The 71,761-nt window shown below is 48.1% G+C and overlaps 2 protein-coding genes across 3 annotated transcripts; both read right to left on the reverse strand.

Annotated features, from left to right (window-relative positions):
• Nucleotides 1-18,611: 18,611 nt before the first annotated feature.
• On the reverse strand, nucleotides 18,612-44,007 carry LLGL1 (LLGL scribble cell polarity complex component 1). 2 transcript variants are annotated; one of them, XM_073648473.1, is made up of 23 exons: nucleotides 43,791-44,007; nucleotides 36,711-36,808; nucleotides 30,411-30,492; nucleotides 29,993-30,108; nucleotides 28,795-28,953; nucleotides 28,486-28,648; nucleotides 28,256-28,391; nucleotides 27,483-27,537; nucleotides 27,163-27,317; nucleotides 26,639-26,856; nucleotides 26,447-26,514; nucleotides 25,761-25,914; nucleotides 24,658-24,762; nucleotides 24,255-24,547; nucleotides 23,704-23,857; nucleotides 23,475-23,628; nucleotides 22,931-23,214; nucleotides 22,579-22,843; nucleotides 22,370-22,484; nucleotides 22,192-22,280; nucleotides 21,978-22,101; nucleotides 20,070-20,146; nucleotides 18,612-19,697 (listed from the first exon to the last, which is right to left on the reverse strand). In XM_073648473.1, exons 1-22 carry the CDS (start codon nucleotides 43,869-43,871, stop codon nucleotides 20,071-20,073), a joined length of 3,144 nt encoding a protein of 1,047 aa, XP_073504574.1. In that variant the 5' UTR covers nucleotides 43,872-44,007; the 3' UTR covers nucleotides 18,612-19,697; nucleotide 20,070. The 2 variants fall into 2 exon arrangements, with proteins under 2 accessions (XP_073504574.1, XP_073504573.1); XM_073648472.1 differs by having other exon boundaries at nucleotides 29,978-30,108.
• A 12,490-nt stretch (nucleotides 44,008-56,497) lies between these two features.
• On the reverse strand, nucleotides 56,498-63,314 carry ALKBH5 (alkB homolog 5, RNA demethylase). The gene is made up of 4 exons (XM_073648474.1): nucleotides 62,472-63,314; nucleotides 58,546-58,626; nucleotides 57,794-57,934; nucleotides 56,498-57,258 (listed from the first exon to the last, which is right to left on the reverse strand). The coding sequence occupies exons 1-4, from the start codon at nucleotides 63,149-63,151 to the stop codon at nucleotides 57,072-57,074; spliced, it is 1,089 nt and encodes a 362-aa protein (XP_073504575.1). The 5' UTR covers nucleotides 63,152-63,314; the 3' UTR covers nucleotides 56,498-57,071.
• Nucleotides 63,315-71,761: the final 8,447 nt, after the last annotated feature.

The following is a 71,761-nucleotide window of genomic DNA, read 5'->3' on the forward strand; positions in this document are numbered from 1 at the left end:
CCAGGTAGAGGACCTCACTCATGCCCAGCTGGCACTTTTCCGGCTTGATGGTCAAGCCTGCCCGGTGGATCCGACCGAGCACCTGCCGCAGGTGCTCTAGGTGATCCTCCCAAGTGGGACTGAAGACTGCAATATCGTCCAAGTACGCAGCCGCGTACCCTTCAAGTCCCTCAAGCAGCGTATTGACCATCCGCTGAAAAGTGGCAGGGGCATTCTTCATGCCGAATGGCATCACTGTGGACTCGTACAGTCCAAAAGGGGTGATAAAGGCAGAGCGTTCCCTTGCCGCGGGGGTCAGAGGAATCTGCCAGTACCCCCGGCTCAGATCCATGATGGTCAGGTACTTAGCCCCGGCCATCCGATCGAGCAGGTCATCGATGCGTGGTATGGGGAACGCATCGGTGGCCGTTACAGCGTTGAGCCCCCGGTAGTCCACGCAGAACCGTGTAGTTCGGTCCTTCTTTGGTACGAGGACTACAGGCGAGGCCCACGCGCTGCTGGATGCCTGGATCACCCCCAGCTTCAGCATCTCGTCTATCTCTTGGCGCATGTTTCCCTGCACCTCGAAAGAGACCCGATATGCTGAACGCCGGATCGGCGGGTGATCGCCAGTGTCCACGTCGTGGACAGCCATCTCAGTCCTTCCGGGCAGGCTGCTGAACAGCCCCCGGAAGGGGTGCAGGGTGGTCCCCAGCTGGGACCGTTGGTCCTCCGTGAGCTGGTGGCCAACCCCCACATCCTCGATGGACCCACCCGCCTTGGCTTGGGTGAGCAGATCCAGGAGGGTTTCTACCTCTCCTTCCTCGGGAAGGTTGCACACTGGGTGGGCAGTCGCTTCCCGCTCATGATGAGCCTTCATCATGTTCACGTGGAAGGCCTTCCTCCTTCCACGGGCGTGATCCAGGGTGACCAGATAGGTGACGGCATTGAGTTTCTGGTGCACGAAGTAGGGACCTTCCCAGGCTGCCTGAAGCTTGTTCTGTGGTACGGGGACCAGTACCCACACCTTTTGACCCACCTGGTAGGTCCTCTCACAAGCATTCTGGTCGTACCACCGCTTCTGGTCGGCCTGGGCCTGGGCCATATTGTCCTGCACCAGCTTTGCCAAGGCCATCATCCTGTCCCGGTGGCGCACGACATACTCGATGACCGACACCTCGGGGGTGGCCAAATCCCCTTCCCATGCTTCCTTCACCAGAGCCAGGGGGCCCCGTACCCGTCGCCCGTACAGGAGCTCAAAGGGGGAGAACCCCGTTGAGGCCTGCGGAACCTCCCGGTAAGCAAATAGGAGGTGTGGGAGGTAACGCTCCCAGTCTCTCCCGTGGGAGTCGACCAACATCTTAAGCATCTGCTTTAAGGTGCCATTGAACCGCTCACACAGGCCATTAGTCTGTGGGTGATACGGGCTGGCCACCAGATGTTGCACCTGCATTTGCTTACAGAGGGACTCCATCAGCCGCGACATGAACTGGGTCCCTCGGTCGGTGAGCATTTCTTGGGGGAAACCCACTCTGGAGAAGATCTCCAGTAAGGCGGTAGCCACCTTGTCGGCCCGAATGGACGACAAAGCTACCGCTTCCGGGTACCGGGTGGCATAGTCCACTACCGTGAGTATGAAGCATTTCCCGGAGTGGCTGGGAGTGGACCGAGGTCCAATAAGATCCACAGCGACCCTCGAGAAAGGCTCTTCGATGATTGGCAGAGTTACCAGTGGGGCTTTGGGGCGCGGCCCCGCCTTCCCCACCCTCTGACAGGTGTCACACGAACGGCAGTAGGCACCCACCGCGGCTCCCATCCCAGGCCAGTAGAAATGCTGAGCTATCCTGGCCTTGGTTTTAGCGATCCCTAGGTGTCCGGCCATCGGAATCTCGTGTGCGATCCGCAACAATTCCGCCCTGAACGGATAGGGTACCACTAACTGTCGGTCCCTGGGCCACGCCTCCGGTGAACCCTGCTGGACCGTTACCCGGTACAGCCGTCCCTGGTCCCAGACCACACGCTCGCAGTCTGACTCCATGGGAGGCTGTGCCGCCTGTTCCTTGAGAGCTTTCAGGCTGTCGTCTGCTTCCAACGCAGCCTGAAATTCCTGACTTGATGTGGCCAGAATCGACGAAACTGCCACATCCTCCGTCAGCCCCTCCGGGCTTGTCACCTGGCCACTGTCTGACCCGGCAGACACTTGGTCAGAAGTGGGGAAGCCGTCGGACCTCTGCAAGGCTCCTTGGGCTCCGGCGCTCCCACTCCTGGTGACAGCGGCTATGACCGCTGTGACCGTGGGTAGTGCCTGCTTCCCCTCTGTTTCTGACCAAGCCGCCCGATCAGGCAGGCTTCCTAGGCCTTTGGACATCTCGGATGTGGGGAACTCCTGCCCTGGGGTCTTACCTGGCGGCTCCTCTCTTGGGACACCCCCACCTCCCATGGCCTGTTCCTCCCCCTGCAGTGGGCCTATACTCAGCAGCCTGGATACCCCTGGGAGCCCTACACTGCCGGTAGCTGCCCCCCTCTCCATCCCTGAGCTTCCCTCTACAGAATCCTGCCCGCCCCCTCCCTCACCGGAGGACAAGAGGTCACGGCACGCCGGCTGAGCACCTCTGCGGGCATCCCCACACTCCCCACCTGCTTTCACTAACCCTGTTTGTGTTGTGTCTGTGCAGGTGTTACCCTCAGGTTTCACTCCCTCCTCCTCAGCAGGACACACACTACATACAACATGGTTGGCATTAGCAGCAGACAAATCAATACACTCTTGGGGGGCCGAACTTGGGGGTTCAGAGGGTACATACTGCGATACTAGACGCCCCAAGTCGGTCCCTAATAAAACATTTGCGGGAATATTTGGCGTTACTCCCACCTCCCGCATCCCCCTTCCGGCACCCCAGTCCAAATACACCATGGCAACGGGAAGTGCCGGCTCCACGCCTCCAACCCCGGAGACGGAAAGAGTCTTTCCTGGTACCAAGTCCTGGGGGGACACCACCTCAGGCCGTACCAGTGTTCGTTCAGCGCCCGTGTCCCGCAGTCCCATGACCGCAGAACGGCCTATGGTGACGGGTTGGATGTTGTCCAGGGACCTACCACCACCCCCTCCCACACACAAAACATTGGGCGCTCTCTGGGACTGGGATGGGGTCTTTTGGCGCTGGGGACACTCAGCCCTAAAGTGTCCTGGTTTGTTGCATAGATGACAACGTCTTACGTCTGGTCCTTGCCTGGAGAGGGCAACAGGGGGATACACCCCTTGTGTTCTAGGGGCCGGGGAAACAGGGGCATGACTGGGCTTACCCCCTCTCCAGGTGCTGCTGGCAGACTTCTTCAGCTCAGGCGCCCTGTTATTGGCATACTCGTCTGCCAGGGCGGCTGTAGCAGAAGCCCCTGTTGGTTTTCGGTCACGGAGGAACTGTCGGAGGTCCTCTGGGCAGTTCCACAAGAACTGCTCCGTGACGAACAGTTCCTGGACCTCCTGGCGGGTAGTAAGCGCTAGACCCGAGGTCCAGTGCTCTGCGGCTCTCAACAGCGCCCGCATATGATCGGTCCAGGTGTCCTTGGGGCCACGCAGCAGGCTCCGGAACTTCTGGCGGTACGACTCGGGAGTGAGGTTGTACTGCCGGATCAGGGCCCGCTTGATGCAGTCGTAGTTCTGTACCTCCCCGGCAGGTAAGTCCCCCAAGGCATCCAGGGACTTACCCCTCAAACGGGGGGTCAGGTATCTGGCCCACTGATCCCGGGCCAGATGGTGCTGAAGACAGGTCCGTTCAAATGCCACCAGAAAGGAGTCCAGGTCCCCATCCTTCTCCAGTAGAGGGAAGTCCTCAGCTCGGACTTTGGACGACTTGGTCTCCTGATGGGTTGGTTGCTCTAGCGGAAGCCCCCGCTGGGCCAGGTCCAGTTGGTGCTGGCGCTCCGCAGCTCGCTCTGCACGCTCCGCAACCTCCCGGCGCTCTGCAGCTTCACGCTCCGCAGCCTCCCGGCGCTCTGCAGCTTCACGCTCTGCAGCCTCCCGGCGCTCTGCAGCTTCACGCTCCGCAGCCCGCTCCGCAGCCCGCTCCGCAGCCCGCTCTGCACGCTCCTCCTCCGCTGCCTTCTCTGATGCTGCCAGGAGGGTTTTGTAGACGGCATCGCCATGAGACTGGAGACTTGCCATAGCCGCTTGTAAAAGGGCTTGTGATCTGGACAGGCTGGGCTGGGTAGGTGGTGGGCAGCCCACTGCGGGACCGTATACTGGGGACTGGCTCCCTGAGGTGCCCGGGCTGGACTCCTCCTCGCCATGAGTAACAATGTCCTCCCCTCCTGCCACACGGACCGTAGCATTAGCCTCCTGCAGGGTTTTGCTCCTGGTGCCGTCTGCCATCTTGGTAACCGACACCGCTGCAACCCTGAGTTTGCACACACCTTGTTATACTTTTAGCCTGACCGTCTAACGTTGGGCTGACCTTAAGACTCCAGCAGTGGAAGTTACCACTGGCAGTCTTTAGTGCCTGGGAGTAGGGGTCCCACAACACTATTATTCTGCAATCCCACCGCTCTGCCACCAATGTGATGAAAGCCGGCCGGTGGGTGCAGCTCTCTGGCGCCCCCTTACCTCTCAGGTCAGTCAAGGTACTGCACCTAGAGAAAGTAGTGCCAGGTAGCTGCAACCAGCGCAGGGAACACGGTAGTGTGTTATCCCTTCAACGTCACTACACAGCACAACTCGCTAGCGCCCTCTTAGCCTCAGGTCAGTCAAGGAACTGCACCTAGGATAAGCGGTCGCCAGAGAGACTGTCCTGTAACCTACTGGGTATCGGGGCCCTCTGTAGTGAGGGCGGTATATATATCTTCCTTGGCCGCGCCAGGAATATATATATCTGAACCTCCGACCGTCACTACCAGCCTTCCCCAATCCCCAGTTGGTATGCTGCCACCAGTCCCTATTTTAGATATACGCCCAGTCCGTGAATGGGCCTATATCGGGTCAGGAACCAACCCTGGGTAGCGTTTTTGGCTTGAGCCGAGCTCACACGGACGTGCGTTCGTTATGCAGAATAAAAGGCAGGCCCACAATTACTTGAGGTAATTGATTATAATAATACACTAGATACACGATATACAACTAAATATACACAGGTATAAGGTCAGGCTAAACTATACAACAATGGAATACAACACACAGAATCACCACAGCATATCAGTTACCGGTTTCTTGATTTTCTTGTGACGCAGGGAGAGGATTCTGCGGTCGCAGGCACGGTTCTTTGTTACAGGCTGAGGCCTACCACCGCATGGTCAAACTGCTCCTCCCCTTGGTGGCCTCAGCTGGTGCTCAGATGTTCAGCACCCCACTCTTGGGTCAAGACTGACTTATCTCTTGTCTGTCCTGCTATCTTACCTGCCCCGTCCCGCCCACTGCTGGTGAGGTCAGCTGGCTCAGTCTCCACCCTCAGGTCTAACTTCGATCAGAAGCCCAAATTCTATGGAACCCAATAACTTCTTCTGGGATGGTCTCATGATACCCCCAGGGGTTCCCATGGATTCGGGCCGCCGTAACCGACCTTTTGATATCAATTATGATACCATACGGTCCTCAGGAATGGCTCCGCGCTATATCTTGGCTTCCAGAGCACGTACAAACGTCTACCGCGGAGGCTTGTGTGCGCAATGGCTCCGGGACGCCGTGATATTTTTTTATTGGCCCATCCCATGCAACATGCGTGTACTTTTCATGTTTCTATATCTTATGCCTCCATGCTTGTGACAGACAAAGAAACTAGTCCTATGGGACAAATGGTCAGGTACAGATAGACGAAGCACCCCCCCCTGCTGGCTGTGTTTCCTCTCGAAGTCTTTGAAGCTCCTAGCATTCAAGTGTTAAGTAGGCCCCGGGGCTTCTTATCTTACAGGAGCCTGGATGGGGGGAAACTATCTAGTTGACGTTTTAACAGAAGGTCCCAAGGGTGGGGGCTGCTGAAGTGTGGCCATCCCTGGATATGATTTATCATTACCAAGATGGCGGCTACAGGTTCATCACAGTATATACCTCTCGCACTGAGTATTCAGAATTCTTTTGAAGGTTTCCCATTTACTATTCGTATTCCTTTGATTAAGAACTTTGTCCCAGTCTATAAGTTGAAGGCTTTCTTTCAGCTGATCAAACTTCGCCCTCCTAAAGTCTAATGTTTTTGTTGTTCCCTTATTGATAACCCTACTGAAGGGCATTTCGAAATTGATAATATTATGATCGCTATTACCTAGGTGCCCCCCTATCTGTACCTCAGTTATTCTATCAGGCCTATTAGTCAATATTAAGTCCAACACGGCCTTCCCTCTCGTTGGTTCCTGCACTAGTTGGGAGAGATAATTATCCTTAATATTTGTCAAGAACCTTTTTCCTTTCTGAGATCTACAGGTTTCTGTTTCCCAGTCAATATCCAGGTAGTTTAAGTCCCCCACAACAATCACTTCATTATGTTTTGCTACTTTGTCTAATTGTCCTAATAGCAGATTCTGATTCTCCTCTGTTATATTTGGTGGCTTATAGCAGACCCCCAGTAATATTTTATTATTATCTTTTGCCCTCTCTATTTCTACCCACATGGACTCGACCCCCTCTTCTCCCTCTCCTATATCTTTCCTTAGTCTGGGCTTTAGACATGACTTTACATATAAGCAGACTCCTCCGCCTTTCCCCTGTTTCCGATCCCTTCTAAATAAACTATAATCCAATAAATTTACCGCCCAGTCGTAGCTATCGTCTAGCCAAGTCTCTGTTATACCTACGATGTCATACCTCTCCTCCGATATAAGCGCCCACAGCTCATCCGCCTTATTGGTCAGGCTTCTTGCGTTGGTCAGCATGCAAGATAAAATTTTGGGGTTATTTAGCATCCTATTCTTCTCTAATGATCTAACTGTACTATCCCCACCCCCCTCTCCACCCTCATTATATTCACTTCTCCCCTTCCCCCTTGCTTGCCTCACATCCCACCTATATCTTTGGTTCCCCCGCCCCCCCCCCCCCCCGTCTCTAGTTTAAATACTCCACTAACCAATTAGCTATCTTCTTCCCCAGCACCGCTGCACCCTCCCCATTGAGGTGCAGCCCGTCCCTACGGTAGAGCCTGTAGCCGACCGCAAAGTCAGCCCAGTTCTCCATGAACCCAAACCCTTCTGCCTTGCACCAACACTTTAGCCACTTATTCACCTCCCTAACTTCCCGTTGGCACTCCTGTGTGGCTCGCGGGATTGGTAGTATTTCTGAGAAAACTACCTTGGAGGTCCTTGCCCTAAGCTTCCTACCTAGATCCCTGAAATCATTTTTAAGCACCCTCCATCTACCACTCACTTTGTCATTGGTGCCAATATGGACCATGACCGCTGGGTCTTCGCCAGCCCCTCCCAGTAACCTGTCAACCCGATCCGCGATGTGCCGGACTCGAGCGCCAGGGAGGCAGCACACCGTTCTGCGATCCCGGTTTTTGTGACAGATTGCCCTATCTGTCCCCCTAATAATAGAGTCACCCACTACCAAGACCTGTCTAGCCTACCCTACACTTCCCCCCTCCCCCTCATTACTGGAGCATACACTCCCCTGGCGGTCAGAGGACCTGTCGTGCTCCAATAATGCCGGTTCTGAACCAGCCTTCCTATACTTCTTCCCTCTATCCCTCCTAACTGTTATCCAGCTCCCTGCCTGTTCAGCCTGCACTTCCCCTCTATGCTCCATCCCCAGTATTGACCCACTGAGTGTCTGCTCGGTGAGCAGCAAACTCCGTTCCATGTTGTCGATGCTCCTCAGTATCGCTATCTGAGCACTTAGATCCAGGATTTGGGCTTCCAAGTGCACAATACGCTCACATCTCTAGCAGCAGTATGGATCCTCGAGCGGTAGCTCACGGAATGCATACATTGCGCAAGATGTACACTGCACGGCTCCGGCCAACATGGACGCCATTCTAAATATGGGGATACAGTCGGTATATATATACAAGTACAAAACACAATTATTTATATATAGGTGTATGGACGGGGATCAATTAGGGATGTGCAGGTGTATCGATTAGATATCGGCGCGGGATCAGTTAAGTATGGACGGTGGATCAATTAAGTATCAATTAAGTAAGGACGGGGGAATCAGCTGAGTGGGTCAGGTGGATTAATTAAGTATGGACGGTGTGTCAATTAACTATGTACTGGGGAAATAATTAATTATGGACTGGGGAATCAATCAATTAATTAAGGACAGGGGGTTAATTAAATTTGGATGGGGGATAAGGCAAATAAATAGGTATGGTATGGACGGAATGGACGAAATAGGTATAGGTAGTGGCGGCTGTATATATATTAGCATCTACATTCAGCGAGCTCCCCCTAGGGCACCTGGTTATAAATTATCTATGTGTAGCGAGCTCATGGTGACGGCTGTAAATAAATCAGCATCTACGTGCAGCAAGCTCCTTCTAGTGGCGGCTGTATATAAATCAGCATCTACGTGCAGCGAGCTCCCCCTAGTGGCGGCTGTATATAAATCGGCATCTACGTGCAGCGAGCTCCCCCTAGTGGCGGCTGTATATAAATCAGCATCGACGTGCAGCGAGCTCCCCCTAGTGGCGTCTGTATATAAATCGGCATCTACGTGCAGCGAGCTCCCCCTAGTGGCGCCTCTATATAAATTAGCATCTACGTGCAGCGAGCTCCCCCTAGTGATGGCTTTATATAAATCAGCATCAACGTGCAGCGAGCTCCACCTAGTGGAGTCTGTATATAAATCGGCATTTACGTGCAGCGCGCTCCCCCTAGTGGCGGCTGGATATAAATCGGCACCTAAGTGTAGCGAGCGCCTCCTAGTAGCAGTTGTATATAAATCAAATCATCTGCGTGCAGCGAACTCCCCCTAGTGATGGCTCTATATAAATCAGCATCTACGTGCAGCGAGCTCCCTCTTGTGGCGACTGTATATAAATCAGCTTCTATGTGCAGCGAGCTCCCCCTAGTAGCGGCTTAGTATAAATCAGCAGCTACGTGCAGCGAGCTCCCTCTTGTGGCGGCTGTTTATAAATCAGCATCTAAGTGTAGCGAGCTCCCCCTAGTGCCGGCTGTATATAAATCAGCATCTACGTGCAGTGAGCTCCCCCTAGTGGCAGCTGTATATAAATCAGCATCCACGTACATCGAGCTCCCCCTAGTGGCGGCTGTATATAAATCAGCATCTATGTGCAGCGAGCTCCCCCTAGTGGCGGCTGTATTTAAATCTGCATCTACATGCAGCGAGCTCCCCCTAGTGGCGTCTGTATATAAATCGGCATCTACGTGCAGCGCGCTCCCTCAAGTAGCAGTTGTATATAAATCAAATCATCTGCGTGCAGCGAGCGCCCCCTAGTGGCGGCTGTATATAAATCGGCATCTACGTGTAGCGAGCGACCCCAAGTAGCAGTTGTATATAAATTAAATCATCTGCGTGCAGCGAGCGCCCCCTAGTGGCGGCTGTATATAAATCAGCATCTATGTGCAGCGAGCTCCCTCTTGTGGCGCCTGTATATAAATCAGCATCTACATGCAGCGAGCGACCCCTAGTGCCGGCTGTATATAAATCAGCATCTACGTGCAGCGAGCTCCCCCTAGTGGCGGCTGTATATAAATCAGCATCTACGTGCAGCGAGCTCCCCCTAGTGGCGGCTGTATATAAATCTGCATCTACATGCAGCGAGCTACCCCTAGTGGCGTCTGTATATAAATCGGCATCTATGTGCAGCGCGCTCCCCCTAGTGGCGGCTGGATATAAATCGGCATCTACGTGTAGCGAGCTCCCCATAGTGCCGGCTGTATATAAATCAGCATCTACATGCAGCGAGCTCCCCCTAGTGGCGTCTGTATACAAATCGGCATCTACGTGCAGCGCGCTCCCCCTAGTGGCGGCTGGATATAAATCGGCATCTACGTGTAGCGAGCGCCCCCAAGTAGCAGTTGTATATAAATCAAATCATCTGCGTGCATCGAGCGCCCCCTAGTGGCGGCTGTATATAAATCAGCATCTACATGCAGAGAGCTCCCTCTAGTGATGGCTTTATATAAATCAGCATCTACGTGTAGCGAGCGCCCCCAAGTAGCAGTTGTATATAAATCAAATCATCTGCGTGCAGCGAGCGCCCCCTAGTGGCGGCCGTATATAAATCAGCATCTACGTGCCGCGAGCTCCCCCTAGTGACGGCTGTATATAAGTCAGCATCTACGTGCAGCGAGCTCCCCCTAGTGCCGGCTGTATATAAATCAGCATCTACGTGCAGCGAGCTCCCACTAGTGGCGGCTGTATATAAATCATCTACGTGCAGCGAGCTCCCCTAGTGCCGGCTGTATATAAATCAGCATCTACGTGCAGCGAGCTCTCCCTAGTGGCGGCTGTATATAAATCCCCATCTACGTGCAGCGAGCTTCCCCTAGTGGCGGCTGTATATAAATCAGCATCTACGTGCAGCGAGCTCCCCCTAGTGGCGGCTGTATATAAATCAGCATCTACGTGCAGCGAGCTCCCAATAGTGGCGGCTGTATATAAATCCCCATCTACGTGCAGCGAGCTCCCCCTAGTGATGGCTTTATATAAATCAGCATCTACTTGTAGTGAGCTCCCGCTAGTGACGGCTGTATATAAATCAGCATCTACGTGCAGCGAGCTCCCCCTAGTGGCGGCTTTGTATAAATCAGCAGCTACGCGCTGCGAGCTCCCTCTTCTGGCGGCTGTTTATAAATCAGCATCTACGTGCTGCGAGCTCCCCCTAGTGCCGGCTGTATATAAATCAGCATCTAAGTGCAGCGAGCTCCCCCTAGTGGTGGCTGTATATAAATCAGCATCTACGTTCAGCGAGCTCGCCCTAGTGGTGGCTGTATATAAATCAGCATCTACGTGCAGCGAGCTCCCCTTAGTGGCGGCTGTATTTAAATCAGCATCTACGTGCAGCGAGCTCCCCCTCGTGGCGGCTGTATATAAATCAGCATCTACGTGCAGCGCGCTCCCCCTACTGGTGGCTGTATATAAATCGGCTTCTACGTGCTGCGAGCTCCCCCTAGTAGCAGTTGTATATAAAACAAGTCATCTACTTGCAAAGAGCTCCCCCTAGTGGCGGCTCTATATAAATCAGCATCAACGTGCAGCGAGCTCCCTCTAGTGGCGCCTGTTTATAAATCAGCAACATCTACGTGTAGCGAGCTCCCCATAGTGCCGGCTGTATATAAATCAGCATCTACGTGCAGAGAGCTCCCCCTAGTGGCGGCTGTATATAAATCAGCAGCTGCGTGCAGCGAGCTCCCCCTAGTGGCGGCTGTATATAAATCAGCATCATCCACGTGTAGCGAGCACCCCCTAGTAGCAGTTGTATATAAAACAAGTCATCTACTTGCAGCAAGCTCCCCCTAGTGCCGGCTGTATATAAATCAGCATCTACGTGCAGAGTGCTCCCTCTAATGGCGGCTGTATATAAATCAGCATCTACGTGCAGCAAGCTCCTCCTAGTGGCGGCAGTATATAAATCAGCGTCTAAGTGCAGCGAGCTCCCCCTAGTGGCGACGAGCTCCCCCTAATGACGGCTGTATATAAATCAGCATCTACAGTACGTGCAGCGAGCTCCCACCAATGGGCGGCTGTATATAAATCAGCATCTACGTGCAGAGTGCTCCCTCTAATGGCGGCTGTATATAAATCAGCATCTACGTGCAGCAAGCTCCTCCTAGTGGCGGCAGTATATAAATCAGCATCTAAGTGCAGCGAGCTCCCCCTAGTGGCGACGAGCTCCCCCTAATGACGGCTGTATATAAATCAGCATCTACAGTACGTGCAGCGAGCTCCCACTAGTGCCGGCTGTAAATAAATCAGCATCTACGTTCAGCGAGCTCCCCCTAGTGGCGGCTGTATATAAATCAGCATCTACCTGCAGCGAGCTCCCTCTTCTGGCGGCTGTTTATAAATCAGCATCTACGTGCAGCGAGCTCCCACTAGTGCCGGCTGTATATAAATCAGCATCTACGTGCAGCGAGCTCCCACTAGTGCCGGCTGTAAATAAATCAGCATCTACGTGCAGCGAGCTCCCCCTAGTGGCGGCTGTATATAAATAAGCATCTACGTTCAGCGAGCTCCCCCTAGTGGCGGTAGTATATAAATCAGCATCTACGTGCTGCGAGCTCCGCCTAGTGATGGCTTCATATATATCAGCATCAACATGCAGCGAGGTCCCCTTAGTGGCGTCTGTATATAAATCAGCAGCTACGTGCAGCGAGCTCCCCCTAGTGGCGGCTGTACATAAATCAGCATCCACGTGCAGCGAGCTCCCTCTTGTGGCGGCTGTTTATAAATCAGCATCTACGTACAGCGAGCTCCCACTAGTGCCGGCTGTAAATAAATCAGCATCTACGTGCAGCGAGCTCCCCCTAGTGGCGGCTGTATATAAATTAGCATCTACGTGCAGCGAGCTCCCTCTTGTGGCGGCTGTTTATAAATCAGCATCTATGTGCAGCGAGCTCCCACTAGTGCCGGCTGTAAATAAATCAGCATCTACGTGCAGCGAGCTCCCCCTAGTGGCGGCTGTATATAAATCAGCATCTACGTGCAGTGAGCTCCCCCTTGTGGCGGCTGTATATAAATCAGCATCTACGTGCAGTGAGCTCCCCCTTGTGGCGGCTGTATATAAATCAGCATCTACGTGCAGTGAGCTCCTCCTAGTGCCGTCTGTATATAAATCAGCATCTACGTGCAGAGAGCACCCCCTAGTGGCGGCTGTATATAAATCAGTATCTACGTGCAGCGAGCTCCCCCAAATGTCGGCTTTATATAAATCAGCATCTACGTGCAGCGAGCTCCCCCTAGTGGCGGCTATATATAAATCAGCATCTACGTGCAGCGAGCTCGCCCTAGTGGCGGCTGTATATAAATTAGCATCTACATTCAACGAGCTCCCCCTAGGGCGCCTGGTTATAAATTATCTATGTGTAGCGAGCTCATGGTGGCGGCTGTATATAAATCAGCATCTACGTGCAGCAAGCTCCCCCTAGTGGCGGCTGTATATAAATCAGCATCTACGTGCAGCGAGCTCCCCCTAGTAGCAGTTGTATATAGAACAAGTCATCTACTTGCAGTGAGCTCCCCCTAGTGGCGGCTGTATATAAATAGGTATCTACGTGTAGCGAGCTCCCCCTTGTGGCGGCTGTATATAAATCAGCATCTACGTGCAGCAAGCTCCCCCTAGTGGCGGCTGTATATAAATCAGCATCTACGTGTAGCGAGCTCCCTCTAGTGGTGGCTGTTTATAAATCAGCATCAGCTACGTGCAGCGAGCTCCCCCTTGTGATGACTTTATATAAATCAGCGTCTACATGCAGTGAGCTCCCCCTAGTGCCGGCTGTATATAAATCAGCATCTACGTGCAGAGAGCTCCACCTAGTGGCGGCTGTATATAAATCCCCATCTACGTGCAGTGAGCTCCCCCTAGTGCCGGCTGTATATAAATCAGCATCTACGTGCAGCGTGCTCCCTCTAGTGGCGCCTGTTTATAAATCAGCATCTACGTGTAGTGAGCTCCCCCTAGTGGCGGTTGTATATAGATCAGCATCTATGTGCATCGAGCTCCCCCTAGTGGCGGCTGTATAAAAATCGGCATCTACGTGTAGCGAGCTCCCCCTAGTGGCGGCTCTATATAAACGGCATCTACGTGCTGCGCGCTTCCCCTAGTGGCGGCTGTATATAAATCAGCATCTACGTGCAGCGAGCGCCCCCTAGTAGCAGTTGTATATAAAACAAATCATCTACGTGCAGCGAGCTCCCCCCTAGTGACGGCTGTATATAAATCAGCATCTACGTGCAGTGAGCTCCCCCTAGTGGCGTCTGTATATAAATCAGCATCTACGTGCAGTGAGCTCCCACTAGTGGCGTCTGTACATAAATCAGCATCTACGTGCAGTGAGCTCCCCCTAGTGACGGCTGTATATAAATCGGCATCTACGTGCAGCGAGCTCCACCTTGTGGCAGCTGTATATAAATCAGCATCTACGTGCAGCGAGCTCCCCCTTGTGGCGGCTGTATATAAATCAGCATCTACGTGCCGTGAGCTCCCTCTAGTGGCGGCTGTATATAAATCGGCATCTACGTGCAGCGAGCTCCCCCTATTGCCGGCTGTATATAAATCAGCATCTACGTGCAGCAAGCTCCCCCTAGTGGCGGCTGTATATAAATCAGCATCTACGTGCAGCGAGCTCCCCCTATTGCCGGCTGTATATAAATCAGCGTCTACGTGCAGCGAGCTCCCCCTAGTGGCGTCTGTATATAATTCAGCAGCTACGTGCAGCGAGCACCCCCTAGTGGCAGCTGTATATAAATCAGCATCTACGTGCAGCGAACTCCCCCTAGTGGCAGCTGTATATAAATCAGCATCTACGTACAGCGAGCTCCCCCCTAGTAGCAGTTGTATATAAATCTGCATCTACGTGTAGCGAGCTCCCCCTAGTGGCAGCTGTATATAAATCAGCATCTACGTGCTGCGAGCTCCCCCTTGTGACGGCTGTATATAAATTGGCATCTACGTGCAGCGAGCTCCCCCTAGTGGCGGCTGTATATAAATCGGCATCTACGTACAGCGAGCTCCCCCTAGTGGCGGCTGTATATAAAACGGCATTTATGTTCAGCGAGCTCCCTCTAGTGGCAGCTGTATATAAATCAGCATCTACGTGCAGTGAGCTCCCCCTAGTGACGGCTGTATATAAATCAGCATCTACGTGCAGCGAGCTCCCCCCAGTGGCGGCTGTATATAAATCAGCATCTACGTGCATCGCGCTCCCCCTAGTGGCGGCTGTATATAAATCAGCATGTACGTGCAGCGAGCTCCCCCCAGTGGCGGCTGTATATAAATCAGCATCTACGTGCAGCGAGCTCCCCCTAGTGGCGGCTGTATATAAATCAGCATCTACGTGCAGCGATCTCCCCCTAGTGGCGGCTGTATATAAATCAGCATCTACGTGCAGCGAGCTCCCCCTAGTGGCGGCTGTATATAAATCGGCATCTATGTGCAGCGAGCTCCCTCTAGTGGCAGCTGTATATAAATCAGCATCTACGTGCAGTGAGCTCCCCCTAGTGACGGCTGTATATAAATCAGCATCTACGTGCAGCGAGCTCCCCCCAGTGGCGGCTGTATATAAATCAGCATCTACGTGCATCGCGCTCCCCCTAGTGGCGGCTGTATATAAATCAGCATCTACGTGCAGCGAGCTCCCCCCAGTGGCGGCTGTATATAAATCAGCATCTACGTGCATCGCGCTCCCCCTAGTGGCGGCAGTATATAAATCAGCATCTACGTGCAGCGAGCTCCCCCCAGTGGCGGCTGTATATAAATTAGCATCTACGTGCAGCGAGCTCCCCCTAGTGGCGGCTGTATATAAATCAGCATCTACGTGCAGCGATCTCCCCCTAGTGGCGGCTGTATATAAATCAGCATCTACGTGCAGCGAGCTCTCCCTAGTGGCGGCTGTATATAAATCAGCATCTATGTGCAGCGAGCTCCCCCTAGTGGCGAGTGAATATAAATCAGCATCTACGTGCAGCGAGCTCCCCCTTGTGGCGGCTGTATATAATTCAGCATCTACGTGCATCGCGCTCCCTCTAGTGGCGGCTGTATATAAATCAGCATCTACGCGCAGCGAGCTCCCCCCAGTGGTGGCTGTATATAAATCAGCATCTACGTGCAGCGATCTCCCCCTAGTGGCGGCTGTATATAATTCAGCATCTACGAGCATCGCGCTCCCCCTAGTGGCGGCTGTATATAAATCAGCATCTACGCGCAGCGAGCTCCCCCCAGTGGTGGCTGTATATAAATCAGCATCTACGTGCAGCGAGCTCCCCCTAGTGGCGGCTGTATATAAATCGGCATCAACGTGCAGCGATCTCCCCCTAGTGGCGGCTGTATATAAATCAGCATCTACGTGCAGCGATCTCTCCCTAGTGGCGGCTGTTTATAAATCAGCATCTACGTGCAGCGAGCTCCCCCTAGTGCCGGCTGTATATAAATCAGCATCTATGTGCAGCGAGCTCCCCCTAGTGGTGGCTGTATATAAATCAGCATCCAAGTGCAGCGAGCTCCCCCTAGTGGTGACTGTATATAAATCAGCATCTACGTGCAGCGAGCTCCCCCTAGTGGCGGCTGTATATAAATCAACATCTACGTGCAGCGAGCTCCCCCTAGTAGCGGCTGTTTATAAATCAGCATCTATGTGCAGCGAGCTCCCCCTAGTGGTGGCTGTATATAAATCAGCATCCACGTGCAGCGAGCTCCCCCTAGTGGTGACTGTATATAAATCAGCATCTACGCGCAGCGAGCTCCCCCTAGTGGCGGCTGTATATAAATCAGCATCTACGTGCAGCGAGCTCCCCCTAGTGGTGGCTGTATATAAATCAGCATCCACGTGCAGCGAGCTCCCCCTAGTGGTGACTGTATATAAATCGGCATCTACGTGCAGTGAGCTCCCCCTAGTGACGACTGTATATAAATCAGCATCTACGTGCAGTAAGCTCCCCCTAGTGATGGCTTTATATAAATCAGCATCTGCATGCAGCGAGCTCCCCCTAGTGGCGGCTATATATAAATCGGCATCTACGTGCAGCGAGCTCCCCCTAGTGGTGGCTGTATATAAATCAGCATCCACGTGCAGCGAGCTCCCCCTACTTGTGACTGTATATAAATCGGCATCTACGTGCAGCGAGCTCCCCCTAGTGGTGGCTGTATATAAATCCGCATCCACGTGCAGCGACCTCCCTCTAGTGGCAGCTGTATATAAATCAGCATCTACGTGCAGTGAGCTCCCCCTAGTGCCGGCTGTATATAAATCAGCATCTACGTGCAGTGAGCTCCCTCTAGTGGCGGCTGTATATAAATGAATTATTTTTTATTATAGCACCATTAATTCCATGGCGCTTTACACGTTTAAAACGGGTATACATAGAAAATACAAGTACAATAATTTGAACCAAAACGACTTTGTCTGGTACAGGAGGAGCGAGGACCCTGCCTGCGAGGGCTCACCGTCTACAAGGGATGGGTGGGATACAGTAGGTCTGGGTAGAGCTGGTCGTGCAGTAATGTGGTGGAGCGGTGGTTACTGCAGGTTGTAGGCTTGTCGGAAGAGATGGGTCTTCAGGTTTCTTTTGAAGGTTTCCACGGTAGGCGAGAGTCTGATGTGTTGGGATAGAGAGTTCCAGAGTAGGGGGGGGGTGAAGCAAGGGAGAAATCTTGTATGCGATTGTGGGAAGAGGAGATAAGAGGGGAGTAGAGAAGGAGATCTTGTGAGGATCGGAGGTTGCGTGCAGGTATGTACCGGGAGACTAGGTCACAGATGTATGGAGGAGACAGGTGGTGGATGGCTTTGTATGCCGTGGTTAGGGTTTTGAACTGGAGACTCTGGGTAATGGGGAGCCAGTGAAGGGATTGACAGAGAGGAGAGGCCGGGGAATAGCAGGGGGACAGGTGGATTAGTCAGGCAGCAGAGTTTAGGATTGGAGAGGTGCGAGAGTGTTAGAGGGGAGGCCACAGAGCAGGAGGTTGCAGTAGTCGAGGCGGGAGATGATGAGGGCGTGCACTAGTGTTTTTGCAGATTCGTGGTTGAGGAATGTGCGGATCCGGGAGATATTTTTGAGTTGTAGTCGGCAGGATGAGGAAAGGGCTTGGATATGTGGTGTGAAGGAGAGACCAGAGTCCAGGGTTACCCCAAGGCAGCGAGCTTGCGGGACTGGGGAGGGTGAACAGCCATCGACTCTGATAGGTTGGGTGGGGGTTGAGCAAGATTATGGAAAGATGATGAATTCCGTTTTATCCATAGGGGTAACATTTCTCCTTGTGGAGAGTAACGCACCAGCTCTGGCATGCCAAAGTAAGGAGGATTATTCGCTGTGCAATGCTCCTCTGGGAAATTTAATAAGCAAATTACCTCTTCAGAGAGAAAGAGGACTTGAATTCTATAGCACCACCTATTGGAAGCAGCAATCCTGCAAGTCACAATCAAATGTTAAAGGGTTTATTGTGACTTGTATAATATAATTCTACGTGCAGTGAGTTCCCCCTAGTGGCGGCTGTATACAAATCAGCATCTACATGTAGAGACCTCCCCCTAGTGGCAGCTGTATATAAATCAGCATCTACATGTAGAGACCTCCCCCTAGTGGCGGCTGTATATAAATCAGCATCTACATGCAGTGAGTTCCCCCTAGTGGCGGCTGTATATAAATCAGCATCTACATGCAGTGAGTTCCCCCTAGTGGCGGCTGTATATAAATCAGCATCTACATGGAGCGAGCTCCCCTAGTGGCGGCTGTATATAAATCAGCATCTACATGTAGAGACCTGTAGAGTGCAGTGAGCTCCCCCTAGTGGTGGGTGTGTAGCCAAAAATTCTATCAATCAAGGTTTAAAGGAAAGCAGAGGATTTTGAGCAGGGTGTGAGAGTTGAACCTCCAATCCCTAAAAAGACATTACAGAGAGATGGTGGACAATTTATTGCCCCACAGCATGTTCACCGTGGTCCTACTATTTCTCTGTACACCCCCCACAATAGCAGATACACGACCGGGATTTTCCGGCTCCCATTTACAGACGTTACATGCTTCATTTCATTTCACAAAGAGACTAACAATATTCTTTATTTTAATAAAAAAACATTTTATATCTAAACAAAAAAGCTAAACAACAAAAAAAAATTGCAATAAAATAAGATCACATCCTAAACAGAAAAATAAAATCCATGTAAATTGGATAATTCTTCAAAAGAATCTTGTCAGAGACAATAAATGTTAACAAAACACCCCCCTTCTACTCGCGGCGAGATAACCTGCAGCTCCACGCTGCCGTCGTCCAGTGCCACGCTGGGACTAGTAGTTCCTTCCAGAGCCACGCGTTACCAGCGCTTACACCCCCCAATCTCGCGATCTGCCCCTCGTTACAAATCCTAGTAGCTTCACAGAAAAGCGGTACCAAAAATCAGCCTCGGAAATGGAAGGCAAGAAGGCGTACAAAAATAGATCTAATGGTCGCAAAACAAAAAGTTGATTAACCCCTCGAATGCAGCAGGGGTCCGTAACTCACAGTCGTGTACAAACAAGCGGTCCGCGGCCCGGTGTTCACATTCACATTTGCCGCCAAGCAGGGATGACCGGGTAATAGCAGGCGCCATGTCCATGCCTCGATATCGAGCGAGCGGGGTTATTGCTGGGGACGTTTTTAAACAATTTTACACAATTTTTTTAAATTTTATTTGTGCAAGATGCAGACTGCGATATAGAGCAGCAAATCCGTATAAAAAGAAAGCAACCGCGGGCGAATCACATGACCAGCGGCCTCACTGGCGTCCATGATGGTAATTATCAGCAATGCATGTAAAAAAAATAAAAATAAAAAATTAATGGATTCCAGGCTACTGCAATACTGAAATGTCACAGTCTTTAGTGGTCTGTGGCTCAAGAGACAAGTGTGGGGGAGGGGGGATCCATCCCACAAAATTCTGGAATCATGGAGAATATCGGACGTATGGAATGAGGCACAAGGCGGTGATCATCCACCGATGCAAAAGGCAACTTGATGGAGCCGGGTATTGGGGGCTCACCAGTGCAGGAGGCGGCGGCGCTGGTGTCATCAGGATGAGGCTTTTTAGAAGAGAGGTCCAATGGAGAAGCAGCCGTGAAGACGGATGTAAACCAGGTCAGACCGACCCTGGAAAAGAAAGATGGAGGATGAAACTGGCATAAATGCAAATCCTGTTCTTACCCTGCAGGCAATAGCATGAAGAGCAATTCCACACAACTAAAAGGTGGCAATTCTGATAATCTACTTCTGTTATGGAATTGCCATTCATGCAATAACTCCTGGATCCAAAAATATTAGACAATAGCAAATAAATTCACACGACCCGGTCCAGTGGCCACATTAGTATTCTATGGCCCCAAACGCTGCATCCTACCAGGCCTGACACACAAGATGTCGCGCTCATCAAGAGGAGCAGGGACGCCGGCGGGGGAGGAGGCTTGCAAGGCTCCTGCACAAACTATAAGTGCCACGTGGGCACCGAGAACTGCTGGCACCGACCTCACTTGATCAGGATCTCGGGGGACCGCGTCTCGTCTGTCGAATTCTTCATATTTTTCTCTGACTCTTCATTGGATCTAATGAGAAACGTTGCAGCATTAGTAGTATACGGGGGGGATCCTGCGCTTGTAACGAGTAAGGAGCCCCCGAGCGAAACAGGCCAATAACGAGCGACGTGAGGGAGTCAGACTCTTAGAGCCAGAAATGCACCCTATAGGAGTAGCACAGCGCCGCTCTTGTCCATGTGGCGGTGTCTGGTTCTGCAGATCACCTATGAAGACTGTGTATTGGGGATATACAGTGCCTACAAGTAGTATTCAACCCCCTGCAGATTTAGCTAGTTTGATAAGATGCAAATAAGTTCGAGCCTTCAAACTGCAAACGAGAGTAGGATTTATGAACAGAAGGATAAATCTTACAAACCAAAAAGTTATGTTGCTCAGTTGAATTTTATTAAATTTTAAACATAAAAGTGTGGGTCAATTATTATACAACCCCTATGTTTAATATTTCGTGGAATAACCATTGTTTGCAATTACAGCTAATAATCGTCTTTTATAAGACCTGATCAGGCCGGCACAGGTCTGTGGAGTTATCTTGGCCCACTCCTCCATGCAGATCTTCTCAAAGTTATCTAGGTTCTTTGGGTGTCTCATGTGGACTTTATTCTTGAGCTCCTTCCACAAGTTTTCAATTGGGTTAAGGTCAGGAGACTGACTAGGCCACTCCAACACCTTGACTTTTTCCCTCTTGAACCAGGCCTTGGTTTTCTTGGCTGTGTGCTTTGGGTTGTTGTCTTGTTGGAAGATGAAATTACGACCCATCTTAAGATCCTTGATGGAGGAGCAGAGGTTCTTGGCCAAAATCTCCAGGTAGGCCGTGCTATCCATCTTCCCATGGATGCGGACCAGATGGCCAGGCCCCTTGGCAGAGAAACAGCCCCACAGCATGATGCTGCCACCACCATGCTTGACTGTAGGGATGGTATTCTTGGGGTCGTATGCAGTGCCATCCAGTCTCCAAACGTCACGTGTGTGGTTGGCACCAAAGATCTCGATCTTGGTCTCATCAGACCATAGAACCTTGAACCAGTCTGTCTCAGAGTCCTCCAAGTGATCATGAGCAAACTGTAGACGAGCCTTGACATGACGCTTTGAAAGTAAAAGGTACCTTACGGGCTCGTCTGGAACGGAGACCATTGCGGTGGAGTACGTTACTTATGGTATTGACTGAAACCAATGTCCCCACTGCCATGAGATCTTCCCGGAGCTCCTTCCTTGTTGTCCTTGGGTTAGCCTTGACTCTTCGGACAAGCCTGGCCTCGGCACGGGAGGACACTTTCAAAGGCTGTCCTGGCCGTGGAAGGCTAACAGTAGTTCCATAAGCCTTCCACTTACGGATGATGCTCCCAACAGTGGAGACAGGTAGGCCCAACTCCTTGGAAAGGGTTTTGTACCCCTTGCCAGCCTTGTGACCCTCCACGATCTTGTCTCTGATGGCCTTGGAATGCTCCTTTGTCTTTCCCATGTTGACCATGTCTGAGTGCTGTTCACAAGTTTGGGGAGGGTCTTAAATAGTCAGAAAAGGCTGGCAAAAGAGATCTTTAATCCACACATGTGAAGCTCATTATTCTTGGTGCCTGAACTACTTCTTAATACTTTAGGGGGACCAAACAGAATTCTTGTGGTTTGAGGGGTTGAATAATAAATGACACTCTGAATTAACTTTTAACGTTTTAAAAAAAAAAAAAAAAAAAAAAAAAAAAATTTGCTGCAGTGCATTTCCCACTTCCAGGCTGATCTACAGTACAAATGTCACAATGCCAAGTTAATTCCGCATGTGTGAACCAGCTAAATCTGCAGGGGGTTGAATACTACTTGTAGGCACTGTAGTTACTGTGGCGCTCACCCCAGCAGGTCTCTCACATCCTCCACTGTAATGTCACCGGTTGTGTCCAAAGTGGTGTCTGTGCTGTTTAAGGGAGAGTCCAGAGGAGAGGGCGATAACGTGGTGCTGTGCTCACATGAATTTGCTATAAAAAGTAAAAAAAAAAAATAAATAAAGATAATAAATATATTGAGCAAAATTGCAGGAATCAAGACAGGCAGGGGGTCACACTCACCTTCAGATAGGAGCGGGGTGCTGTCAGACTCGCGGGGGATGTGCGTGCCGTTGGCTTGGGTGTTTTTAGGGGATAAGATTTCCTTATTACTGAAAGCAGAAGAAGTCTATGAGCTTTCCAATAATAATGACTTTGTGTCCCCTCAAATACGACAAATGGGACCCCCCCAGCTCTTTACCTGATATACAAAGGATCATGGGGACGATCAAACTCCACCAAGCACAGCGGCTCCGTGATATTCTTGGCACTGAGAGAAAAACGCTCAAATTCGGAGGGGGAGATCAGATAAAATCCTAAGAGGGGGAATAAAAAAATAGAAATCCATAACGGAAAATTCTGACGATCCCTCCGCTTCCCCTGGATCAGAAAACCTCGGCAATGTCTGACCTTGACCGTACTTGGTGAACACACAGGACGCAATCCCGCTGATGTCCTCCTTGCGGATGCAGTCGTAGCGCACTTGTGGCCGCAGACCAGGGACACTGAAGACGTGGATGTCACCCAGGTTGGTCAGACACGTCAGGCAGTTCTCGGAGTAATCCTCAGACGCAGAGCTGGTGAAGCTGGACAGAGCCACCTTACGTACCCGGCAGCCTTCATGTGCCGTCAGCTTGAATTTAGTTTTGGCACTGACTTTGGGCAAAGTAAAGACCTGAAAAAAATGAAAGGCAGAAATTAGGCTCAATGCCAGGCGGCTGCTGCGAAAAGCCGGCGTCTTCTCCAAGTGATCTAGACAGACCTTAAACTGTTCTTCGGAAGCGATGAGCACGGAGTGCGTCCCCTGCATGTCAGGAGCTTTTGCCAAGTCACGCGACACCTCAAAAGGCTCCGGGAGAGGGTTTCCTCGCCCGTCCAGAACTGCGATGGAAACAACTGGCGCTCGATGCATGAGCTGAATCTCTTTCCCAAGTACAGCTTCTGCAGAGCGGTCCGAGAACTTCTCCCGAGAAGGGACCTCCAGCGCGTAAGCAAATACTGAGCCAGAGTTCGTGCCTGCCCACATTGTGGGGCCGTGGTGGACGGCTAATGTAGGGGGAAGATGGAAAAGTCACCAAACTGTACATAGGAGCAGTATTATAGTAGCTATATTCTTGTACATAGGGAGCAGTATTATAGTAGTTGTATTCTTGTACATAGGGAGCAGTATTATAGCAGTTGTATTCTTGTACATAGGGAGCAGTATTATAGCAGTTGTATTCTTGTACATAGGGAGCAGTATTATAGTAGTTGCATTCTTGTATATAGGGGCAGTATTATATTAGTCAGATGAGAATGATGCTCACCGTCCCGCAAAAAGGTGTCAGCAAAATACAAGCAGCGCACCACGCCAGAAAGGGAGTCATCTGCAGATCGCGGCTCGATCCTTCTCTGCACGGGCGCTATGTCTAGGTCATGGGGACCTGGCTGCTCTGCTAAGTGTGCATTGGCCTCTTGGAGCTGGAAAGCAAGCAGAATAAGTTAGTGGGGGTCTTGGGTGGTCACATGCTCCAGATGCTGTTATCAGTCACTTACCCTGCTGTTGGGGCTGGCGGGGTTCAGCCTCTTCTTCCCAGACACCCTGCTCTTCCTTATTCTTCGGAATGACTGTCGGAGAGACTTCTTCAGAGACTTGACCCGGGACAGGGGACCCTCCATGGCCAGGGAGTCATTGGGGTGTAACGTGCACCTGTAGAGGTAGCATTCAATATTAGCGGCTCCTGCAACTGTTTTATTACCCAGACGCCCCCCCCCCGTCCTCATCTCCACGGATTGGCACAGTCAAAACAAGCGTCCCTGGCAGGATGCATTACACCGCAACGCTGAGAGCGGTTTGTTAGCGTTCGCAAGTTTAACAAGCTTCAACCATAAACCACTTAACGTATCAAAATATGAGACGTCTCTGCGTTCCCAGGACCAACACTGGCAGAGACAGCATGGTGTATTATTAATGAGGAGAAGGGGAGGGGTGGCAGCCGCAGCGTAAGAGGGCAAAATGGCCATATAGACGATGCATCACTCATCAGCTTGTAAGTAAACCGGGTGGCACCTTAAATAATGAAAACGATCGGTCGTTCAATGGTTACCTGGCCAGGACAGGACTCCTCCGGTGATAGTCGAAGACCCCGAATCCATGGCTGGTGCCGAACGCCACAAGATTCCATTCTGAATGTAAGGAGACAGCGGTGACGGCCGCAGGCGGCATACACTGCAACAGCAAGGAGGTCTGGAAGCCGGGCGGGAAAAACAAGGAGCCGTTTCTAGGGGTCAACCTATCGTGCCCCTTCCACGTGAAGCCCTCTCGGTCTTGTAGGAGGTCGACGGTGGCCACGCTGACCAGGTGATCGGATTTATCATCGTTCAGATCCATGACGAGAACCTAGAAGAGAAGGAACCGCTAAAAAGTCACCCTCCATCTGCCTCTAGGTCAGATCCCGGCCCTATAAGATGGCTCTGATGTCCCCTCGCGCTCAGTGATGGCTGCAGTACCTGTCCTGCGGTCCCCGCCACCACCAGCTTGCTGCTGTACTTGCAGAGGGCGATCTTCTGGATGCCGAGCCGAGGGTCATCACTGTATGGGTCAAAGCAGCCGACCTGGAAAAATGCAACGTACAGTAAAGTGATATGCATGTAATGGCCCTGTATATACTATATGCTGCAATTGCATTTCCCGCCTGCAGAGGGCGCTGTCGCTACAGGTGGTGGATTATCAGGACACGTGGGAGGGAATAGTCTTTGCAAATCCCTCACTGCTCCTATGACGGCAGCTTGGAATCAGCTTTGGGTGTGAATGCAGCAGGAAAAAATAAAAAACAAAATCAGTACAAGGAAGAAATTACGCAGTGGTTATGTCAAAGTTGGACTAAGAAGGATCGAGAGCCTCATTTTTCTCAGGGGATAGTTTATGTACAGCACCCCCCGCTGTCGTCCTGATGCAGATGCATCAAGAAGAAGAAGTCTGCGGCGCGCACAAATCCAAAACATTACAGAGTCCTCCTCCGAGAGCAGAGCAGTAAATCACAGATGTGAGCAGAACACATGGCCGGGACAGAGCGGAGATCTGCGCACCAGATGCTCCGCACACACCCGAGCCAAGAGCAAACACAACCCAGGGTCCGGCTGCACCGCCGGCAGCCATGAATGGAACACGTAAACAGCGGCGGTGGCTTCGTTCTGTGCAATAGTAATGTGAATTCATTGCAAAACCACAAGTCTCAGCATTCGCCGACAGCCCATGATACAAGATGTGGTACGTTTTGCAACCTCCGGCTGTCAGGGCATGCTAGGGGTTGCAGTCCTTACACCATGTGGGTATGCTGGGAGTTGTAGTTTTGCATTTGTGGGGTCTACAATGGCAAAAAAAATACCAAATCGTGTCACATGGCGACGCAGCCGGTGCCAACATGGACGATCATCTGATGCGATGTCCCAGGGTGAAGACCGGCGTCACATCGCACAGTTTCCGATGAGCCAAATCAAAAGGAGACAACCAATAAGGCTGCGTTCCTTGGACTACAGCGGTGACTTCTGATTTACTGATATGTGGGACATTATAAAAAAGGTTTTGGGTTGAAATCCCTTTAAGTATGCACCTTGCGGAACGGCGGCCAGTCTTCATCTCCGCTCTGGTTCAAGCTCTCGTTGTGGTCGCAGTCTGTCTGGAAGATCCCGGCGGTGGAAAGCCTATAGAGCGGCCGCAGAGCGACACCGGAAGCGTCCCAGAAGCGCACGGTGCCATCTTCATGTCTGGAAGACGAGGGAAAGTAATATAAAAAGCAAGAAGTTGGAGGTGACGCCATGTAAGGTGCAAATAAGGGGGTCCCTATAAGCAGACAAGGAGCCGGGAGTACAATTCGGCGGCGCTCACTTCTCCCCCGCACATCTGCACTTGTGCTGACCCGACTCTACACTCCCAGCTCCCGAGGGTTTTACTCCAGTCCCAGGATCTGACTTTCCAATGTTCCCATCCAGTTTCTGGCTCAGCTGCAACATAATAAAGGCGAGGCCCCTGCGAGCCCACACACAAGCCAGCGTTCCTCCCCTGCAGCTCCAGATAACACAGGAAGGCCCCCATCCAGGACGCCAGATTACGAGACCTAACCCAGGATTCCAGCTGCAGCAGTGCACAGAGAGACATCCTAAGGGAGCGCATGTGGGAAGTCATACAGCTGCCGAAACGGGATTTCTTTTATTTATATCCCTTTAAGAACGCAACTTAAAACCAAATTACGTCATATTTGGTGCAACGCAATAATCTCCAACCCCATCTTCTCCTCACCCTGTAAGCAGCAGGCCCCTCTGAGAAGGCTCCTCAGCCAAGCTCTTCCCACCGTCTATGGGCCAGCTCTGAAACAGAAAGTGACATTTATAAAAATTTGAGGAACGACTTCATCCAAAAATATGGAGCAGGAAAGGCCAACGCATCCTCCTTCCAAGATGGAGGACGGCATGGAGAAGTCGGCACACTCACCACAGATGAGAAGTGCGGGTTCTGCTGCTCGCCGGCGAGAATAATCCGCTCCCAAAGTTTCAGCGTCACATTGGAAATGTGATAAGAGCAGGTGATGGCCGAAGAGTGGAGCGGGGCAAGATAAGGGGCAGGGATCGTGGGCCAACCGGGGGTCTGAAGGTCAATTGCAACCAACTCTTCCTCCACCAGGACCACCAGGGCTGAGGGGTTGTCGTGACCTAGAGACAAGTGGAATAAAGCAATAAATGGGAGCGGATTGCATGCTCCTTTTCCTTACGCCGAGCTGGGGATTTTGATACGTCAGCAATTTTGTCCCTTCTACAAAATGTTTGAGCAGAGTTTCCTCCATGAATGTATGGTCTATAGAAAACCTATCGCAATGAATGGAGCGAATGGGTGAATGTTCGGCAACCTGCTGCTCGCACCCACCGGGCATTTATGGCATATCCTATGGATATTCGAGTGTAGGGGACAATGGATGTGCCATAAACGTCTCCCGTCAGACACCCCCATAGGTATCGTACCGTCCTCACTCTTCACTGGCGAGACGGTGAAGAAGTCGATAACACGAGAGGTGAAGTCCAAGGTCACCAGGTTCTTTCCTTGCATTATGGTGACGCAGTGGCGGTCTCCATAGCTGGCGCGAGGCATGCCGCCGCTGAACGTGATGAAGTGATTCCTGCAGCCAAGAAAAGGGAAGGAAGGAAATTACTTCCTGTAACATTAAGACATGGGATATTAAAGATGTAAACAGCTGCGGCCCCCACATCACAGGGAGGAAATAGCAGCGGGGGGGGGGGGGCAATAGAGACCCCCCCATATCTCAGGTCCTACAGACACCTACCCGCAACTGCTGGACTGCCACTGGATCTTATTAATTGCTTTGCAAGGAAACGGACCTAGAACAACGCAAAGAACATGGCGTGAGAACGCTTCATCATTTCACCGCTACTGCTGACAGCGTATTTGTCCGCCATTTTTTTTTTTTCTATGACTTCTTTGCGAGAATGTAGTCTAGTTGGCAAAGTGCGTCCATATGGGCATTTGGAATGGACCAGAACTGGATAAACTGGTTTTGAATTTGTCCTAATGGTGGGGAGGGTGAGTGTCACGACGTACTGTGACATGGCCGTTGCGATTTTAACTTTCTATAGATAAAACATGGCATGGATAGCATCATCCATAGGACCGATATTAAGTTGGTGGGTTTAGAATGGCCTTATGGTGATGTGGGTGAATGCGTTATGTTCGTCCCTTCGCTACAACACTGAAAATATATCTCCCGTAAATATCGGATCGATGCAAACTCCAATATTCATCACTGACCACCAGCTCCAGCGTATCTGAAACAAGCCCTTTGTACAGAGGAGGCCCTTGCCTTGGAAGTGTACTTCTCCGCCTCTGAATAAAGAATCTCAGACTTGGTGGCAGGTTCTTAGAGCAAATCTCTGCTGTAATTACCTTGTTATTGCAGGATGTCCCTACTTCAATGGAAATTGAAGCGTCGGCTGTCGCCCTCACTTCCCAAGTTAGTATTAATCCCATATATTCAGTGTGAGGGTGATCTGGATTTTTACTATGGGGGGTGGGGGTGGACACATTTCGAGGTGAACCCACCGTACGGTATTGTGGAAGTGACTGGCTGGGATGTGGTGGAGGAATTGCTGCTTGCGGCCCACACCATGTATCCCCCGTCACTGTGAGAGGTGATGAAGGACGAACCGTTGCTTTCGCAGTACAGACTCTCCAGTTGCTGGCGGGATAAAAGAAAAGTGTAAAAAATTTAAGGAATTCTCCATCAACAGGCAGAGGAGGAGAATTACAGCAGGTCAGATTCTTCTAGTCACCTGGTTCCCCAAGAAGTGATGTTCCCCCTTACGGGCCTCTCGGTCCCACACGGTCACCAGTCCCCGGCTGTACCCGATGAGCATCTTGCTCGGCTGCTGTGGATGTTGCTGCAAAGACTCGACCGGACCCAGGGTCTTCCCGCATCTGTATTCTTCTGGAAGGCTGTAAAGTATGATATATACAGGTCAGACACGCAGCATTACATGTAAGTGGGGCTCCAACCTGCGGCTGCGGAGGAAGTCTACAATAAATCCCGCAGGGACTACAAGGCCCAGCACGATGGCCTCCCAGGGCACGGACGCCCTCACCTCTGCAATATCTCGTCTTGGAGCAAGGTCTGATCTTCCAGGAGTTTGAAGGTCGGGATCTGGATGAAGTAGACGCCGCCACCTTCCGTCCCCAGGGCGGCGACGTCACAGGAGGCCGCCACCAGGATCACCGTCACGCGGGTAATGCTGGGAGGGGAACTGAACACAGACACGGACCATCACCATCTGCTCACCAGGAATGCATCCAATCAGAGGGCACGGCCAGGATTGGAAAAACATGGCCGCTTTAATTCAGAAACAGTGCCACATACATCCACAGGTTGCATCTGGTACTGCGGCTCTGCTTCACTGCGGACAACCATGATTGTTTTCCAACTCTGGGCAACCCCATTACACTATTTAAAAAATCCCCCCCCACCCCCACGTAGTCACCGGCAGCCATAACTAAGCGATAAATCACACCAGGCATAGGAGGCGGCAAATCCTTCACCTTAGAAGAAGGAGACCGTCCATGATCAGAAAAAAAAAAAAAAAAACAACAACACGCACACGGCTGCCTTGTTGCAGAAACAGCACCACACCTGGTTGTGTTGAGTATTGCAGCACAACTCCTATGAAAATGAATGGGGCTGGAGTGCAATACCATACACAACCTGCAGAGAGAAGTGGTGCTGAGTTTTGAAGAAAACAGCGGAGGTTTTTTTTTTTTCCCTAATCCTAGACATCCCCTTTAAAACAGGAAAGAAAAAGTCCTGAACAAGGGACACCACAAAGCCTCCACCAAAGTGAACGCCGTCCTCCTCACGCTTGTGTGCTGTCACCAGCACTATACGCTACACACGTTAGGGGGCCAGATCCACCTGTCCGGGGGCGAGTCTGACCTCAAAAGGGTCATGACTTCTAGGATTGATCCACAGTTCACATCCAGAGCTGCTTCCAAAATCTGCAGTGCATTGTGGGAAAATACTACCCCATAAATCAAGTAATTCTTGTCATCCCAGTAATGTAATATATATATAATATTATAAAATAACAATAATAGGGTCAGCCCTGTGATATTTTTGGACACCCAGTCCCCAATCATAATATTGTACATTGATGGGCTGCAGCGAGTCTCTCGCCCCCTGTAGTAAAACTACAACTCCCATCATGCTCTGGTACACGGGTGCAGACCATTCTATCTAACAGACAAGAGTGAGAAAGAAGGAAGGGGTGTGAGTACTTAGCGCAGTCGAACCCTGGTCGGCTTGGGAGGAGGAAGCTGCGGGTTTCTTCAAGGTAGGAGCAGCCATCTTTCTGCTGCAGCTCCCACAGGTGGATGGTGTTATCATCCAGCAAGGAGAGGAGCCGACCCTGGGGAGGAAAAGAAAAAGGACAGGTTTTTACCAACGGAGCCAATAACTGAATGGATGCATTTCTGCAAACAACCAGTAGTTGGAGCTATAGAAACACATTATTGCAATACAGAATATGGTGCATGACTCCATTGCTAGGAAATATGCCCTATAGAAGTATTAATAGGGGATATCCGATGCCTCTTACTTCAGCATCAGTTGCTGCCGATGTGGCATCGATGGACTGCAGATATATTTTAATTGGAGGGAAGGGGGAATTAAAAAAAAAAAAAAAAAAAAAAAAAAAAATAGAAAGTCTACCTGTCCGGGTAAGAAGTGCATCTGGGTCACGGTGGCGGTTTCCTTGTGCAGTCCGGTAAACTCCACGCCGGGCGCGCCATATCTAGAGAACACCAGGGGTCAAGGAGATGAACTCGTCTACGGTCAGAGCACGGCGGAGGGGGGCGCTGGAGAATATTTATAGCAGCGGAAGAGATAATCTGCAAAGGATCCAAGGAGCAGCGGGTGATGGGCGCTGGATAGATCTATTCAGAACATGTCAAACTAGGTTGAAGACACACTTCACCTTTAATACCGTCCTTTTAAATAGGAATATTGATCTCTATCCACAGTTGTAAGGCCTTGACTTTCACTAAACACGTTCATCAACGTTATACTAAATCCCCAGCTGTACAATACTGTAATAAAAGGGCAACAAACAAGTCTTCTCCAACTGCAGAGGACCCGACGCTTTCCTGCCCAGAACCTGCGACATCCAGAAGCGCAACTCACACCAATGATTAAACCTCATAAATCAGCGATGGGGACAGCAGTGTGAACACAGAGCGGGGATACGCAGTAAATCAGGCGGACAAACCCATTCATAGTCCAGCGACTGATGGACCCCTGCCAGCGCCAAGACCCACTGCAGAGAGAGAGGCCGGGCGAGGGGTGCCAGAGGGGCAGAGACGCCAACACCACAGACAACAGCACGAAAACAAAAACTATTTATCTACAGATCACCCAAAAAGCCCTCAAGCTCAATGCTGCCCCCAAGCAAATAATGTACAAGGATATATCAGCTATAATACTGCCCCCTATGTACAAGCATATAACTACTATAATACTGCCCCCTATGTACAAGCATACAACTACTATAATACTGCCTCCTATGTACAAGAATATAACTACTATAATACTGCCCCCTATGTACAAGAATATAACTACTATAATACTGCCCCTATGTACAAGAATATAACTACTATAAAATACTGCCCCCTATGTACAAGAATATAACTACAATAATACTGCCCCCTATGTACAAGAATATCAAGAATATAACTACTATAATACTGTCCCCTATGCACAAGAAAAAACTACTATATTACTGCCCCCTATGTACAAGCATATAACTACAATAATACTGCCCCTATGTACAAGCATATACAGTTATATGAAAAAGTTTGGGCACCCCTATTAATCTTAAATTAATGTTTCATAAAAATTGGTATTTTTGCAACAGCTATTTCAGTTTGATATATGTAATAACTGTTGGACACAGTAATGTTTCTGCCTTGAAATGAGGTTTATTGTACTAACAGAAAATGTGCACTCTGCATTCAAACAAAATTTGACAGGTGCATAAGTATGGGCACCCTTATCATTTTCTGGTTTTAAATACTCCTACCTACTTTTTACTGACTTACTAAAGCACTTTTTTTGGTTTTGTAACGTCATTGAGCTTTGAACTTCATAGCCAGGTGTATGCAATCATGAGAAAAGCTACTTAAAGTGGCCACTTGCAAGTTGTTCTATTATTTGAATCTCCTCTGAAGAGTGGCATCATGGGCTCCTCAAAACAACTGTCAAATGATCTGAAAACAAAGATTATTCAACATAGTTGTTCAGGGGAAGGATACAAAAAGCTGTCTCAGAGATTTAACCTGTCAGTTTCCACTGTGAGGAACATAGTAAGGAAATGGAAGAACACAGGGACAGTTCTTGTTAAGGCCAGAAGTGGCAGGCCAAGAAAAACATCAGAAAGGCAGAGAAGAAGAATGGTGAGATCAGTCAAGGACAATCCTCAGACCACCTCCAGAGAGCTGCAGCATCAACTTGCTGCAGATGGTGTCACTGTGCATCGGTCAACTATACAACGCACTTTGCACAAGGAGAAGCTGTATGGGAGAGTGATGCGAAAGAAGCCGATTCTGCAAGCACGCCACAAACCGAGTCGGCTGAGGTATGCAAAAGCACATTTGGAGAAGCCAATTTTTGGAAGAAGGTCCTGTGGACTGATGAAACCAAGATTGAGTTGTTTGGTCATACAAAAAGGCGTTATGCATGGCGGCAAAAAAAACACAGCATTCCAAGAAAAACACTTGCTACCCACAGTAAAATTTGGTGGAGGTTCCATCATGCTTTGGGGCTGTGTGGCCAATGCTGGCACCGGGAATCTTGTTAACGTTGACGGACGCATGGATTCCACTCAGTATCAGCAGATTCTTGACAATAATGTTCAAGAATCAGTGATAAAGTTGAGGTTACGCAGGGGATGGATCTTTCAGCAAGACAATGATCCAAAACACCGCTCCAAATCTACTCAGGCATTCATGCAGAGGAACAATTACAATGTTCTGGAATGGCCATCCCAGTCCCCAGACCTGAATATCACTGAACATCTGTGGGATAATTTGAAGAGGGCTGTCCATGCTCCTATGTACAAGAATATAACTACTATAATACTGCTCCTATGTACAAGAATATAACTACTATAATACTGCCCCTATGTACAAGAATATAACTACTATAATACTGCTCCTATGTACAAGAATATAACTACTATAATACTGCCAATATGTACAAGAATATAACTACTATAATACTGCCCACTTAGAAGTTATTAATGAGCAGTTGCAGCGTCGTCTCCCACACGTCCCTGTTGGTCTCCTGCCTGGGAACAGATGTGTTTGGGAGACAATACGCAGTAGATTTCTGTGCCGCTTGTTACCATGATTACAGAACTTTAACGTAAAGGAAAGAGCAGATGACAGGTCTGGTCCCGCTGACTCAGCATGTGACTGAGTGGCGCAGAACAAGCCGTTACAGGCGCGTCTCCTGGGAGTTTAAGATTTTACATTTAGTACATAAAATCCACTTTTCAAGGTACTTTTGGCAATTGCATCATATACAGTTACATATATACATACAGACACCTTCAATCTATTGGCTAACAGTACAAAGATATTTTTCCTCTTTCCAATGCAAAATCCTAAGGCTGACAATTTGTATGCCCCCACCAGGAAGACCATTGCAAAGGTTCTAACCAAGTTCCAATCCAGATGCCAGTTGGGGGCGATAGTGACCATTATACGGGACTGACGAGGCTGGAGCCATCATGGGCTGACAGAGACCCTCACCCCGACCGTCAGGCCCAGCTGCAGACGCACAATTGTCCTTTTGTGCTGGAGAATAAGCGTCTGTGTGCAGGACGGGTAATGGAAGGGTGACCTCGATATTCCCATCTCACTGACAGCTGTGCAAGCGCTGCCCCTCATTAATGGGACGACACTCATCTCCGATGTGGGAGCTGCAAGGTAACACTAGAATAAATGAAATGTGGAGACACCATGCCAGAGCCCGGGAGAGGGATTGGGATTTTATCAATAACCATGGCTCAAACCAATGAGGAGGATTCATGCAAAAAACCTGACAAAAAGCTGGACGACAGCACTAACATCTGCAGCAGCTGTCACTTAAGCTGCCCATCAGATATTTGTTGATTGACCACTCCAATTTCATAGGCCTGAGCAGTACATGTTTTATATTAAAATGGGGGGGGGGGGATTTAGAAATTAATATTTATATATAAAATTACTTTTTTTTTTTTTTTAGACTTCGTCGTACACATCTGAAAGCCCCTTATTGCTTTGGATGGAAGGAGTATGCTAACACAACCCGTTGCTTATGTTTATGGCCGGCCTAAGGCTATGTGCCCACGATACAGAAATGCTGCAGATTTTTTCCGCATCTCCCCGGCAGGAAAAACGCATGCGAATTTTACATGCGTTTTTTTCCTACCAGGTAGAAGCGTTTGTCAAGCATTTTTGCATGCATTTCTGAATGCGGGTTAACAAGCGCTTTTAGCATCACTTGGAAAAGTGCTTGACAACTTGGTCACACTATATAAATCCATGCAACCGGCATGGATTTATATAGTGTGACCAAGTAATAGTTAAAAAAATAAAAATAAAAAAAATTGTAAAAAATAAAAGATTATACTTACCTTCCAATGGCCCCTGGTCTTTTCTCTGGTGCGTCCAGTCTGTTGTATGGGTCGCGGTGGTGTGAAAGGACCTGCGGTGATGTCATTAAGTCATGTGACAGGTCACAGACCTGACAGAGGAGAAAACACTGGGGGCCATCGGAAGGCAAGTATAATCTTTATTTTTTATTTTAAATTCTATTTTTATTTTATTTTATTTTTTTTAACAGCTTCTATGGTACCCGGATCTGAAGGAGAGTCTCCTCTTCTGCAGACCCGGGTACCATCCGCACATAGAGACGCATAATATCCATATGTGCAAATGTGCCGACACGGATAATATGTTTCAATGCAAGTCAATGTCCGCAAAATTAATGGACATGCTGCGTATTTTTCCGCAATGATAATCCGCAGTGGAAATTTCCGCAGCATGTGCACAGCACATGCGGATTATCATTGGGGACCATGGGGCACGTATTACCAAGAGTTTTCGCTGTGGAAATTCCGTGGCAAAAATGCATATAGTGGGCACGCAGCCTAAGAGGCAAGAAAGAAATGAACATGAATGATTCACATAGATCAACAGTTATAGCTGCAAATTACATTGGAAAAAAGTTCGCAAAAAAGTTTTGAAAAACTTTTTTCTGTATAGAATTTTCCATTAAAACTGGCCCAGTCTTTGATCCTGTGTGAAGATTTCTACAGGGCTCAGTGTTGCCCCCTTCTGGGCGATGGATATGACACGGTCTTCACATAGTAGGGGGCAGGGGCAGAGTGAAGTGACTACTGCATGAGTCCATCTTCATTATGTGAAGGATGACAGAATAACCGACAGCCCCAAGCATGAAACAAATGTCTGTCAGACACAGCGCCCGTTACAGTGGGCAAAACTCTAATTGTGCCCCTTCTTTTCAGGTCACATCACTGCCATCAAGCATGCTCTGGGAAGGAGAGGGGGCCACGTCCTATCCCTTCTACACGGGCAGAGAAAACCTATTCATAGGGGGATGTTGCTGGGTGACGCTCATCTCCCCGTGCCCTCATCTGAGCGGTCACCCAGAACGATGCCAGGGGCACAATACAGGCAAAACCACTGAAAGGACAGGAGAGAACTCACAGTAAATAAAGGCTCCAGCATGGCTGTGTACCTAGTATTTTAGGAAAGCTGGGTGATGACCCCTCGTCTGGAGTGTATATTTCCCAGAAGTGGACAGGACTCCAGAACCCGTGTCTATTGCTGACAAGCGCAGTGCATGCACCAATAATGCAAGATGCATGTACAGTGATGTAGCAGAGCTGAACCGGCTCCTTTTCAGCACATGCGGCTAGGCAATGCAACCTGTGGGCTTTTTTTTTTTTTGCTTATATATCATTTAGGACAGTTAGGCTGTGTTCACACGATGCGTATTTCATGCGTTTCCGCGGCGTTTTTGCAGTTGCGTAAACGCATGAAAAACGCATGGTAGAAGGGCAGCAATGTTCCCCAATGGAAATCCGCATGTGCTGTGCCCATGATGCGGATTTTTCCGCAGCGTTAACGCTGCGGTCAAAAATCCGCAGCATGTCAATTAATTTTGCGGAAACGCGGCGATTTCGCCGCCATTGACTTGCATTAGAACGCGCCAATTCCGCAAGACAGCATTTGTACTTGCGTAATTGGTGCGTTCTAATGTGCGGATGGTACCCGGGTGTGGAGGAGAGGAGAGTCTCATCCACACCCAGGTACCATTGAAAAAGCTGTAAAAAGAAGAATAAAATAAAAAATAAATGTATTCTTACCATCTGTCGGCCCGCGCTGCGCTCCCGCTTGGTTCCCGGCACTTGCAGTGAGTTGTAGGACCTGCGGTGACGTCAGAGTCATGTGACGGGTCACGTGACGCTGACGTCGGCAGGTCTTTCAATTCAAAGTTGCCGGCAGCCGGGAGAACGGAGTGAGCAGGACAGCGCGGGCCATCGGAGGTAAGTATATACACTCTCTCGGGTCACACTATATAAGTCCATGCTATTTGCATGGATTTATACAGTGTGACCTAGTTATCAAGCACTTTCCAGGTGATGCTAACATCGCCTGGAAAGCGCTTGTCAATCTGCATGCGGAAACGCATGTGAATCTGCATGTGGATCCGCATGTATTCTGCAGGAAAAACGCATGCACAATCTGCATGCGTTTTTTCTGCCAGGGAGATGCAGAAATGATGCAGAAATTTTCTGCTTCATTTCTGCATCGTGTGCACATACCCTAAAGATTATTCTGTGTCTTATGGAGAGGTCCAGACTTCCCCACCTGTATGACCCCTCTTCTCGACCCCATGGGCCCTTGAAACGTCACATGACCAATAATTGTAATAAAAGGATACATTTTAAGAGCTCCGGATTTTGCACCAATCGCCATAATCCGCAGCACAGGGTCGAAGGCGAGAGAGCTCGGCTGGTTTGGGAATCCATGTTCTACAGTCTGGAAGGAGAAAAGCGGCAGGTCAGAACTGTACCATAAAAAAAATATATAATATATTTATTTATTTATTTATTTATTTATTACACACACTCTATCATTCATCAATCGCCACCGCACAAAAAAAGCTAGAGTCACCCCGGCCTCTAAGAGTGGAGTGACGCAAGGCAAGTATCTTCCGCTTATTGACCAAGAAAACTGACCTGGCAGGCTTAGAGGGGTTATTTCCCATATTCAGAAAGTATATGGATGGACAGAGCTTGTAAATACAAGCAATTCGGCAATTTACTGCTCATTAAAATTTTCAGCCATTTTCGAGATAGTAACACTTAGTCTGTTTACATCTCGTTGCCTTGGAAACCGACCACCGCTGCTAGACAGTAGAACATGTCCAGTGCATTTAGCATGCAAGTGTTGTTCTGAAGCATGCCGTTACTTCCTAATCCTGGCCACCTTCAGCAAAGCTCTTACACGCTAGACAGCAGCGGTAGTCGGTCTCCAGGGCAACGCGATATGCTTTAAACATTGTTATATCTCAAGAACGACTGCAAATTTTAAGAAACAGTAAATTGCAAAAGTGCTTATTTCCACAAGCTCTAGCCAACAAATACCAATTCATAAAGATGGGAAAAAAAAAAACTTTAAAAAAATAAATAAAATAGATACACTGAAAACTATCCAGAACCTTCTTGGCATCTACCGAAAAATAAATAAAAGTGCATAACCCCCACCCCCATTTAAGTGTAAACAAAGGCCCTGGGGGCCCTCTCATCACCTCCTCACCCCTAGCCCGCTAATTGGCACCTCACCATCTACAAGACAATCGCCCCATTACACCTGGACATAAGAAAGCCTCATTAAAATCCAATACTTCTTGACCTTCCAAGAGCTGGGCCCATTCCAACAAAACAAGGAGCGCAGCCAACAACATGAGGCGATGCCGAAAAATAAATAAAAGCAAGAGCAACATCCCCCATCCTCCCTAAACCCCACCGGTGAGGGAGGTGCTCCTTTAAGAAGCAGGTTGAACGACGAAGTGACTCTTCTCCCCCTGGGTGAGATCACAAAACAGCTGCATCCGCTATGGATAAATTATCTCTGCCACAATCTGATTTTAATTATGTGTGAGTGAGATGTCCCCCCTCCTTCCCAAGATATGAGCCTTGTAGACGAGAACATGGGGGCGTCTCTACATCCCCCGTGGCACAGCTGATTCAGGATTTTTCAGTCTTTGGAGGACCCAATAACAAACATGTTGCCAATTTCAATGAGAATAGTGTAATGCCTCCTCTCCCCTGTGGGGGCAGTGCAGGCAAACTGAACGCTTGCAGCCAGATCACCAGGTTATAGAAGGTCAATCTGATATTTTTAATGGCCCCTAAGATTTTTGGCAAAACATGGGGTACACATGTAAGGCACCAATTCAGCAACGGTGTGAGTTTACCAAAATAAGAGCCATTTTATAGTGGCATCTGCTCCCTAACTTTCCTTTATCTCTATACTACGGTGAAGGAAGACTCATCTTGGTGCACCAGTGCCTATTACACCACAACTATGTAATGTAAAGGCCTCAATTATTAAAACAGGCCTCGTTACCCACATCACCGCGATTGGTGACTGTGTACCCTCTTGGATAACACTGGGCTTTGTTACACATAGCAACCAATCACAGGGCACTATTCATTTTATTTTATGCTCTGGAAAGATGAAAGCTTCGCTGTGATTGGTTGCTACAAGTAACAAGGCCTGCTATCTTCTCCATCTTAGTTCTGATTGGGGCCTTCTCCATGTTCCCAGAAACAGTGATAAAAGGAAATAATATTCCCTCTACAATGTCCCAGTCCATTTATTGTTTAGGGTGGAGAGCCTCCAGGGTATTTTAATTTTAAAGAAGCCAATGACCCTTTAAGGGGAAATCCAGAATAAGGAACCATAGCTGCTTTCACTCAAAAATGGTACCGCACCATAATCCTGGCTTCCTCTTCTGGTCGGAGGAGGTCAGGTGATCATTGCAACCATAAATGGGGGCAAGCATAAGCGATTTCCTGTGTCTATTCCATTTCTCAATCCATCCTGAATATAATGTCAGAACTGCAGTATAGACTGACACTGGTACAGGCATGAGACAGCCCATCCCAAAAAAACAAACAAACAGATTTTTATATTGAGGATCCCTTTAAGTCGCCTTTATAGGAGGATCAGAAATGGCTCCATAGGACAGGCAGATCGTAGGCGGCCCCCCCGCAGCTGGCCGGGTCAACGCCGTTCCCAAAGGGGCCAGGAATTTCTAAAGAATTTCTTAGGCTTGGTCGAGGAAGTTTAAACTAAAAACAGTGGCGTCCATACAATACAGACTGCGGATACCGCGGGGAGGGGGGGGGCGCAAGGATGTACGGTATATAAGACATATGGTAAGTATATAGGATATGCGGAACTTTCCATAAAAAGCGCTGTAGCCCCCCCTCCATCAGATATACAGATCTGCGAGGAGATGGAGGGGGAGAGGAGAAGTTTAGGGACGACCATTGTTCCCATACAGCATCTAATCCAGGACAGGAGAAAAATGGGGCTTTTGTCCTCTATACAAAGTGCACAATACCCCAAAGAGGAGGGGTGACGGTGGGGGTAATCATTACTCCAGCTCTGGCCATAGAAAGGAGGGCCAGATCAGAAAGACTGGACCACAATGCCACCCCGGGAAGAGGGGCCTCTGCTCAATGACCGGAGGTAGCCTTTACCAGGATTAACTGCTTACATGCCGATAGAGGACTGCAATGCAGAGGAGCTACGAATTAGGAAAGTAGCAGTAAAGAAAGCGTTAAAGAAAAAAAAAAAGAGGAAAGCACTGATTACAAATATACAAGGAAGGATGAGCACCAAAATCTCTGCACAAAGCTTCATAAACATCATTAACCCTCAACTGGTGAGGTGGAGTTTGCCACACCCCAGGGAATTTTTGTTTGGCTGCCATTCATTGTAAAATGAAGGTATGAGGATACATGTCTCACTAGCTTCCATCCATTTGTGGGTGTCAAAAATTTGTTATACTCGTGTGTAATCGATCGCCAATAAGAAAACAATTAAAACAAACAGGATCCATTTCCTGTAAAAATAAGAGATTTCTAAACACTGGGGTATAGGAAAGCCCACATCACCAGTTGAGGGTTAAAAACCCCAAAACCTGGAGCAGAGACTGCAAAGCCGACCTCGTACCCTGCAGAGAGCGCTGCACCACACGATGCATACCACCAACATCTGCACAACATGCACGGAGGCTGATATGGGAGTACCCTGCCGATGATCTCTGTACCCGTGTTTATTCCAGGTTTAAATGGATGGGTCACAATCAGATCAGAAGCCCCAAGATCTGCCAGCGAAGAGGTCATATATAATGCAGAGCGGAGCGCGAAACCTTTAATAATTCACAAGTTCTCGCATAATGCACAGAACAGCAAAGCAGACAGAACAGAAGCAGACATCAGGGCAGAATTATATATTCTTGTACATAGAGGGCAGTATTATAGTAGTTATATTCTTGTATATAGGGGCAGTATTATAGTAGTTATATTCTTGTACATAGGGGGCAGTATTATAGTAGTTATATTCTTGTACATAGGGGGCAGTATTATAGTGGTAATATTTTCATACGTGTGACTTGGGGATTATTATATGGTAGGAGATTATTACTATTGTGACTGTATATCTCCTGTAAGACGTGTGGGGAGGAGGATCGCTTTACGAGTTCATAGTATGGGCCTTCGTCCTCCCAGCTGTCTGACAGGATCCATTACAACACACTGGAGTCTACTCTTGGCTGAGTCAGGGAAGTGGCACTCAGCTGAGTGTGTAGGAGGGATCCAGCTGCTGCACCCAGGACTATAGGAAGGAGCAAAAAGGGAAAGAGGGTTTTATAATAAGGGGTGAAACAATGCAATGGAGTCCACAGACGAGGCTTTGCCAAGGCTCGGGGTCCATGGTCAGTCCCTGCGGACCACCTTTGGCAATGCACAAGTTTATCATAATATCAGTGAAGTATTTCTGCGCTGCTGCTATCTGACATGATTTGCAGTTTAATGGACTTCTTAAAGTTAATGCCTTGCAGCTGTGCAGTCACAGGATGAACAGGGGAGACGTCCACATGGAGCCCACCTTCCTCTCCATCTGCCCTGACTCAATCACACTCGAGATCAGCGACCTCCGGGCGGTTATCAAACTACAACTCTCAGCAGATAGCGGCCATTACAGCATCTGCAGGGAATGAATCACTGCAGAAGTCATATCTGGAACCAGGGAAAGCTGGGTGATGAATGTAGCCACGGGAATTACCCAGACATTATGATACATTATAAAGTCCAAAACAAGCCTGATCTTTCCATCAGGAATCAGGGAAAGTGGGGTAAAACAATAATAAGCTGTCGTAGCAGCGAACTTCAGCCTCACCCAGAAATAGGTGGAGTCGTCCCCGATTTACTGGGGGAATATTCTCTAGTCTGTCCATCCGAACACTACATGTCCCAGATCCAGCAAATGAGGCGGACAGACAGTGTCAGCTCTCATTAGGAACACAATGGGATGATACAGGACTAAATCCCCAGCAAAACCGGATGCCATACGGTGCCAGGGGGTTAAGAGCGGAGCTGACCACCACCGAGACAATGCCAGGAAAGCCACAGAAAGCCAGTACATACACAACATTGAGAAAAAGAATCTATGTATATACATTGCTGATCCCGAGTAACATCCTGTATTATACTCCAGAGCTGCACTCACTATTCTGCTGGTGCAGTCACTGTGTACATACATTACATTACTGATCCTGAGTTACATCCTGTATTATACTCCAGAGCTGCACTCACTATTCTGCTGGTGCAGTCACTGTGTACATACATTACTGATCCTGAGTTACATCCTGTATCATACCGCAGAGCTGCACTCACTATTCTGCTGTTTATTCTTGAAAATGGTCAGCCTCTCTACTATCCTCTGACCTGAGTTCTTATAAAGAACAGGGACACTTGGCTGAGATACTAAAATGTGGAAGAAATCAAGCAGTTGAGGGTGGGGTTGTCTTACATCAGGCTTGTTGACAGTTTCCAGTAACAAGCAGAATTGCTAATACAGCTCTGCAAACCATAACTCAGAATCAGCGTAAATCATCTACAAGATAGTGTTCAAAATCAGGCACACACTTCATAGAAATAGTACAGACTTATGTTGCTGGTACTTAACAAATCATTGGGGTACGGGGTCCCAGAGCCGTAATCACCCACTTCTGCAGGCAGTATTAGCAAGTTTTGGTAGGAGTTATACAATCTTAGAGGCATAGTTTGTTTTTTTAAAAAGAAGTCGGCTTACGGTCAGTGAATGGAAACTACATACATACATACATACATACATATACATATGATTCCGAATGAAAGAGAGCAGCATCAAGACTGGTCCATCGCATTCACCCATCAGCGCAGAAGTTCTGTCCTCCATCACATTCATAATATATTGAATTTAAATGGTGATCAACCTACCGACTTCATAGGAAGGGGGTTCTGTACTTCGGACAAGCCCAAAGCTGCATGCTATACTGGGGCACCAGCAGGACCTATTTGACACCCAGCTAGATACAAGCTCTGTCAACCTTGGTTTACAGGTGTCAAACGTTCAGCTCGACAGCTCCACTAAATAGTTTTGTGGGCTTCTCACAACAGAGGAGCCCATTCCCCCTCACCACTTCCTTAACTTTATTGCTTTTTATATTCTCAAGACTATTTGTGGCTGCGCCACTACGTTCTACCATTACACCTGTTCACCAGTAGGGAGGCCTGTCCTGACCCGGAGCTGACACAGACCGCAAGTCCACAGAGGAGTGAGGAGTAAGAGCTCGCAAAGGACTCTGCGACTCCTGGGTTATATCAAAAATTACACTCCAGAGCTGCACTCACTATTCTGCTGGTGCAATCACTGTGTACATACATTACATTACTGATCCTGAGTTACATCCTGTATTATACTCCAGAGCTGCACTCACTATTCTGCTGGTGCAGTCACTGTGTACATACATTACATATCCTGTACTGATCCCGAGTTACATCCTGTATTATACTCCAGAGCTGCACTCACTATTCTGCTGGTGCAGTCACTGTGTACATACATTACATTACTGATCCTGAGTTACATCCTGTATTATACTCCAGAGCTGCACTCACTATTCTGCTGGTGCAGTCACTGCGTACATACATTACATTACTGATCCTGAGTTACATCCTGTATTATACTCCAGAGCTGCACTCACTATTCTGCTGGTGCAGTCACTGCGTACATACATTACATTACTGATCCTGAGTTACATCCTGCATTATACTCCAGAGCTGCACTCGCTATTCTGCTGGTGCAGTTACTGTGTACATACATTACATTACTGATCCGGAGTTACATCCTGTATTATACTCCAGAGCTGCACTCACTATTCTGCTGGTGCAGTCACTGTGTACATACATTACATTACTGATCCGGAGTTACATCCTGTATTATACTCCAGAGCTGCACTCACTATTCTGCTGGTGCAGTCACTGTGTACATACATTACATTACTGATCCGGAGTTACATCCTGTATTATACTCCAGAGCTGCACTCACTATTCTGCTGGTGCAGTCACTGTGTACATACATTACATTACTGATCCTGAGTTACATCCTGTATTATACTCCAGAGCTGCACTCACTATTCTGCTGGTGCAGTCACTGTGTACATACATTACATTACTGATCCGGAGTTACATCCTGTATTATACTCCAGAGCTGGACTCACTGTTTTGCTGGGCATCTATGGACAATACTGCGGAGACAATTCACAGCTCCGCACAATAATAGGTGCACAGTGCAGCCCCCTGACCCTCTGCACTATATCGGGGCTCAGCAGATACATGCAGCTCAGCACCAGACCCCTGTGCAGCCCCCGGGGGCCCCATCACCGTCCCTCCCGGCCCCGCACCTTATTGAAAGCAAACAGCTCCTGCTTGATCTTCTCTCTCTGGGGGTCGTGCCCCTGCCGCCTGAAGCGAAACTTCATCATCTTGTCCGGCTCCCGGAGCGCACACCGCCGCCGTCACTCTCCGCAGCCAGGGTTCACTCACACAAGCGGCCGGGCAACTTGATCCAGCCCGGGTTCTGATTGACGTACGACTCAGCCAATCACAGACGCTGGATTCTGGCTCGGATCTTTACGGCGTTCCTCAGCTTCACGCCAGTCTGTGCGCATGCGCATCTGAGCGCAAAGCGTTGTGGGAGTTGTAGTTTCTGTGGAGAAGTTTGTTTAATCTTCTAAAATCAACATCCTGTGGTGTCTCCTCTATCATCTCAGGGCTCATCACCTCAATACAACGCTCTGCTTATTGCACTGCAGTGACAGCCTGTACAAGGTTGTTCTGGCCATTTTATATGTGTTTTTATTTTTTCCTCCTTATTCCAAAAGCCATAACTTTATTTTTCCATCTCCTGTTGACAAATGAGGGCTTGTTTTTTTGTGGGACAAGTTGTTTTGAACGACACCATTCATTTTACCATATAATTGACTGAAGAAAACTTTTAAGTGGTGTGACATGATGAAAAAAAATGTATTTCCGCCATTGCTTTTTAGGACCCGGTAACTCTATTCTCTATCATTACAACCTTATAGAATTTTATTTTTCCATTTAGTCATTAAAAAAATTCAGAACCTTATAAAAGAAGAAAATTGTTTTGTTGCTATTTTTCAAGGCCGGTAACCTCATAACTTTTTTATTTTTTCATTGAAGGTGCCTTTAAAGGGATTCTTTTTTTTTGCCGCAAACGCTGTAGTTTTCATTGGTATTATTTTGGAGTACATAAGACTTTACTATCGCATTTTGTTGCATTTTTTGGCCTACAAAATACAAAAAATTCTGGCGTTTTCCTTTTTTTTCTGTGTTTACTGTATTGGTTAAATCATTTTTTATTTTGATAGACAAAACTTTTACGGATGCAGCTACAACTCTTTTTTTTTTCTTAATTTCTTTATTTTCAGATGGAGAAAAATGGGTGATTTGATTCTTTATGTTTTTTTATTTTATAAACAAATATATATATATTTTTATATATATATATATATATATATGTATATATATATATATCTATATATATATATATATATATACAGTACAGACCAAACGTTTGGACACACCTCATTTAAAGATTTTTCTGTATTTTCATGACTTTGAAAATTGTACATTCACACTGAAGGCATCAAAACTATGAATTAACACATGTGGAATTATATACTTAACAAAAAAGTGTGAAACAACTGAAAATATGTCTTATAATCTAGGTTCTTCAAAGTAGCCACCTTTTGCTTTGATGACTGCTTTGCACACTCTTGGCATTCTCTTGATGAGCTTCAAGAGGTAGTCACCGGAAATGGTCTTCCAACAATCTTGAAGGAGTTCCCAGAGATGCTTAGCACTTGTTGGCCCTTTTGCCTTCACTCTGCGGTCCAGCTCACCCCAAACCATCTCGATTGGGTTCAGGTCTGGTGACTGTGGAGGCCAGGTCATCTGGCGTAGCACCCCATCACTCTCCTTCTTGGTCAAATAGCCCTTACACAGCCTGGAGGTGTGTTTGGGGTCATTGTCCTGTTGAAAAATAAATGATGGTCCAACTAAACGCAAACCGGATGGAATAGCATGCCGCAGCAAGATGCTGTGGTAGCCATGCTGGTTCAGTATGCCTTCAATTTTGAATAAATTCCCAACAGTGTCACCAGCAAAGCACCCCCACACCATCACACCTCCTCCTCCATGCTTCACGATGGGAACCAGGCACGTAGAGTCCATCCGTTCACCTTTTCTGCGTCACACAAAGACACGGTGGTTGGAACCAAAGATCTCAAATTTGGACTCATCAGACCAAAGCACAGATTTAAACTGGTCTAATGTCCATTCCTTGTGTTCTTTAGTCCAAACAAGTCTCTTCTGCTTGTTGCCTGTCCTTAGCAGTGGTTTCCTAGCAGCTATTTTACCATGAAGGCCTGCTGCACAAAGTCTCCTCTTAACAGTTGTTGTAGAGATGTGTCTGCTGCTAGAACTCTGTGTGGCATTGACCTGGTCTCTAATCTGAGCTGCTGTTAACCTGCGATTTCTGAGGCTGGTGACTCGGATAAACTTATCCTCAGAAGCAGAGGTGACTCTTGGTCTTCCTTTCCTGGGGCGGTCCTCATGTGAGCCAGTTTCTTTGTAGCGCTTGATGGTTTTTGCAACTGCACTTGGGGACACTTTCAAAGTTTGCCCAATTTTTCGGACTGACTGACCCTCATTTCTTAAAGTAATGATGGCCACTCGTTTTTCTTTACTTAGCTGCTTTTTTCTTGCCATAATACAAATTCTCACAGTCTATTCAGTAGGACTATCAGCTGTGTATCCACCTGACTTCTGCACAACACAACTGATGGTCCCAACCCCATTTATAAGGCAAGAAATCCCATTTATTAAGCCTGACAGGGCACACCTGTGAAGTGAAAACCATTTCCGGATACTACCTCTTGAAGCTCATCAAGAGAATGCCAAGAGTGTGAAAGCAGTCATCAAAGCAAAAGGTGGCTACTTTGAAGAACCTAGAATATAAGACATATTTTCAGTTGTTTCACACTTTTTTGTTAAGTATATAATTCCACATGTGTTAATTCATAGTTTTGATGCCTTCAGTGTGAATGTACAATTTTCAAAGTCATGAAAATACAGAAAAATCTTTAAATGAGAAGGTGTGTCCAAACTTTTGGTCTGTACTGTATATACAGATATATAGATAGATAGATAGATAGACGAATAGATAGATAGCTATAAAAAGATGGATGGATAAATGATATATGATAGATAGATGATAGATAGATAATAGATATAGATAGATGATAGATACATAATAGATAGATATAAATAGATGGATGGATAGATAATAGATAGATGATTGATAGATATGTATAGACAAAAAGATGGATGGATATAGAGAAATAGACAGATAATAGATGATAGATAGATGATATATACAGTGGTGGCCAAAAGTATTGGCACCCCTGCAATTCTGTCAGATAATACTCAGTTTCTTCCTGAAAATGATTGCAATCACAAATTCTTTGGTATTATTATCTTCATTTAATTTGTCTTCAATGAAAAAAACACAAAAAGAATTGTCCTAAAGCCAAATTGGATATAATTCCACACCAAACCTAAAAAAGGGGGTGGACAAAAGTATTGGCACCATTTGAAAAATCATGTGATGCTTCTCTAATTCGTGTAATTAACAGCACCTGTAACTTACCTGTGGCACCTAACAGGTGTTGGCAATAACTAAATCACACTTGCAGCCAGTTAACATGGATTAAAGTTGACTCAACCTCTGTCCTGTGTCCTTGTGTGTACCACATTGAGCATGGAGAAAAGAAAGAAGACCAAAGAACTGTCTGAGGACTTGAGAAACCAAATTGTGAGGAAGCATGAGCAATCTCAAGGCTACAAGTCCATCTCCAAAGACCTGAATGATCCTGTGTCTTCCGTGTGCAGTGTCATCAAGAAGTGTAAAGCCCATGGCACTGTGGCTAACCTCCCTAGATGTGGACAGAAAAGAAAATTTGACGAGAGATTTCAATGCAAGATTGTGCGGATGGTGGATAAAGAACCTCGACTAACATCCAAACAAGTTCAAGCTGCCCTGTAGTCCGAGGGTACAACAGTGTCAACCCGTACTATCCGTCAGCGTCTGAATGAAAAGGGACTGTATGGTAGGATACCCAGGAAGACCCCACTTCTTACCCCGAGACATAAAAAAGCCAGGCTGGAGTTTGCCAAAACTTACCTGAGAAAGCCTAAAACGTTTTGGAATAATGTTCTCTGGTCAGATGAGACAAAAGTAGAGCTTTTTGGGAAAAAGCATCAACATAGAGTGTACAGGAAAAAAAAGAGGCATTCAAAGAAAAGAACACGGTCCCTACAGTCAAACATGGCGGAGGTTCCCTGATGTTTTGGGGTTGCTTTGCTGCCTCTGGCACTGGACTGCTTGACCGTGTGCATGGCATTATGAAGTCTGAAGACTACCAACAAACTTTGCAGCATAATGTAGGGCCCAGTGTGAGAAAGCTGGGTCTCCCTCAGAGGTCATGGGTCTTCCAGCAGGACAATGACCCAAAACACACTTCCAAAAGCACTATAAAATGGTTTGAGAGAAAGCACTGGAGACTTCTAAGGTGGCCAGCAATGAGTCCAGACCTGAATCCCATAGAACACCCGTGGAGAGATCTCAAAATTGCAGTTTGGAGAAGGCACCCTTCAAATATCAGGGACCTGGAGCAGTTTGCCAAAGAAGAATGGTCTACAATTCCAGCAGAGCATTGTAAGAAACTCATTAATGGTTACCGGAAGCGGTTGTTCGCAGTTATTTTGGCTAAAGGTTGTGCAACCAAGTATTAGGCTGAGGGTGCCAATACTTTTGTCTGGCCCATTTTTGGAGTTTTGTGTGAACTGATCAATGATTTGATTTTTGCTTCATTCTCTTATGTGTTTTTTCCTTGCAAGCAAATTAAATGAAGATAATAAGACCAAAGAATTTGTGATTGCAATCATTTTCAGGAAGAAACTGAGTATTATCTGACACAATTGCAGGGAATAGAGAAATAGACAGATAATAGATAGATAATAGATGATAGATAGATAATAGATAGATATATAATAGATAATTAATAGATAGATGATAGATAATAGATAGATAGATAGATAGATAGATAGATAGATAGATAGATAGATAGATAGATAGATAGATAGATAATACTTCAGTATGTAGTCAAAATAGCAATCACCTATGTCTGGGCTTCAGAGGTGTACCAATAATGGGGGTCTTCAGAAGGCCCCCTGCTGCCAGGTTAACACATTGGCACCCTACTAACACTTTGCTTAGGATCATTGTCAGAGATTAAAAAGTTTATTTCCCACCTATTAAAACCTGCGCTTGCTCCATAAATGTGGATCGGACCTGTACTGATAAATATTTGTCATGGTTCGTGAAGGGGTTAATAAAGCTTAATGCAACATATAAAAAAAAAAGTCAAATATGTCAGTAAGGTATAAGAGCTTGTTCGCACTTAGGGTACAAGTTTGCAGTCAATCTATGTGACTGCAGACTTGTGAATCCTCAAAGTGTGCGCGGTGAGGATTCTCCGGGAGCGGGCGGTGTTGTGACCATAAGTATGCGATTTCTATACTTCCAGCCGCATCTCGACTAGATGTGACCGGCTTCGCTCAATACACTTGCATTGAGCGAGGCTGTGCACCTCTAGTTGGCACGTGACCACATGTATAAAAATCGCATGCCCTTGTGGTCACTCGCTTGCCGCTGCCGTCACTGTAGAATCCTCACAATCTGCAGTGCATAGACTGACTGCAGACTTGAGCCCTAAAGTCGGATAACCCCTAAAAAAAAAAAAAAATCACAGTGTAAACATGAAAAGCCTTCACACTAGGCCTCATTTATCACAACTATCTAAAAGAGAATCTGTGCTTGTTGCTCGTAGCAACCAATCAGAGCGCAGCTTTCATTTTTTAAACAGCTCTGGTAAAATGAAAGCTGCTCTCTGATTGGTTGCTATGGGAAACAAATACAGTTTTAATCAATAGGCCCCTTTAGTTCCAATTCCTCACCATTTTTAATATCTCTGCTTGCTGTTCAGGAATGAAAATCATTGTTGTTCACAGTGTAGCTGTTGTTTCCATCTCCCATAAAATGTTTTATAAGACATAACTGAACACTGAGTAGTAAACGTTGCTGAGGCAACAATATGCCGTCCAGTGAGTATGGCGCAAGGGATTTTTACTGTCCCACATTGCATTTCTCCACGCTCACTGAGCACAACTGAGAGCACGTTAATTAAATCGATGGCCGTGCAGCCCTGGACTTCATTCCTCTCTCCTCCCAGGCCGTGTATTGTGTCATTATCATAAATAGACCCCTAATAAATATCAACCCTGCAATTCAGATACTAAGACCCCCACATCTTCTCACAATTCATGAGCAACAGATAGCCAGAAGAGGACACCGCCAGATTGTGTCACATCCGCCATGTTGTACCCACCTTGGGATGTGTGAGCAGAATCCGGGACAGAGAATATGCAATAAACGCGGTGAAGAGACTTACCCGAACTCTTCAATGTGGGGTAAAAGCCATTTATAGCTCCCCATTTACAGTATCTATAGGAAAGCTGGGTGACAACCAATAAGGCCACCATTACAGCTCCCAAGGGGCTGTCACCCAGCTTTTCCAGACTCCTGAATGGCGTTACTGTACAAGTGTAACATCCAGGAAATGATTTTTAGTTGTTTTTTTTTTTTTTTTAATCTTCTGAAGGACATTAACATTTTATTTTGCCACATTTTTTAATTTTTTTCTAGGAAGTAGAAGTCCCAAAAGAAAACACCTAAAAAAAAGTTTTTCCATTCTTTACAGCACCTAAGGGGTAAAACAGCCGGGATCTGAGATATCTCTTATCCCGGCCAGAAGTGTTGACTGTAATTTTCTTGCCAAACCATCCAAAAAAGGGGAGACCTTCCAGATTCTTAGAAGAGTTGGCAAAGCTGCTAGAGACCCCCCAAACTTCCAGGACGCTCCCTGAAAGCGCATTCAGAGAATTGGAGACTGAGGCATGGCCTGGAAAAATGAGAGTGTTTTGGGGCCAATAATGGGGACCCCCCATTTTGAACGGTGCTTGGTACATGGGACCCCTATTACAGATTTTGCAAAGAGCTTCACGTTATCCTTTCCATAGCCCGTCCATTGATTTGGCTAATGACTGGGGATTGTCCAAAGCCAGGTCTTCACCTGTGGATTGAGCACAGTGCCCTCTATGTCATGTTAGGGTATTGCAGTATAAGGTATCTGCTATATTATCTGTTATCAGCATATGTCATTGCCCTTGTGTCAGTGAATCCTCAGTAAAAAGTTATACCATAAATAACACGTCTCCTCTAATTGTCCCCGACGGGTGGGGGAGAAGCGAATGATGCCGACAACATGTCCGAGACTATCACAAATCTGCTTATACTCAGAAAATGCAGATCCATACAATGAAACAATAGTCTTGTGATTTCCTTCCACGTGTCGCCTTGTGAATCATAGACACGTCCTGTCTGCAGACGCTCTGCTTTAAAAGGATCTTGAAGAGCAAACTATAGATAAATCATTCTTTTGGGGGCGATTATATATTAAAGCAATTGTCCAATTTTATTTTTTTTATTTAATTTGAATGCATATATTTCAGGATAAAAATATTTTTTTTATGCAAATATAATCTTATCCTCACGTGCGGGAAAAATCAGTCAGTAAATCTGCAGCAAAATCTGCCTGCTGATTTTCAGCAGAATTCACTCCTCTACATTGAAGGAGGGGGATCTGCGATGAAAATGTGCACCTGAAATTACCTTTCCGCATGTTAGTTTCTGTGCTGAAGTTCTGCTCCAATCTCATCCTCGTGAACTGCACCTTATTCAGCTGTGGATTTTCCGAGTGCAAATCTGCATGGAAAATCCATAGCAAAGTCATGTAGATGCCCCCATATGGGGGTAAAAAAAATCTTAAAAGGGTTATCGGATATTGATTCAGATTGATTGGGGGCACATACTTTTGGTCATGTAGTATACAAGGCTCCCTGTGGATCAGATATGGCGGAGCCATTAGATGGTCAGCTCCTCTGCCGCAGGGACCCAGCCGTATGATACAGGCGGAGGATGGTAATAGTTCCCTGGATGATATAATGGGGCAGGATCAGATGTTTGTACGGATGGATGGTCCCTCCTTCTTCCTGTAGTTGTCCCTCGTGAGGTCAACATCTGCAGATGATTAAATGCGATTGGACGAGAAGCAAAAAAATAAGATAACAAGCTCAGAAAATTCCTTGTGGTTTCATTTAATTTCCAGTTTACACTCCATGACTTGGCCAGAACCCGGAGATCCGCGATTATTAGGAATGTTGTCAAAGCAACCCCCCCTCCTCCCACCCAATAAAGTATTATTCTACTCAATTAATAGGAACATCCCTTTAAGTTAGCAGATCAGGAAACTCCAACCCATGCTTGCTGTCAGTGACTATAAATATTCCAGTTTCTGATCGTAGTCGTCTGCTACAGATGCAGTGCTCGTTTCAGTGTATCGGAGTATCGACAGTCTTTGAATGTGACGGTGCACTTACAGGAGCCCACATGTGGTTTACAATACAAATTTTTCTTGTGTGGTTTTTACAGGTGGAGAAGGAACAGGAAATATATTTCAACTGTGAAAACAGCAAAAACAAAAAACAATGCATTGCAAAATCGCAGCAAATCGTGGTAAAAACGTCCGTCACTGCGGCCAAAAGCAGAGGTAGAGTAATAACTGCTATATGGCGCTGTACTGCGGTGCCTAAGGGCAGGTGACCTGCTGCCTTACCATATGTGTAGTCAGTCGTCTGGTGCCACCTAGTGGAGAGCTGAGGTCATTTTCTCTCAGTGCATGGCTTGCAGCAAATTATCCTTGAGATAAAAAATAGTGCACCCAGATATGTAAATGTCCTGGTGAGCCGGGAAGGAAGGGGGGTTTCCATATAAATGCTTGTACCTAGATATAGTGCTACTGTGGCAAACCAATCTCCACACAATCATCCTGCTGCAGGATCCCCAGAAAAGTCCAGAGCTTTATATATACAGAACGAGAACTGACTGATGATTGGGGGACTGAGCTTTACTTACATCAGGGGCTTGTGCTAAGGTCACCAGGCCGGAGCCTTCAGACAAATACTGATCACTGTGCAGAGAACTGCAGCTCTGGAGTATAATACAGAATCAGTAATGTAATGTATGTACACAGTGACTGCACCAGCAGAATAGTGAGTGCAGCTCTGGGGTGTAATACAGGATGTAACTCAGGATCAGTAATGTAATGTATGTATGTACACAGTGACTGCACCAGCAGAATAGTGAGTGCAGCTCTGGAGTATAATACTGGATGTAACTCAGGATCAGTAATGTAATGTATGTACACAGTGACTGCACCAGCAGAATAGTGAGTGCAGCTCTGCAGTATAATACAGGATGTAACTCAGGATCAGTAATGTAATGTATGTATGTACACTGTGACTGCACCAGCAGAATAGTGAGTGCAGCTCTGGAGTATAATACTGGATGTAACTCAGGATCAGTAATGTAATGTATGTACACAGTGACTGCACCAGCAGAATAGTGAGTGCAGCTCTGGGGTATAATACAGGATGTAACTCAGGATCAGTAATGTAATATATGTGCACAGTGCCTGCACCAGCAGAATAGTGAATGCAGCTCTGGGGTATAATACAGGATGTAACTCAGGATCAGTAATGTAATGTATGTACACAGTGACTGCACAAGCAGAATAGTGAGTGCAGCTCTGGAGTATAATACAGGATGTAACTGAGGATCAGTAATGTAATGTATGTACACAGTGACTGCACCAGCAGAATAGTGAGTGCAGCTCTGGGGTATAATACAGAATGTACCTCAGGATCAGTGCAGGATCAGAAATGTAATGTATGTACACAGTGACTGCACCAGCAGAATAGTGAGTGCAGCTCTGGAGTATAATACAGGATGTAACTCAGGATCAGTAATGTAATGTATGTACACAGTGACTGCACCAGCAGAATAGCGAGTGCAGCTCTGGGGTATAATACAGGAGGTAACTCAGGATCAGTAATGTAATGTATGTACACAGTGACTGCACCAGCAGAATAGTGAGTGCAGCTCTGGAGTATAATACAGGATGTAACTGAGGATCAGTAATGTAATGTATGTACACAGTGACTGCACCAGCAGAATAGTGAGTGCAGCTCTGGGATATAATACAGAATGTAACTCAGGATCAGTACAGGATCAGTAATGTAATGTATGTACACAGTGACTGCACCAGCAGAATAGTGAGTGCAGCTCTGGAGTATAATACAGGATGTAACTCCGGATCAGTACAGGATCAGTAATGTAATGTATGTACACAGTGACTGCACCAGCAGAATAGGGAGTGCAGCTGTGGAGTATAATACAGGATGTAACGCAGGATCAGTAATGTATGTACACAGTGACTGCACCAGCAAAATAGTGAGTGCAGCTCTGGGGTATAACACAGGATGTAACTCAGGATCAGTAATGTAATGTATGTACACAGTGAGTGCACCAGCAGAATAGTGAGTGCAGCTCTGGGATATAATACAGAATGTAACTCAGGATCAGTAATGTAATGTATGTACACAGTGACTCCACCAGCAGAATAGTGAGTGCAGCTCTGGAGTATAATACAGGATGTAACTCAGGATCAGTAATGTATGTACACAGTGACTGCACAAGCAGAATAGTGAGTGCAGCTCTGGAGTATAACACAGGATGTAACTTCACGTTATACAGAATTCTATAAATATAAATTATGGGGTGAGCACCACACTCATATATTCTGGACCACTACGGTATTACTCCATTTGTCTTCTACCATTATGCTCTCTATATGTGATATAAGCTGACAACCACATGCCACAATTCTATCCTAGATGATCACTTTCTGTGTATAGTTTAGTCTCTCTAGGGGCGCTTTTGGCATTTATTGCATCTGTGCAGCATTTATGCTCCTATTTATTATGACTAGTCGTCTATAGATACAACTGATGGAACCTGTTAAATAGCGCCACCTTGTGGGGCTCCACAGTATCTTTATACCTTTCCATATTGATGGTATTATCATATACCAGCACTGCATGCTAATTAGGCCATGAAGAATATCAGTTGATCTAGCACTGTTATTATCTGTACCTTTCTACCATTTGACTGTCTAACAACCAATTATATATGTAGATATTTAACTTTAAGATGGCAACAGATACTCTGCTAAAGGATTGAATACAGTAGAAGAGACATAAAACCCAGCTTTTATTAAGTATGGTCAAAAGAGCTTAGCTCAAAAGAAACCATAAGAAAATAAAGTATATACAAAATATAAAGTGCTCATTGGTGCCAGTATTAAAAGGTAACATTACCCAATTCTTGTAGTGGATACAAAATCCGGTCCCAGGTCAGAACAACATGGACAGAGGCGTAGTAGTGAAGAACCCCAAGATCCCCTGTCGTGCCCAGTATAACTCCCACCCTGACTAGTGTGACCTACAGCGTATTAAAATAACCCAAAATAAGGGAAAAGTGACAGAATGTGTCTTTCATCAAGTTTTCTTGGCCGACCAGTCCTCAACGTTGCTCATTCCTTAATATAGCAGTCTCCAATGAAATCTTTGCTTGGGAGACATCTTGAAGATGCAGTATAACTACCTTGTGACTTTGTTATGGTGTATGACCTGTGATAAACATTCGACATTCTCACCTTTGTAGCAGAGGATGGTTGTTTCTCGACCAGTTTTAAGCCTCCTACACAGCTGTTTCTGTTTTAGTTAACCGTTTCAACCTACATATGAAAGAGACTAATCATTATCACCTGTCTGGCACCTACTGTTACCCATACACTTGACTATAATCCTACAAAATCCCTGTGACCTGAAGAATTGTTGCTGTTCGGAAGATGATGGCTGGTCCACTTGTATACATGAAGTTTTGTAAGTTTGGGGACGTCCCCATTCCCCCTTTATGACCACTTTGCTGCAGTAGATACTTGTGCAGAGATGACACAGGTTGTTTTCTGCAGCGTTCACACTCGGTCTTATGACGGGCGCCATGAATGACCTCGAACCAGTTCGGGATACGGATGACACTATATGGAGCGGAGGTTGAACATGTGAAGGTTTCCGGAGATCGTGACCTGAGCCCCTGCAGAGAACAGATTATCTGCAGCGGTCACCAAACATAGCCCTGCACAGGACTAAAAATACACCCGCCACGTGGGAAAGGTTAATGTGGGGAGCGGCAGGGTTACTGCAGAGCAGAGCTGGCAATGGGGTGTACACAGATACACCAGACGGGGAGTAAACAGCCGGAGGGGCGACCCCGGGTGACAGCAGGGCAGAGTATGTCAGGAGGTTTTCAGCATCAACAAAACAATTGCATTCACTAAGTATCCAACCCCCAATCAGCTCTGCCTCATGGGACAGGTCTATGGGAAGTGTCATGGATGTGGGGCACAGTATTGATGGCAAACCAGGACCCAGATTGGCACCATGATAGTAAGAAATAACAATGTGGTGCCATGTGGGCTTATCCAGATTAGTATTTTCCCACCCCATGACAGAGGAGTTTACCTAATAGACATTAAGGTATAAATCCAAACATTGCAACTAAGGCTACGTTCACCCGTCGTTTTTTTCTGGAGGCGAAACCTGCTCTCTTGGCAGAAGTTACTTATAAAAAGCAGGTTTTGCATGCTAATAAAAGTTTAGGTCCCCACTTCTGGCAACTAGCGAGGGTCTCAGCGATCAGACTGCAAGCCTTGTGGTTAGGCCATAACTACCACCAGAAACCCCCTATAAAGCAGATTTCTGCACTGCTGGTAAAGCGCAACAACCTCTCTGCCCCACATCAGATATTTTTCAAGCACCACTAAGCCCTCGCCCCTTTAACATTAATCTGAAGGTCCTGGTGCTCGGATGAACAGGATTGGTGGAGATTTCAGCAAAACAGAATTTAATTGGATAATTTACAGAGACCTGGAGGTGTACAGAATAAAAAGAAATCTGCTTATACTTTATTATTAGTGCGTATACTAGAAATAAAAACTTCTGGATTCTTCGTAACTTATTATTAAATCATCTGAAAAGACACCAAGGACGATTCTAACAATTTTTTTTCTTATAATAAGAGGAGGAGAAAGGTGGAGGAGGGACACGGCAGCCGCCGCCTCGGAGGATGGTGCTTCATCGGGATCTCGATGGATTTTGCTTTAGTCAGGGACAGAAACATAAAAACCAAGAGGAAAAAGAAAAGACTGTGCTCAACGAAAATATCGAAACATCACACCGTCCTCCTGTGAGCCTTGGGTTCACGGTCTCCTCGCAGCAAGCGTGGGCCACAACATCAGCACTGACGCCGGGCCTGGGACAGCCTCATGGGAAGCACTGCCCACCCAAAAAAAAAGGGTAAAAAACAAAACAAACAAAGTGAGACTGGATCCAGAACATGGTGCATACACTTAGAGGAGACAGGACTGGGCTTTTCCAATGCAGCCGGAGGAGGAAAATCCTATATTTATATAGATCCACAATCAGCCGAGCGGGGGCAGGGTCCGGGAGGAGCGCTCTCAATGGCGCCTCATTTTCACTTTTCGGGCTGGGCTGTCCTCGTCCTCTCCCGTATCTGTATAGTTGTCCACATGATCATAAGGCCTCCGCCAATAGTTCTCAGAGCTGAAGTTGCTTCGTCTCCTCGGTTTTGGTAAAAGCACAGATCTTCTGTTCTCCTCTTTATCCATCTCCAGAACGCGAGGTCTGTGAGGGAAGGCAGGTGTTAGAATAGAGTATTGTCCTGTACCCTCACCGTATCAATCCTGTTCTGACATACATTATCAGTATAATTCTCAATGCCCCACCATTTCTAAGATCTCTACTTGCAGTGGATGAGATCAACTTTACATCTAGGGACCCCAAAAGAGGGGGAAAAAAAAGCCACTCATTGAGGTTCTAGACCATGTGCATATGTGCCTGCCGAGAACCTGGTGCCTCCTTGTAGATGGGACGTCATCGGCACCTCTCAATGTGGAAGTGAGAGGAACAGGAACGGCCCTTTAAAAGGGGTTCTCCATTTTAACTGAAAACCGAGGAGTAAAGAGCTCACGGCTGCAGCCCTATACATAAAGGCTGGCGAGGAGCAGTGGGCAAAGAATTCCCTGGGTGCTATAATAATGACCCATTCTTAAGGGTTTTCCCAAATCAACAGAAATACCCTGACTGAAGCCAGTCCATACAGCTCTATAGGTGCCACGCGTGAGCCCTGCCCTCCTCGGCAATGGAGATGGTCACTTACCGGTGGGCTGCGTCGGGGTCGGCCTTGCGGTGGGACCGCTTTGGTTTCAGGATGTGTTGTCTGTTACTGCCAGATAACCTCTCGGGGTGAGAGCTGCTGCCCAGGGACTTGGTTTCCAGCCGAGGAGCTTCTGTTCTTGTTCTGTCATATATAAAATATAGAAAACCCCAATGTTAAAAACCAATCTACATAGATTTTTTTTAGAAAAATCTAAAAATTGAGCACCTGTGTCCATTTAGGATCCAAACAATATTTGGTGATCACCTTTTTGCTGCCATGTTTAGGTCTTAATATAAACAAATTATTGAATATTTCCCTCTAGTGCATCTGCACAAAACGTTGTTTGCCCTCAGATCAGTGGTAATTCTAACTTAGGCCGAGTCTAGACCGATGTGATAGCAGGGTGTCCGGTTACCGGAGACTGGCATCACTGGGGCCGCTGGGCACAGTCTCGCCAGCAGTGTTGTGTAGCTATTCAGGGCTCATAGCCTGCAGACCTGCTTAGAGGGCTTCTCCACATCATAAATAACCCCCGCCGACTATGCCTGTAGCCAGAAGTGGCACCTGTCACTGCTCTCACCCTCTTTGGCTCAGGGTAATGTCCTGACCCGTTCTATATGGCTGCCGCCTTCCTGCCAAGTGCCTGTATGTGATCCTCTCTTGCCCATCTGGTAACATGAGGTCCAGACTCTGCGCAAGGTACCAATGAGGGCACCAACGAGCCACTCGGCCAAATGCACAAGAAGACTTACTTCCGAAGTATGACGACGGCGCGCCGCTCCTTGATGTCCTGGGGCCGGATGCAGTGCGTGATCTCGTCGGCAGCATATCCACTGCAAGAGAAGGAGGACACAATGAGCCGGAGATACAGCGTCATGACAAGGAAGGCCTCTCACTGAGTGCCCGATAACAGAGAACAACAGCTTGGATACAAGGAAACACGTTTACACACAATGGCCAGGGCTGATGTTATCGGAGCGATTGCATGTGCCATTTAAGCACTTTTCCTTCACTATGCCTCCACTGCTGCCAGAGCCTAATTTCTTTGCAGTGGAATCACTAGTCATGGCAGGCGTGCGAGTCACCATCACTCAGGCAGGGGGCAGCGCACACCCGTGTCCTGTTCCTTACATTGGCATCGAGGCTGAAGATCCTATTTCACGCCCGCAACTTTCCTATTAGGGGCCCCGAGGAGGAGGTGGCGGAGTGTTACCTGAATTGGAAACCACCACAACATGAAGGGGTGGGCACAACGCCATCATAGGGATGAAGACAGACAGGAGTAGTCCGCAGGCAAGGGTTAATATAAAAGCACGAGAACCCCCCACCGTTACACACACAGGAAACTAATTGGGTAATCGCAGGACCACCACTAACGGCATCACAGCTGTCATGGTACCCAGCTTTCTACATACCCCAGAGGGCGCGGGCTTACAGCACTTCTATTATCTAAGCTGGGAACCAGGAGGCTCAGCCTGAACACTGTCAGAGGGCACCAGTCAGTCGGATGGGGGGCATCGGACCCATGTATGGGGGCACATAGCCGCTTTAGAGCGATGCCAGTTACCATGTCCTGCCCCCACCAATCCACCATAACTCACTCATGACTAAATTATGGGGCGAGAAGGGAAGTATATTGTACACCTGATCCACGGGAACACCAGGGAGAAGAGGAGCGGGTGTGGGGAAGCCCAGAATAAAGCGGCCTGAGCAGGAAGTGGTGGAGTATAATCTAGATCAGAGGACAAGTGGATTACATAAAGGATCGTCCGGCTCCTCCATGTCGATGCCATCTGTCAGGTTATGATACCACAGGCCAGGACGCTGCCCTCGGCCTCTCAGATAGGCACATAGTGCCCACCCACCCCAGGTCTGGGGGCTTCACACACACCTGGCACCTCTATAGGGAAGCACCAGCTCTGAAGATGAAAATAATATCTTGGCAGTGACGCGGCCCCTGCACCTGGAGCCCACGTGATGCTCACTCCCCTCCCCCAACACCGGGTACAGCTCCAAGTCACTGACACTTGGCTGCCCTGCGACCACCACCGGAGACGGAGGAGTCACATGGACGGTGATCGAAGAGGCTATCGGCTCCACCGAGGGCCCCATCAGGATCTGCCAAACTATGTAATGCTGTCAGGACATGCTGGGAGTTGTGGTTCTCCACATTACAGACCACTGATCTGTGTCTGCAACCCAGGGGTCGGAGGAAACGAGGACCAGTCATGGTGGACTTCACACTGACCGACCCCATGTTCTGCAACGAGATAAGCAGCATCAGAGACGGTCTTATACCCCCGATGTATCGGCTGTGGGACAGATGGCGGCTACTACTAGTCTATACCTGGATCCAGTCCCATGGGTCGGAGGATGTGACGACTGCATGTGGCCTAGTATGGGGGCTGTTAGAAACGCGGTCGCAACATTGTGATGGCACCACCGATGGGCACAAGCTCCCCATCCCCTAAAAGGCAGATCAACACCAACCACTATAAGTTAGAGCTCCGCAGAGCGCAGGATCAGGGGGCCGCGCCACTAACTGCAAGCGATCATGTGCTCCGGTACATCTGGCCCACATATGACACTGGGACAAACCAACGAGTGAGAAGGGGAGGGAGGGGGGTGTCCTGAGATGCAGCAGACAAAATGGGGGGCAACATGGAGGAGACCACAAGTCCCAGGTAGCTAGGTGGGTATGGAGGGGGCTACAACTAAAACAGTAAAGAGACAGACATTTAGAAGGTGGGGGGACACTACAAGGGGGGTACAGAGGGGACTACGAGGAAGTTACAGGAGGGATAATGGATGAATAAGGGGGGGGGGGGCACAAGTCCCAGCTATTAAAGTGGGGTCCTCGGAGGAGACTACAAGGCAGTAAGAGGAGGGAGGGGACCACAAGTACCAGGCAATAAGGAGAGACTAAAAGTCCCAACCAGTACAGGGGATGCTACAAGGCGGTAAGGGATGATGGATGAAGGGGACCACAAGTCTCAGCCATGACAGTGGGGGGGCATGGACGGGGACTACAAGGCAGCAAGGGAAGGGATGATGGATGTAGGGGACTACAGGTCTCAGCCAAGACAGTGGGGGGGCGTGGAGGGGACTACAAGGCAGCAAGGGAAGGAATGATGGATGTAGGGGACTACAAGTTGCAGCCAGTAAAGAGACATTTGTGGGGTAGATTCTACAGGTCTTAGCCAGTACGGTGCATGTGGGGGACCACAAGGCAGTAAGGAGAGGGATGATGTAAGGGACTACAGGTCTCAGCCAGTACAGGGGGTGCTCCAAGGCGGCAAGGGAAGGGGGGATGATGTAGGGGACTACAGGTCTCAGCCAGGACAGTGGGTGGGGGGCATGGAGGGAATATGGATGCAGGGAACTACAGGTCTCAGGCAGGACAGTGGGGGGGGGGGGGGGTAATGGAGGGAAGATGGATGCAGGGGACTACAGGTCTCAGCCAAGACAGTGGGGGGTCATGGAGGGAAGATGAATGCAGGGGACTACAGGTCTCAGCCAAGACAGTGGGGGGTCATGGAGGGAAGATGAATGCAGGGGACTACAGGTCTCAGCCAAGACAGTGGGGGGGGGGGGGGGGTGTCATGGAGGGAAGATGGATGCAGGGGACTACAGGTCTCAGCCAAGACAGGGGGGGGGGGGGGTCATGGAGGGAAGATGGATGTAGGGGACTACAGGTCTCAGCCAAGACAGGGGGGGGGGGGGCGCATACAGGGTAGATGGATGTAGGGGACTACAGGTCTCAGCCAAGACAGGGGGGCAAGCATGGGGGGGGGGGGGGGGGGGGGGGGAGATGGATGTAGGGGACTACAGGTCTCAGCCAAGACAGTGGGGGGGGGGGCACACATGGAGGGTAGATGGATGTAGGGGACTACAGGTCTGAGCCAGGACAGTGGGGGGGGGCATAGAGGGTAGATGGATGTAGGGGACTACAGGTCTCAGCCAAGACAGGGGGGGGCACGCATGGAGGGTAGATGGATGTAGGGGACTACAGGTCTCAGCCAAGACAGGGGGGGGGGCACGCATGGAGGGTAGATGGATGTAGGGGACTACAGGTCTCAGCCAAGACAGGGGGGGGGGGCACGCATGGAGGGAAGATGGATGCAGGGGACTAAAGGTCTCAGCCAAGACAGGGGGGGGGGCACACATGGAGGGTAGATGGATGTAGGGGACTACAGGTCTGAGCCAGGACAGTGGGGGGGGCACGCATGGAGGGTAGATGGATGTAGGGGACTACAGGTCTGAGCCAGGACAGTGGGGGGGGCACGCATGGAGGGTAGATGGATGTAGGGGACTACAGGTCTCAGCCAAGACAGGGGGGGGGGCACACATGGAGGGTAGATGGATGTAGGGGACTACAGGTCTGAGCCAGGACAGTGGGGGGGGCATAGAGGGTAGATGGATGTAGGGGACTACAGGTCTCAGCCAAGACAGGGGGGGGGGGGCACGCATGGAGGGTAGATGGATGTAGGGGACTACAGGTCTCGGCCAAGACAGGGGGGGGGGGCACGCATGGAGGGAAGATGGATGCAGGGGACTAAAGGTCTCAGCCAGGACAGTGGGGGGGGGGGGGGTGTAGGAGACTACAGGTCTCGGCCAGCACGGTGCATGTGGGTGGGGGGGCTACAAGTAAGGAGCAGACAGCCACAGCCGCCGGTACCTGAGCACGGTGACGCTGCCCCGGCGGACCGGCAGGAAGAGCACGGGCTCGGACACTCGGATCGGCTTGAACTGGAACTTGCAGCCGAAGCAGAGCGCGGAGTCGCTGAAGAAGGACACGGAGACGATCGGCCGCTCGAAGATGTGGATGGGGTCCACGTGGGAGACGATGCAGCCGCCGGGCTGGTAGTCGTTGATGACGGCGCTGTTGACGAAGCCCTCGGGGATGACGCGCTTCTCCACCAGGCGCCGGATCACCAGCTCGTGCACCCACTCCGGGATCTCGTCCACCTCGCCCTTGGGGTAGAGGCGCTCCTGGCCCGGCCCGCGCTTCTGCAGCTGCGCCCCGTACGTGTAGCCTTCCCCGAAGAAGTACTTGTTGCGCAGCGGCGCGCGGTCCACCGTGTGCTCCCGGTACAGCCCCTTCTCGGCGCGGGACACCACCTCGTCTATCTTGGACTCGATCCGGGAGCATTCCTCCGAGGAGAAGAGCCGCACCTGCCGGATACCGGTGCGCACCTTCCGGGCTTCCTCCTCCTCCGCGTCGGACACTGCTCCTTCCTCCTCCTCCTCGGTGTCCGAGGCCGGCTGCTTTCGCTTCTTCATCACGGCAGGAGGCGGGGGCTCCCGGGACAGAGACTGCAGCTTCTCCCGTAGGTCGCTGTAACCGCTGGAGGACATGGCTCACCCGGGGCTGGAGACGGGCATGGCCGAGGATTCAGTCAGTCAGGCGGCCGCTTCCATTCACCACAACCGGAGAGCGGCTCTCGCTGCGCAAGCGGCCGCCGCTGTGACAGGGCCGCTGAGAAGAGAGCCTTAGTAGGATTGGTCAAACGAGCTGCCAATCACACTGGTAGGCGGGGCAACCGTGTGACGCAGCAAACCCCAGGAAGCCCCAGTAAAATGGGGCTGTCCATACTCGTGCCTGTCCATTTTTTCGACCTTTCACTTGCCTTGTACTCACTTTAAAAAAAGCACAAACTGTAGAATAAAGCGTAAAATACTATTATATTATTTACTCTGCTATTTCTCTGCTGGCAGAACATTAATAAATGTTTGTTTAAGATCAGGCGCTTCGAGCACCTTTTGTTTTGGTGCTGAACTATGGTGTCGACGTGACTGGAGTAACGTTTTCCAGGACGAGGAGTACAAATATGGCTGCTGGTGAGCTGCTTACTGGTGTACCAAGATGGCTACTGATTGACAAGCCGGCTTTAGGTGAACGCTCCTGTCATTGGTTAACCGCCCAATCAATCACAACAATGGGCGTGGCAATTTACCGGTAAGCCCTCCGCCAGAAGGACCCAGAGGTTTGCGTCTGTCTACCTATGTGCCCGTCCAGCCTAATACATTCGCAAACCGGATATAACATACGGTGCTCGGTCAGAAACAGTTACCCGTGATTCCTTTAATTACGACTATGGCACCGGTAGAATTAGGTAATGCTACTTCTGCATCTGGCGCCCAGGGCAGCTTTTAATTTGATACCACGTTGATGTAAGAAGGCTCATGTATTGCAGGATGTGGAGTACCAAGATGGCTGCTGTATGATATTTGGTGTCCCAAGATGGCTGCTGCTTAGTTTTATAACTTTCTGATTACCGCATTGTGGGTTTTTGAGGAGACTTTAAATTACACTGACATTTTATTCATTAAGTACATAAATATGGTGTCTGCTTTGTAAAAGAGGCTTAAGGCTTATCTGTACCTGGCAGTACCCCCAAAATAGTTTTTGCTGAACTATAGTGACCATTGTCATTGCGATTTACTGATCCAATCACGAAAGAGAAAATGGAGAGACCTGATCCCCCGCCCCTCCCCCAACGCTGAGCGTCTCAGGATTTGTGTTGCGTCTATGGAGCAAATGACGTGTTCTGACCCATGAATCCTGCTGTGGTTTGTGTTGAGAAACGGACATCTATCTGCACTGAGAGAGAGAGTGCGCCGAGTGCCTACAGAGCGCTTGCATAAACAGCATCACAAAGAGCGCTGCTATAAACTGCCAGAAAGAGAGCGCTGCTGTAACCTGTGCTAGAAAGAGAGTACTTCCACAAAGAGCACGCTGCTGTAACCTGTGCTAGAAAGAGAGTACTGCCAGAAAGAGAGCACTGCTGTAACCTGTGCCAGAAAGAGAGTACTGCCAGAAAGAGAGCGCTGTTGTAACCTGTGCCAGAAAGAGAGCGCTGCTGTAACCTGTGCTAGAAAGAGAGTACTGCTGTAACCTGTGCTAGAAAGAGAATACTGCCAGAAAGAGAGCACTGCTGTAACCTGTGCCAGAAAGAGAGTGCTGCTGTAACCTGTGCTAGAAAGAGAGTACTGCCAGAAAGAGAGCACTGCTGTAACCTGTGCTAGAGAGTACTGCCAGAAAGAGAGCGCTGCTGTAACCTGTGCTAGAAAGAGAGTACTGCCAGAAAGAGAGCACTGCTGTAACCTGTGCTAGAAAGAGCGCTGCTGTAACCTGTGCTAGAAAGAGTACTGCCAGAAAGAGAGCGCTGCTGTAACCTGTGCTAGAAAGAGAGTACTGCCAGAAAGAGAGCGCTGCTGTAACCTGTGCTAGAAAGAGAGTACTGCCAGAAAGAGAGCGCTGCTGTAACCTGTGCTAGAGAGTACTGCCAGAAAGAGCGCTGCTGTAACCTGTGCTAGAAAGAGAGTACTGCCAGAAAGAGCGCTGCTGTAACCTGTGCTAGAAAGAGAGTACTGCCAGAAAGAGAGCGCTGCTGTAACCTGTGCTAGAAAAAGAGTACTGCCAGAAAGAGAGCGCTGCTGTAACCTGTGCCAGAAAGAGAGTACTGCCAGAAAGAGAGCGCTGCTGTAACCTGTGCCAGAAAGAGAGTACTGCCAGAAAGAGAGCGCTGTTGTAACCTGTGCTAGAAAGAGAGTACTGCCAGAAAGAGAGCACTGCTGTAACCTGTGCTAGAAAGAGAGTACTGCCAGAAAGAGAGCGCTGTTGTAACCTGTGCTAGAGCACTGCTGTAACCTGTGCCAGAAAGAGAGTACTGCCAGAAAGAGAGCACTGTTGTAACCTGTGCCAGAAAGAGTACTGCTGTAACCTGTGCTAGAAAGAGAGTACTGCCAGAAAGTCAGCGCTGTTGTAACCTGTGCTAGAGCACTGCTGTAACCTGTGCCAGAAAGAGAGTACTGCCAGAAAGAGAGCGCTGTTGTAACCTGTGCCAGAAAGAGTACTGCCAGAAAGAGAGCGCTGCTTTAATCTGTGCTAGAAAGAGAGTACTGCCAGAAAGAGAGCGCTGCTGTAACCTGTGCTAGAAAGAGAGTACTGCCAGAAAGAGCATCCTGTTGTAACCTGTGCTAGAAAGAGAATACTGCCAGAAAGAGCGCGCTGCTGTAACCTGTGCTAGAAAGAGAGTACTGCCAGAAAGAGAGCACTGCTGTAACCTGTGCCAGAAAGAGAGTACTGCCAGAAAGAGAGCACTGCTGTAACCTGTGCTAGAAAGAGAGTACTGCCAGAAAGAGCGCGCTGCTGTAACCTGTGCTAGAAAGAGAATACTGCCAGAAAGAGCGCGCTGCTGTAACCTGTGCCAGAAAGAGAGTACTGCCAGAAAGAGAGCACTGCTGTAACCTGTGCAAGAAAGAGAGTACTGCCAGAAAGAGCGCGCTGCTGTAACCTGTGCTAGAAAGAGAATACTGCCAGAAAGAGCGCGCTGCTGTAACCTGTGCCAGAAAGAGAGCACAGCTGTAACCTGTGCCAGAAAGAGAGTACTGCCAGAAAGAGAGCACTGCTGTAACCTGTGCTAGAAAGAGATTACTACCGAAAAGAGAGCTCTGCTGTAACCTGTGCTAGAAAAAGAGTACTGCCAGAAAGAGAGCGCTGCTGTAACCTGTGCTAGAAAGAGAGTACTGCCAGAAAGAGAGCGCTGCTGTAACCTGTGCTAGAAAGAGAGTACTGCCAAAAAGAGAGCACTGCTGTAACCTGTGCTAGAGAGTACTGCCAGAAAGAGCGCGCTGCTGTAACCTGTGCTAGAACGAGAGTACTGCCAGAAAGAGCGCGCTGCTGTAACCTGTGCTAGAAAGAGAATACTGCCAGAAAGAGCGCGCTGCTGTAACCTGTGCTAGAGAGTACTGCCAGAAAGAGAGCGCTGCTGTAACCTGTGCCAGACAGAGAGCGCTGTTGTAACCTGTGCCAGACAGAGAGCGTTGCTGTAACCTGTGCCAGACAGAGAGCGCTGCTATAACGTGTGCCAGAAAGAGAGCGCTGCTATAACGTGTGCCAGAAAGAGAGCGCTGCTATAATGTGTGCCAGAAAGAGAGTGCTGATATAAACTGCCAGAAAAGAGTGCTCCCATAAACATTAGGCCACGTCCCCACTATCAGTATTTGGTCAGCATCCGGTCAGTATTTTTTCTCAGGAGTGGGAGCCAAAACCAGGGGAGGAACAATCAGAGAAAAGGTATAATAGAAACAAGTCCCCAATTCTGCATTTATCACCCACTCCTGAGAAAAAATACTGACCACATACTGATAGTGGCCTAAGAAAGAGAGCGCTGCTTTAAAATAAGTCTGAAAGAGAGTACTGGTTTGAGGTCGTCAGAAAGAGAGCGCTCCTATAAACTGTGCTTGAAAAAGTGCCCTCTCATAAACAGCATTAGAAATAGAGTGCTGCTTTAAATATCATAGAGTGCGGCTATAAATAACACCGGCATGAAAACACTTCTATTGAAAAGTGCAACTAACAGTGTTCCCCAATAAACAGTGCCAGAAAGAGACTCCTGCTGTAAACATTGTCTGCAAGAGAGTGCCCCACTTATAGGGCCACCAAGAGAGTGTCCCACTTATCGGACCACCAAGAGAGTGCCCCACATATAGTGCCACCAAGAGGGTGCCGCACATATAGGGCCACCAAGAGGGTGCCGCACATATAGGGCCACCAAGAGAGTGCCGCACATATAGGGCCACCAAGAGAGTGCCGCACATACAGGGCCACCAAGAGAGTGCCCCACATATAGGGCCACCAAGAGAGTGCACCTACAACCAGTGCCAGAAAGAGAATACATCTATAAACAGTGCCAGAAAAAGAGCGTCCTCTTAAACAATGCCAGAAAGAGAGCTCCCCCCTAAACAACCTCAGAAAGTGACTGCCCAATAAACAGTGCCAGAAAGAAACCTCTTCTAATAATAATGGCAGTAAAAGAGTAGAATATCCCCCATAAACAGTGTCAGGAAAGTCAGAGTGCCAGCTAGTTAGTGCCCCATAATCAGTGTCAGTCAGAGAGTGGCCTCATAAACAGCATCAGCAAAAGAGTGCTTCCATAAAGGGCTTAAGGAATAGAGTACCCCCATAAACAGTGCCATATACAGTGCTGTCATAAATGTTGACCGAGTGTCCCCGTAAATAGCGACAGTCATATAAATTTTTGGTTGAACCCCCTTTCCATAGCTGTAGGGTAAAATGGTTGTGACAGGTTTTAGTTCAGCCCAATTGTCTCAGGTGATGGCATCCAAAGCAGCTAATTCTCCCCCCTTATTGGCGCTGTTGGCATCGTAGTGCGTCCTCCTGTCCTGCTTTGAACCTCGCAGTTTTTCTCCTCGCTGATCTGCCAGTTTGATTAAGACGACAGGACCTGCTCCCCGATCCACTGTGACAGGTTCACTGTTCACCCAAAATCTCGCCTTTGTTACTACGTAGAACGCCTCGGGCAACACAGGGTTAAACCAGCATGAACGTGCATGTGTCATTACCGCTGCCTGGATGATCCCGACCCTCGTTTCCTGACTTTTCCGTGCCATATCACTTGCCAACAGGATATATACAGTGCCTTAAAAAAGTCTTCATACCCCTTGAACTTTTCCACATTTAGCCCTTGTTACACCCACAAACTTAAATGTATCTGGATTTTATGTGATACCAACACAAAGTTGTGATGTGTAAAGGAAATGATACATGGTTTTCTAAATATTTTAAAAATATACATCTGAAAATTGTGCTGTGCATTTGTATTCAGCCCCCTGTAGTTTGTTACCCCAAAATAAAATCCCAGAAGTCACATGCTTAGTACATTGAGTCCACCTGTGTGTAATTTCTTCTCAGTATAACTACAACTGTTCTGTTAAGGCCTCAGAGGTTTGTGTGCGAACATTAGGGATCAACCAGTCTCATAAAAACCAAGGAGCACACCTGACAGGTCAGGGATAAAGCTGAAAACCAAGGAGCACACCTGACAGGTCAGGGATAAAGCTGAAAACCAAGGAGCACACCAGACAGGTCAGGGATAAATCTGAAAACCAAGGAGCACACCAGACAGGTCAGGGATAAAGCTGAAAACCAAGGAACACACCAGAAAGGTCAGGGATAAAGCTGAAAACCAAGGAGCACACCAGACAGGTTAGGGATAAAGCTGAAAACCAAGGAGCACACCAGACATGTCAGGGATAAAGCTGAAAACTAAGGAGAATACCAGACAGGTCAGGGAAAAAGTTGCGGAGAAGAGTAGAGCAGGGTTAGGTTATAAAAAAAAATAACCCAAGCTCTTAACATCTCACAGAGCACTATTCAATCCATCATCCAAACATTGAATGAGAATGTCACACCTGCAAACCTACCAAGACATGGCTGTCCACCTACACTGACATGCCAAACAGGGAGAGTACTAATGAGAGAAGCAGCCAAGATGCCCATGGTCACTCTGGAAGAGCTCAGGGGAAAGAATCTCTCCACAGGACAACTGTTAACTGTATACTCCATAAATCTGGCCTTTATGGAAGAGAGGCAAGAAGAAAGCAATATTTGAAAGCAAACCATAAGAAGTCCTGTTTTCAGTTTGCAAAAAGCCATGTAGGGGACTCAGCGAGAATGTGGACAAAGGTGCTTTGGTCAGATGAGACCAAAGTAGAACTTTTTGGTCTAAATGCAAAACGCCATCACCCTGAACACCACATCACCCTGAAAACACCATCCCCACCATCACACATGGTGGTGGCAGTATCATGCTGTGGGGAGGCTTTTCTTCAGCAGGGGTAGGGAAGCTGGTCAGAGGTGATGGGAAGATTGATTGAGCTAAATACAGGGCAATCCTGGAGAAAAACCTGTTGGAGCCTGCAAAAGACTTGACACTGGGGTGTAGTTTCACCTTCTAGCAGAGCAACGACCCTAACCATCCTGCCAGAGCTACAATGGAGGGTTTAGATCAAAGCATATTCATGTGTGTGAACGGCCGAGTCACAGTCCAGACCGAAAAATCAGAGAATCTGTGACAAGACGTGAAAATTACTGATCACAGACATCTCCATCCAATCTCACTGAGCAAGTGTGCAAAGAAGAAGGGGCAAAAATGTCACCTCTAGATGTGCAAGAGACAGACCCCAAAAGACTGCAGCAGTAATTGCAGTGAAAGGTGGTCCTACAAAGCACTGACCCAGGTTCTGTACTGCAGAATGCTACAATGCATCAGTGTAGGTAAACGCAAAGAAGTGCAGAGTTGGAGTGAAATGCGTTGTGCTTCATTCATGTCAATGGCTGCACGATTTTACAGGCACTACCTCCCTTTACTTGCAGAATTGTGTGACCATTGGCTACCTATTAAGATGACCATTGGCTACCTATTAAGATAACCACAGCGTGAAAATTTAAGGGTGCAACCAGACATGCAGCCAGCATGAGCAGCCAATAATAAATGGAGTGGCGGTCGGCCACCGCAGGTTGGTGAGGTTTCGGCCACGTAATGTTTTGTTTCACCCCTGCTGCACCCAGGGTCAAATAATGGGAGTACTCCTTTCCATAAATTCATTACTTGCCCTAAATGTTTACCTTAAATCACACACAGAAATGATAAGTTTTGGTAAAACATTTATTCATCAGTAAATATAAGACAAAAAAAAAAAAAAAACATTTTATTACAACAGAGTGAAAAAAAAACTATTACAAAATTGAATGTCAGTTACACCAAAAAATACACAAGTTATAAAACCAACAAAAATGACTAAAAATTAGGACAAAAGTGGAAAAAGAGCATTCATATATAGAAACTGTCCCAAAACAGAACATTTGGTTATGACAATCAAACCCCCTGTGACTCTAAGACGCCCCTTTAATGCAACAGTTTTTGTACATGACTCCAAGAAAAAGTGTGTTCTGTAAAAAAAACTAAAATTTGTAAAAACACAAAAAAAAAAATAAGGCGATATAATTTCAGTATAAAAGATTCCTGTACAGGTTTTGTAAATCCAGCAAATTCCAACCTACTCTTTTCATGCAGTGCGGATTCAGAAGAAGAAAGCTGAGGTCATCTCTGTAAGTATGATGGGTGTAATACCTATGACTGTAGCCACCACTAGAGGGAGCTCAGTGCATAGTTTTATTATTGAGTTCAATGCATAAACTGTATGTAATGAGCTCCCACTAGTGGTAGATGTAGACATGATCTTATTTTTCAATGTATACGGGGAGTTCCCCCTAGTGGTGGTCGCAGACAGAATCTTATCATGTGTCTCTGTATACAGGGAGCTCCCCCTAGTGGTGGCAGCAGACAGAATCTTATCCTGTATCTCTCTATACAGGGAGCTTCCCCTAGTGGTGACTGCAGACAGAATCTTATGTATCTCTGTATACAGGGAGCTCCCCCTAGTGGTGGCTGCAGACAGAATCTTATCATGTATCTCTGTATACAGGGAGCTCCCTCTAGTGGTGGTTTCAGACAGAATCTTATTATGTATCTCTGTTAACAGGGAGCTACCCCTAGTGGTGGCAGCAGACAGAATCTTATCATGTATCTCTGTGTACAGGGAGCTCCCCCTAGTGGTGACTGCAGACAGGATCTTCTCATGTATCTCTGTATACAGGTTGCTCCCCCTAGTGGTGACTGCAGACAGAATCGTTTCATGTACAGTACAGACCAAAAGTTTGGACACACCTCATTTAAAGATTTTTCTGTATTTTCATGACTATGAAAATTGTACATTCACACTGATGGCATCAAAACTATGAATTAACACATGTGGAATTATATGCTTAACAAAAAAGTGTGAAACAACTGAAAATATGTCTTATATTCTAGGTTCTTCAAAGTAGCCACCTTTTGCTTTGATGACTGCTTTGCACACTCTTGGCATTCTCTTGATGAGCTTCAAGAGGTAGTCACCGGAAATGGTCTTCCAACAATCTTGAAGGAGTTCCCAGAGATGCTTAGCACTTGTTGGCCCTTTTGCCTTCATTCTGCGGTCCAGCTTACCCCAAACCATCTCGATTGGGTTCAGGTCTGGTGACTGTGGAGGCCAGGTCATCTGGCGTAGCCCCCCATCACTCTCCTTCTTGGTCAAATAGCCCTTACACAGCCTGGAGGT

This window comes from Phyllobates terribilis, unplaced genomic scaffold (genome assembly GCF_046119375.1).
Source record: "Phyllobates terribilis strain yellow unplaced genomic scaffold, ASM4611937v1 Scaffold_9__5_contigs__length_417890890, whole genome shotgun sequence".
NCBI lineage: Eukaryota > Metazoa > Chordata > Amphibia > Anura > Dendrobatidae > Phyllobates > Phyllobates terribilis.

Excerpts from the sequence above, each read along its gene's own strand:
- LLGL1 (XM_073648472.1), bottom strand. The coding sequence starts at position 43,871 with ATGATGAAGTTTCGCTTCAGGCGGCAGGGGCACGACCCCCAGAGAGAG. Across the intron at positions 24,763-25,760 it reads ACTGGCCGCCGTTCCGCAAG|GTCGGCTGCTTTGACCCATA; the intron begins GTGCATACTTAA and ends GCATTTTTCCAG. Across the intron at positions 23,215-23,474 it reads TGACACCTTTTTGCGGGACG|CCGTCCACCACGGCCCCACA; the intron begins GTGAGCATCATT and ends CCCCTACATTAG.
- ALKBH5 (XM_073648474.1), bottom strand. The coding sequence starts at position 63,151 with ATGTCCTCCAGCGGTTACAGCGACCTACGGGAGAAGCTGCAGTCTCTG. Across the intron at positions 58,627-62,471 it reads GGCAGCGTCACCGTGCTCAG|TGGATATGCTGCCGACGAGA; the intron begins GTACCGGCGGCT and ends CTTCTCTTGCAG. Across the intron at positions 57,935-58,545 it reads GCCGTCGTCATACTTCGGAA|AACAAGAACAGAAGCTCCTC; the intron begins GTAAGTCTTCTT and ends TATATATGACAG.